Source organism: Pinus tabuliformis, chromosome 8 (assembly GCF_031772625.1).
Source record: "Pinus tabuliformis cultivar Carrire ecotype Pingquan chromosome 8, CPIR1, whole genome shotgun sequence".
Lineage (NCBI taxonomy): Eukaryota > Viridiplantae > Streptophyta > Pinopsida > Pinales > Pinaceae > Pinus > Pinus tabuliformis.
The window spans coordinates 100853289-100925377 of NC_142294.1; the positions used below are offsets into that span (position 1 = coordinate 100853289).

The 72089-nt window shown below is 37.2% G+C and overlaps 1 protein-coding gene across 1 annotated transcript; it reads right to left on the reverse strand.

The window, feature by feature from the left end:
* Positions 1–2453: 2453 nt before the first annotated feature.
* LOC149234320 (putative potassium transporter 17) lies at positions 2454–52002 on the reverse strand. Its single transcript, XM_089371799.1, has 8 exons — positions 51591–52002; positions 51140–51356; positions 5973–6209; positions 5791–5841; positions 5372–5632; positions 5238–5290; positions 3746–4115; positions 2454–3655 (listed from the first exon to the last, which is right to left on the reverse strand). The coding sequence occupies exons 1-8, from the start codon at positions 51849–51851 to the stop codon at positions 2754–2756; spliced, it is 2352 nt and encodes a 783-aa protein (XP_089227925.1). The 5' UTR covers positions 51852–52002; the 3' UTR covers positions 2454–2753.
* Between the last annotated feature and the right edge of the window lie 20087 nt (positions 52003–72089).

Here is a 72089-nt window from a genome sequence, read left to right on the forward strand (position 1 = left end):
AATCCAAAGGTCACACCACGTACTCTAAATGTATATCATTGTCAATAATAGATGTAATCTCATGCTTATCTTTCATATTTTGTTGCTTCCATATATGTGTTTGACATAACTAATACAAGTTGTCATGTGATGTGGAATTACAATTTTATTCCTAATTTAATTCAAGGACAAAATTAAATTAGGATTTTCTTGTTGCATTTTCAACATCAAAAAAAATTAAAATACCGGGGCTTCTACTTCAAATACACCGACAATTTATTGACTTTATTTTTTTTAGTCAATGACAGGCGCTGTCTCTTCTTCTTTAACATCAGTGTATGCAGAGTGACTTCTTTCCTCCAAGAATGTGGGGCTTCTATTCCAAATACATCGACAGTCGATTGGCAGCAGTTCGTGTAGCGATGCTCTTCGACCGACAACTTTGTGGGTGCTTGGGTGGCTTTTCTCTTCGACCAATAGCTCTGTGGGTGGCTAAAGTTTAAAAAACAATAACCCTCCCAACTTCGACTGTTCTCTTGGATCGACTCCTCAATTTCAGTAAGATATAATGTCCTCCACACATAGTGGCTCGATGACTCCTCTAGAAAAGCGACTCAACTTACACTTCATCGATGGTTGGCTCCACGACTCTCCATAGGGTCCTCCGCACACTATGGCTCGGTGGCTCCTCCAGACAAGCAACTGGCTCCTAATCGACGTCAGACAGCGCTGTCACCACACAATAGCTCGATGTCGGCTCTGAACTTCTGCGCAAATTTTCTCAGCGATGGAGGTCAAGAAGCTCTATCACACGCATGATGACAAATAGGGAGTCATTCAAAAAAACAATGGTTTCGTGGGCTATCAGTGTCGGCTTTGAACTTCTGCGTTAAAAAAAATGGAAACTTTGTTCACAGTTTAAATAAATAAATAAATTTGACCTCATGGGCCCCGAGCTCTTCTTTGACCTCTCCCTGGCTTGACCTTAGATTTTTTATGTGACCCCACTCAAGTTTCTTCTTGTCCTCAACTCTGATACCACTTGTAGGTATTTTGAGCCCATTTACACTTAATTGAGAAAGAAATGCATAAAGAATAGAAATTGAATCACACAACAAGAAACACAAGAAATTTATGTGGTAAACCCTTCACAGTGTGTCAAGAAAACCTCCACGGGGCAAGGGATTAGAATTTTTATTGCTCAAGGTCAAAAAATGACTCTTAGTTAAATCAAGCCTTTGGGGCAATCACCATTTTAATATGGACAATTTCATTACGTAACTTCCTATAGTTACAAAATTCACTGAACTGTAAAACTAAATTTACTCATATAGTTACATTGTTAATATTGATTGTTGTCATTCTTTAACACCCGTTCCCTCAACTCGGCATTTATATATATATCTAAACAGAAGAAGTTATTAAAATAAAAATTCAATTACTTCCTAATAAATAGAATAAGAGGGAGATGGACAATTCATTTACATATATATCTAAACATAAGAAGTTATTAAAATAAAAATTCAATTACTTCCTAATAAAAATAATAAGAGGGAGATGTACAATTCGTTTAATTCTTGTTATAAATTAATATGTGGCATTTAGAAAATTAATAATTATGAAAAAAATCAATATGGTGGTGTTTAACTATTCTATATTTTGGAGTTTTTTTAATCTAAATTTTGCAAATATTTTTGGTGAGATCGTATTGATTTATTATTTAAAATTGGTTTTTGAATCCATAAATGGATCTAGCACTCTAAAAAACTCTGGAGGCAGTAGCATTCTCCGTTTACAAATTAAAATTGTGATTCCAACAAGGACAAATTTGACTAGAAAACCTTCAAAATGTAAAATAGATACAATAAGGCTATTTCAATATAATAGATTGAGTAATATTGACATATATTTAAAAATATAAAATAATAATAATAAAACATTTTAATATGAACAATGTAGTTAATAAATAAAATATTTATATGACCTGTAGATAAAATATTTCAAATGTGAATTATGTAAATATTATATATTGTTAAAAAAGAGTGTGTCTCTCTATATAAAACATTTCAAGTAGGCTTTTATTTTACATTTTATTTGTTCATTTTTCAAGTAAGTGTGTGTTTGTTTCTTTCTCCCTATATACATTCATTTTACTCACAAATTTAATAAGCATTTAAAGAAATTAAATTTCTTAGGGTGTAAATCTTTTTCCAAAATTTACATTTCATAAAAAGTTTCCATCAAATTTGATACCTGTAAAAGCTTAGTAGTAATGCTGCTAAACAAAACAAAATAATTACTTTCTCACTTAACCTCCATCCATACAACCATACATAAGCATATGCCAACCATACATAAGCATATGCCATGAAACATAATGTTTATGAAAAATTAAGAAAAAAAAGGGCCATATCATATATATTTTGAATTCAATCTTAACCATCTCATGAATTTCTACTAATAATATAGGCAAAGAAATTCTGTATTTTCCGCATATAAAATAATCTTTGTTAAAAATAGAGTCAGAACTTATTTAAACAAGTTTTGTAGCACATTTATGCACTCTACCTTCATGTTATGTCAGTGAAGTTTGTTCAATCATACCAGTATGAAATATGACCTTCCAGAGTAGTAAACATATATCATCTTGGAGTAGATGCAAACAGCAACAGACGTACTAATGAAGTTGCATCGGAGGCACATTTTGAGATGAACAGAGAGTCCATGAAACTTGGAAAGATATCTAGTGTTTGCTCGTACACGTGTTGTCCTTGTCAAATTTCGTAAATCATACCAATCTCCAAATAACTTCTTGGTGGTACTTTCAAAACAGCCATAGAAGTTCTGCAGTTTATTTGTAAAAATTGATATATGCTTCCCAACAAAATCCTATCGAACCATCCAATGCTTCTTCCCATCTGGAACCTTGCTCTTCCGAGAACATGAACTACCCCACCTCTTTTTGCATTTGCTAGTTCACTTATATTCTGTTGAACAGATGGTAAAGATGATATGAAGTCTTCCAAAGGCAAATTTGAGAGGTTGATAGATTTATCTGTTTGCTCAACTGCACTGAACTTGATAGACATGTCCAGGCTATGAATAACTTGATCCACAAATTCATCACCCTCAATATTGAAGGAATCACTGTATCCATACCGAGCAATGCACCTGTAAACTCCTTTATATCCCAATCCTTCTACATGAAACCTTTCATGTGGTAATACAGTTTCAACAGGGACATACCTGATAGTTGTTAATATAATTACCTCATGCAAGGAACCTACATTTTTCACATAATGACCAACGATAGGAGGAACACCATGAATGATATGGGTATAGAAGAAACACAATCCTGGCACCCGTTGAATTCCATTGTCAGAGAGAAGAGTAGCCAGGCTGCCGGAGTCTATGTTGTGGGTCACTTCATACTGAATTTTCTTCTGTCTTCCATGATTCCAACTAAACATTATAACAGCAAGTACAATAGAAACTGCAAAAGGAAGCCAACCTCCATGTGGAACTTTAATGAGCACAGAAGAAACATATATGCCTTCCATGATAGAAAAGCAAGTGAAGAACAGAAGCACAGCTGGTAAAGGAGTTCGCCAAACAACGATCATAACCAGTGCCAATAAGACAGTTGTAATCAGCATCACCATAATCACCACAACCCCTGGATAAAGAAGAATTAATAATTTATTATTTTTATAACCCTTTCTACCCACTTTGAACATATAGAATAGATAAGAGAAGCGAGCAATACCGAAGGCATTCCCAATTTGATTTCCACTCCGAAAGCCAAGAATTACTGCCAAACAAAGAGACATGAGAATGTAGTTGATTTCAGGACAGTAAATTTGGCCTTCTTTATATTGTGATGTGTGAATCAGCTTGACACGGGGAAAATAATCCAGAGCCACAGATTGCTTGATCACAGAAAAGGAAGCTGATATTAATGCTTGACTTGCAACAATAGCTGCGAGCGTGGAAACGACAAACATGGGCCAGTACACAGCATTTGGTACGAATTTGTAAAATCCATCAGCATGATCATAAGGGTTTTTGATAAGATATGCTGTTTGTCCGCCATAGGTGAGAATCAGGGAAGGATATACAGCGCATAAGAAGGCTATCTGTCAAGAACATAAAAAGAAAAGGTGTGTTATACTCAGAAAATAGGATTGGGAAGAATCAATTTAAAGCTATCTATATCATAGAAGCTTAAACTCAGAAAATAAATATTGTCAAACCCTAAAAAACTGTACTGAATGAAAGCGTAGCCTATGGATAATAAAGAAATCAAAGGGTAGCGTATGGAAAATGAAGGAACTTGTACTCAAATTGTCTCATATTTCATGAACTGAGCTTGAATTTAGCTAAATATTACAGGTATAGCTTTTATAGATCCGGAGCCAAAGTCTAGAGTTAATTTTGTGATTAAAGGCTTTTTTTTTCAGATATGAATTCTGTAAAATTTTATGACATATTTTATTAGGGTTCAAATTTGTAGATGGTGAAAGATACCTAAGGGTTTTGCTTAATTCTGATTGAATCTAAATGATATAAAAAATAATCAATCAATAAAAACACCGACTTCTTGTTAATCAGCTTTAAGCAGTAGGAAGAATTTTGTTAATGATTCGATGACTCCTCAAAAACCTCAGAGCAGAGTTCACTCCTATTTTGGAAGCACTGAGATTTTTCCCTGGATTTCAATCTAAAAATTTATAAGAAATGAAGGTTGTTTGAGGTTAAACCTTGCGCACCAGAAAGATTAGCCCTAAATAAGTGTTGCCCTAAAACCTTAACATAACAAGTTTCCTCATTGAAACTTTTCAAAATATTGAAGTACTACCTACATTTAAGGCCGCCCTGTCTCGTTTTTAAGCTTTGCAAATTGCCCTGATTGAATGCTTCGCTATGGATTCTGTGGTAAGAGCCTGTGGTGTTTACAGCAACCGAATTGGCTACTGCACCAGATGCATTTCCCCCACGAGGTCAGAACAGAGCCTATGGTCAGATAGATGTTGGATTTTTACACACACCTTATTGGGAATCCATATGTGGATTAATACTCTGGGAACGATCTTGACATCACTCGAAAGGTAATGATAATGATTTGGAAATTTACTAATGCAAAAACATTTTGGTGTATCCAGAAACCTCATCATTGGGATTCCACTCAGCTTTCTGGGCTTTTAGACATCTATCTTCACTTCAGATTTGAATTCTAAAATAAAAATTAAACAGTCAACCTGAATAGAAGACTTGTTAAAATGTCCAAGATCTGCAAACATGGCTTCTGCACCTGCATGCACCATACAAGCGTCAAGATTTTTAAGCAAGCTACCGGAAACATTAAGCCTCCAACAGCTGCCAAAGTACATACCTGTTATGCACAAAACAGCCCCACCGAGCATCAACCAGCCTTGCTTCCCATTTCTTGAGAAAAAAATGAAAATGTAGTATGGAGAAAAAGCCTTGAAAATGCCTTGATAGTGAATGATGACGTTGTAAACTCCTACCAACGGAGTTGATATTACCCAGGCCAACATGATTGGAGAAAAAAGGAAGCTTACCCTTGAAGTACCAAATCTTTGTACAATAAACAACGTGATTAGAGTGACGGATGACAGGGCTACAATTGCATCTGCACAAGTTTAATCCCATAAGATAGCATTTTTCTCAGTTTCAGCACATCTTAACAATTCAGTTGGAAAGCAAACAGACATAGGAATTGAATATCCTAAGAACTCCAATGAAAAACTAACAAATACAATAAAACTGAGTTTTATATGTGTAACTTACTTTGACTGATAGAAGGACAAGCATTTCTTAGCCCCTGCACTGCTGAGAGCACTGCTTATCACAAAAAAGACATGCCACAATATAGAAACATTGAGAAAAAACTCAGAAAATTGCATAAATATTTTTATGATCTCATTTGAATAATGAGAGGATGCAGGGTCATCATATGCATCTAAACTCACCTGATATAGCAGGAGTCAGTATGCCATCTCCAATTAACATACATGTGCCCAGCATTGCAACAAAAAGTAAAACCCTTTTTGCAATTATGCTTCTTTCAAAAAACTGCACGATATTGGAATGTGGATGATTCCTTTTTCTGAAATGAGAAAATTCTGCGTCCGATTCCCAATGCCTTCCAAACTCTTGGCCAACATTGGCGTGCCGGCAAAGCAATGAATACAGAGCAAATGTTCCACCTGCTTTGCACAAACAATTGTTATAAACTAGAGACTAAAACACGCTATTTACAAATTTCATATAAATGACAGTGAGAAAAATAAAATAGGGCTGAAGCTCAAATAAGCAGAGTCAGATTAGCCCAAACTGCAGAATGAATTATAACATATAGATGTAAACGGAAACAACACTAAGTTCGCTGAACAGCCTTATCTAACAAGTTCCAAGTTTTTGACGATATTGGTGGATGATTTCTCTAGTTGTATCATTCAATGACTTGACCCTGGAAATTCTTGCTTATAATTCATAGATTTAACCACTCAAACAGGGTTTTGATGGGTTTTTCTTACTTGTCATGGATATTTAAGAGCAACAACATAAATAATACAATTTTTTTTACAATCAATTAAATATATTACCATAACAACATAAAAAATAAATTAACTTTATATTTTTATTACTGAAATAAATTTGATTCTTACAATCAATTAAATATATAATATCAATTGAGTGTATTCCAATGCCTATCTCATTGTGACATGATGCTCCATTGCTAGTCACCTTTTCACTTATTATATTGACTATGTTGACTTTTTCTGGGTTTTTTATTTTATTTTATTTTATTTTTAAAATAAAAATGAGTATGATTTGTATCAAAATCTGCCCCTGCATGGCGGGAAGTGAACAATATATTCTTCTTCGACTAATGACACTTTAAAAAAAAACTAAGAGACCAACCTTCTCCCAATAAGAACATGGAGAGAAAAGTTCCAATACTAAGTCTTTTGGTTTTTATTCCTATTGTTTCAAAAGAGGGAGAATAAATTCTAACAAATTGTTTACAGAGAAAAATGCAGAAACAATACATTTCTATAAATCATTGGAGGATGGCCCATTGCTTGGCCCGTGGAAGTTAAGACCAAAGTTTTTTTTTCTGTGAACTTTCTTACTTCTTGTCACCAGTGGGTAGGAACGCTGCTTTTTAAGCACATCTGAAATAGCTTTTTCATCATTTAGTACAAAGACCTTTTTGGAAAGATTTCCCATTGTTGTTGGAGGGGCTTGATCTGGATCTTCTTTGTCATTCAAATTAGGAGGGACCTTTGGAATAGGGTTATTTAGCTGATCCACTTGGGCCTCAAGTTTCTCACTTTCTTCTTCAGAAGCATTCAGGACTTCAAAGCTATTTTTTGGAAAGGGGTTGATGCTTAGGTTTGGCCTTACATGTATGTTGTTTTTTACTTCCATGTTTCTTATGTTTCCTTTTAATGAGAGTAAATCCTTGCATGTTTTCTCCTTGCTCTAGAGGAGGTGATGGAGTTGGGGAGCTTTGAGAAGTTGAAGCTTTTGGACAACTTTTTGCAAAGTGTCCATAATCGTAGCACAAATTACATTTGAAAAGGACCTATTCATAATCTAGATCTCAGACGAGATCACCCATCTAAATTGAGCCAAATCGCCTGAGTGAGGTGTTGAAAAAATTCAACAAGAAAATCCTAATTTAATTTTATCATTGAATTAAATTAGGAATTAAATTGTAATTCTAACTCTCATAGCAACTTGTAATAATTAATTGACTTATTTGACTTAGTTGACTCAGTTAATTCGAGTTGAGAGTCTATTAGAGTCATGTAGAGTAGTTCCTAAATTTTAGGGGCCCAGATTGAGTTCTTTTGAGTTGTAATTATCTAATTTAGTTTAACTGAGTGAAATTCAGTTAAACTAGTTCCAACTGATAAAGGAATTAGTGGGAGATCCAGTAGTGGGGTGTAACCAACACTTATCAACCAGTAAACTGAATATTCACTCATAATTGACTCATGCATGTCAAATCAGAGAAAGACCCGATTGAGATTGGAGTTCAGGGATAATCAGTTGTATAATTATCTGAATTGTACAAGTGGTGCATGCAATCAGAGGAAGGCCTATGATGGATTGCACAGTTATGGATGAGGAATCTCCCAATTAAATATAGGCTAATTCCCTAGGAAACTGCGCAAGAAAATAGGACCTTGGTAGGCAATAGATTTGGTTGAGCTGGTTTATGAAGCAGTGAGATAGATTGGGATAATGTAGAGGTTGCTCGGGCTTGAGCAAAGCATTGTAATCTTTTCATATTTTTTGATTAATGCAATCTACAGATAGCAAGGGTTTTTAGCTGTGGCTTTCCCTAGAAATTATTTTGTTATGTTTGATTGAATTCTTTCTCTTTTATGCTTCATGATTTCATCGATTGTTTATTGTTTTTGCTAATGAGTAGAGTAGATTCAAGTCAATTATTTTAGCATATTACAATCTGCAGTTTGAATCTACAAGGAATTTCTACATGGTATCAGAGTTGAAATCATTATAGAAGAGGAGAATATGAGTTTTTCTTTTGTAGGAGAAATCGAATTTGCAGTATCATACTTCAGAGCCAATAGGATGTCGTTCTACATATTGAGACTCGAATATGCCCTTGAGGGTAGTTCAAACTATATTTCTTGGAAGGATAGGATGGAGGCAGTGTTGGAAGACAACGGGCTTAAGGAATTCATAGACAAAGATATTCCTAAGCCAATTGATGCTCAGGATCTGGCAGAGTGGAGAAAGTGTGTGGAAAAGGCGAGAAGGATTATCTTAGAAGGAGTTCGAGATCATATTGTCTCAAACCTCCACGGTAAGGAAACTCCATTTGTAATGTGGAAGGCCTTGACATACCTGTTTCAAAACAACAGTGACCACATGAAGCTGGCACTGAAGGACAAGCTCAGAAAGATCAAGATGGAGAAGGGCGACACAATACCGAAGTACTTGACCAAGTTCACCCAATGTCAGGATGAGATTGGAAGTGTCGGTGTTATAGTTGTTGAAGACGATATGGTGAGCCTAGCACTTCTAGGACTTCCCAAGAGCTGACACAACTACCAGGACTCAGTTAATGGGAGGGAGAAGCTACCAGAGTGGGAGTGGTTGTGGTCCAACTTGGTGCAAGAAGAGATTCAATGGAACACCAGAGATGGGACCTCATCCAAAGAAGTGGAAGAGGACTTTTCATTAGCTAGCAAAGCAAAGAAATCCAAGGGAAAGAAGCCCCAAGGCGAGGAGGGTGGAAAGAAAAAAGACTTGTCAAACATCAAGTGTTTTTGTTGTCACAAGTTTGGGCATTATGCCATGAAATGGCCATAGAAGAAAGCAAGCAAGATAGAGCTTGTAGTAGTAGCAGTAGGTGAAGCTCTAGCTTCACAATTCAAATTTGATTTCACTCTCATTGCATGCATCGATACTGTTACTTTTCAGAGGGAGTCTAGCTCCCTTCTCAGACTCACAGATGTGATATATGTTCCAGGACTAAAGAAGAATCTTGTTTTCGTCGTGGTATTGGAAGACCATGGTTACGATGTGATTTTTAGCAAGGGAAAGGTTTTCCTTAGACACATCGCCATGGGATAGGTGAAAAAAATCAGTGTGCAAGTCAAGAACATGTACGCACTTGAGGTACAAGATGCATGTAAAGCCTTGAGGAGCAAGGAAAAGGTTAGAGACTTGGTGGTTGAGAGAGAGTATGAATTACTTCTCAACATGCAGCCTTAGAAGTAGCCTCAGAAGTAACCTTAACAAGTTGTGGCGCAACCACAATTGGAGAACCAGAGAGGAGACCGAGTGGAGACATCCACTCAAGTAGAGATGTCTAGTAGGGGGAAATTTTGAGCCAAGTGGGCATAGGGAGCACATGTAGAGAGGTGGGGCGATGTGAAGCAATAGTCCCAAGAATGCAAAAATTTTGGCAGGATCCATTGAGGTGTTTGTTTTTGTCTCTTGGATCATTACCTTGCTACGAGAGCCCACAATATTTAGTAGCAGGAGGATCAATGTCAGTCAGATACTGAGGAGTGCAAAGCAGTGTTGACAATAGAGAAGGAGGCTTAGTAGCAGAGTTAGCAACATCATAGTTTTCCTAGTAGACAGGTGCAGACACAGTTGATTCAATTTATTTTGGATGCTTTTTGGCTGCAGATGTTGAGGTAGCAAAAACAACAGTGACAAGAGTTGCATGTAAAAAATTTCACAGAGGCAGCATTGGGGTAGCAGATAATCCCTTTATTGTTGAGAGGGAGTGTTGAAAAAATGAAACAAGAAAATCCTAATTTAATTTTGTCCTTGAATTAAATTGCAATTGTATTTCTCATAGAAACTTGTATTAGTTAAATAAGTTAATTTGACTTAGTTGAATTAGTTAACACAAGTTAAATAAGTTAATTTGACTTAGTTGACTCAGTTAATTCGAGTTCAGAGTCCATCTGGAGTCATGTAGAGTGGTTCCTAAATTTTAGGGGCCCAGGTTGAGTTCCTTTGAGTTGTAATTATTTAATTCAGTTAAACTAGTTCCAACTAATGGAGGAATTAGTGGGAGATCTAGTAGTGGGGTGTAACCTACAATAGTGTGGTGTAACCAACATTGATCAACCAATAAACTGAAGATTCACTCATAATTAATTCATGCATGTCAGATCAGAGAAAGACCCAGTTGAGATTGGAGTTCAGGGACAATGTACTATCAGTTGTATAATCATCCGAATTGTACAGGTGGTGCATGCAATCAGAGGAAGGCCTATGATGGATTGCACAATTATGGATGAGGAATTTCCCAATTAAATATGGGTTAATTCCCTAGGAAACTGAGAAAGGAAATAGGAGCTTGGCAGGAAGCAAATTTGGCTAAGTATTGGTTGGAGTTGGTTTATGAAGCAGTGAGATAGATTGAGATAGTGTAGAGGTTTCTTGGGCTTGAGAAAAGCATTGTAATCTTCTCATATTTTCTTATTAATGAAATATATAGATAGCAGGGGTTTTTAGCTGTGGCTTTCCATAGAAAATTATTGTGTTATGTGTGATCGGATTCTTTCTCTTTTATGCTTCGTGATTTCATTGATTATTTATTGTTTCTGATAATGAGTAGAGTAGATTAAGGTCATTTATTTTATAATATTACAATATGCAGTTTGAATCTACAAGGAATTCTACAGGAGGCCTTTGGTGAAAGCCATTTCAACACAAGTTTGGGGGCACGAATAATAATTATAGTGTTCCATATCATAGGTAATATATTTTCCCAACTTATCTCCTATGGCCTTATAAATTCCTTCACCCTAGCAAAGAAGAGGGGAAAAAGGTAATTTGATCCCCACAAGTGCATATGGGATTTCCATCAATGGATTAAATTCAAGATACCAACTAGAGAGAAACAAACCTTTGGTGCCCATGAAATAGGGACCCGATTTGTAGATCTAGTCTCTATCTTCCTGATTTGCAAAGAGAAATCAATAATATCCATTTCCGCAATAGATAATGTTTTTGGGTTCATGATTTGCCCATTTGTCAAAAACCCAACGTTTAACAACCTCAAAACTTGGCCACAGACCAATAAACTGTCCTAGTAACCTGTTTTCCTTTAGGAACACCACATTCTCTTTCGCTGAGGAGATAAACCCCATATCCAAAGATGGATTTGATTCTGATTTATTCATGAATTTATTTAGGGTGTTCATTATACCTAGATGAAGCACACAACCAACAAAACAACCTAGAAACTCTCACGACAAGTTTTGACAAGAAAGAAAATTCTATCAGCAGAAAGATCATATTTGTGCACAATTTGCATTCAATCTACACTTCAATGTGATGGAAATAAACTCCCCTGCAATCAATACATCTAGAATTACACAAGTCACCACATAGGTTAAACATACAAGGCTTGGCTCAGCTTCCCAAAACTTCTAGTTGTGTTGAATTGTCATAAGAAGGATGACGATAACTACAACCACATGATAGTGTTGACACCATTCAATTCAGACATATTGGATCAACTACACCTGCAAGCACATGGTTTGACGATGGCTAGGGAAACCCTAGCCTCTGGGAGTCAGATGGAGAGATTCTCATATTTTCACTTGTAGAGGCCAACATGTAATAAGATACCTTTCCTTGATTCTTGTGAATAATAGGAAGTGCAATAAAATTCTAATATATATATATATATATATATATATATATATATATGAAAAATAAATTAATGTTATATTCTCATTAGTGAAGCTAGGATATAAATAATTATATAAGGAATTGGAAAGTGATTCATTTCATGGCTGTCCATATCTTAGTTTGCATATTTTTAGAAAAATGAAAAGGTAAAGAGAAAATAAAACAATCTCCTACATCACCTAGATCTAGGTGCTCCCTGGATGAACGGGCCCAATTCAATTCACCAACTCCTGGCATGACATCTATCTCCATATGGTGGCCTCACATCTTGGTTCATCTCCTCATGTGATGTCGTTGAGTCTTTATACTTTGTCCTCCTCTGTTATTTCATAGACTCTGCTGAATTCTCCTCTATTAGCCACCTTGTCTCCATTAGTGCCTCTCACCATACCTCTTTATCTTGTAATAGATTTTACCCAACTTCCATAAGAATTGTTCCCCCTACTCCCTCGACAAGCTTCTCTACCCTCCAAATAGACACCATGGTAAGAGAAAGGGGGCACACTCGCTGTGGTGACAGAGGGCGAGGGTGGCGTCATTCGTTTACAGATCCTGTGCTGGGCGAACATCTAGAACTTTACGATACAAATACCTTGGAGAACATAAAATGCCAAGTTGTATCCATGGAGGTAGCAGAATGCCAAAGGTTTGGAAATGAGTTTTGGATGGTTAGAAATCTTTTAGCCTTCTATATATGGAACCAACAAGGAAAAAGAAATAGGGTTGCAAGGAAAATTGCAGTCTAACACTCACATTAGTCATATTTGCACATTTCTTTTCCACCTTTCTTGAGATCTTGATCTAGATTTTCCTCCAGAGCCTCCTTCATACACTTCTTCCATCTTCTCATAATCAAATTCTAACCATCCACCCTCTTATTGGGTGCAACCCAACTTGGCCTAGATTTTGGCAAACACTCCACATTTTGTGGGGCAAAGTGTGCAGTGGAGTGCACAACAGAGTGCAAAGTGGACCGTGCAGCGGAGTAACGGAGTGTAAAGTGGACCACGCAGTGGAGCACTTGGAATATACCACATGGTGCAAGGGCTTTGGAGTGGGTCAAATCACCTCCTTTTTGTAAAAGCACATGATTTTTGTAAGGGGATCAATGGTTTTGGGACCATAGTTGCTTGTTTTAGGGAGTCCATGGTATTTGGACCATAGTATTTTGATGATGTAACCATTTGATATAATAGTATATATAGGGTGAAATAATAGGAAGAGAATCATTTATCTTTGGATCCAGATTAGTGTTATGGTTGTATTATTGTGATCTATACTTTGGAAGAGAAGGAAAAACTCTGTAGCTGAGTGCGCAAACAACCTGCGACTTAATGCGTAGGCCAAGAATTGTTTGTTGTTTAAATATTCATTATATTAGAAACAGTTCTCTTAGACGTAGCCCTACACTAGGGTGAACCACGATAAATTGGTGTTTCATGCGTATATTTGCTTATTAACTGTTGTAGAGTAGCAGTTATTACAGTTGCAATTTATTTCAGCACAGTGATGGTTTATGGGTTTATATGGCATGTTTAACTATTTAATCCAATGCAGCAAAGTGATTTATGAATGATAGGAATAAGAAAACATAATAATACCACATCCCCTAATCCTTCAAGATTGTAGAAACTTGGTTTTGCATCCTCCCATAGTCACTTGGGGTGAGACTGTGATCTTCTTGCAGGTCGTTGTTGAAAGGGCTAGTGATTGAGGGTTTTGTTGGGACCGAGATATGTCTGAGGGATATGTGGATGTGGCACCCTTCGAAGAAGGAAATTCAAGGTTGGAAAGAACTAAAAGAGCGAGAATTTGCGGATCAAGAAAACAGAAACCCTCGTCTGACATCCGAAGCTTGGTTACAAAAGTATATTCTTACAGATCAATAAGAGATTTTATTTTCTTCATTTCCTATCGAGCTGTACAAGTGGATATCAAGGTTGACCGAAAGGAAGAACTGTTTTAAAGGTGAAGAACCTGTGGTGTGGACTCCTGACTGATACAACGAATCAAGAGCACTGACAATAGGATTTCAAGGGCTTCCGATTTATGGATTGATAGCATCTTGGGAGGATTCATTATTGAGTTCACTGTAGACTTAACTGTGTCCTACAACGAATTAGAATGACAATTATTCAAAGGACTGCGAGGTAAGTATTTAAAATCTCTCAAACTCTAGATTAAGATGCTTCTGTGTGAAAAAGGAGTTTTACAGATGCAATCAGATTGCTAGTTTACTTATGTTTGGAAGAAGAGAGAATAAATATGAGCAAGAGATTGGAACAACATGAAGTGAAAAGATATATAAAGTAGACACCAGAAAGATATCTCATGGACAAGATCCAAAGACCTTTATAGAGATTTATTATAGTTCTCTTTTGAGTGAATATGAAAGTGAATGAGAATAAATCCACCCTGATAATCCCCAAATAGCTTCGCAGTGTTCACTCTTCCAGCTTGAGAGTTTGCAGAAACCAGAATCCAGTAATAACGAGGGTGTTTTTAGCTCTCCCCCTCCCCCTCCCTCTACCCCTCCTACCCCACATCCCCCGCCCCTTAATTATCCACCTCCCCCTTCCCCTCCCCCTCCAAGAAGAATTATGACTAATGATATTAAGCTACATGTTTTCAAAGGAAATGGATTGGAGGATCCGAAACAATTTTGGTTTTTATGCAAAGCTGTATGGACAATGGAGTAGATTAACGATGAGAATGTAAAAAGCGTAGCTCGTTACAACATTCCGAGATAGAGCATTAACATGGTTTATGAAGTATTCAAATAATTAGAACATAACATTTGCAGATATTAAAAAAACATTGATAAGAGAGTTTAAGAAATTGAAGTCTGAGTCATAGTGCATCACGAGTTGAAAGAGATCAAATAGAGAACTACTGAGTCTATTTGGGAGTTTGATCAGATATTTAAGGTGTTATTGGATCAAGTAAGCTTCAACATAGCTCTACAGCAATATCAACAATGGTTTATAGCTGCGCTACTACCACATATCAGATTTCCATTAACGCAACAAAAGATAGAAAGTTAAGTCGAAGTTCTACAGATTGCGATGAAATTGGAAGCTTCGCTTATAGGAGATACTAATGCAGGCATGAAATAGATTCAAATTCAGCGATCGAACCTAACCCTACAGATACATGACATCAAGAAAAGAAAATAAGTTAGAGAAGAAGTATGGTGTACGAAGTGCAAAACAGAGGGCCATTCTAAAAAACAGTGCCCTATCTTCAAAAATTACATGGTTAGTGGCTCACTGAATCCCTTGAATACAGGATCCAACTTGAGGTGCGAAATATGTAAGACTAGAGGCCAACATAATTCAGAAGATTGTTACTTGTTACAAAAATATGTATAGACTCCAAGAAATCTATATTGAAAATTCTGTAAATTAGTAGGACATGATGAGAATAATTGTCAGGCTTACGAACTAATGATGGAGCGCGGTGCTGACACTTATAGAATGAAAGCAGAAGAGCATGGACATGAGAATAATTAATAGTGCGGTGGTCAAGGTGGTGGAGCTGGTCGAGGACGTGGACAGATCATTTTCTATAACTGCAGCCAACCAGGTCATTTTGCGAGAGACTGTCAGAACCCCACAACGACATGTAAGTACTATAAATCCTTTGACCATGTAATTGAAGAATGTCCTATACTTATGGCGAAGATGCAAGAAAAAAGGAATCAACAATTGACATAGAATATTAAAATGATGACTGCTGAAAGGAGGACTAACGAACCTCGAATTACTATTGTCATTATAAGTGGAACTGTGACTGATAGTGATAAAGTGGATGAAAAGAAAGAATTTGAAAGTGCATGGGTCAGAAAGATTGCTGAGAAAGTTCCTATTTTTGATATTCAGAAATAAAAAGAAGTATTTATGGAAGTAAAAAGAAGTTTTATGGATGTTGGAGCTTCGACGTCTAGTGCATAGCCAAAGCCCAATCAGAAAAGTAACTACAACTTGTTATCTGCTCCAACACAGGATCGAGATCTGACACAAGATCATGATTCAAAAAATCAAGTAGGTATTTTGAAGTCTTTTATGCAGACTTGTATGAAATTGTTAAGAGATCAAAAGGTTGTAGAAGGGCTTCAGGAGTTGATAGATTCCTATGCATCCAAAGAAACATCACAACGTGAGATGTGCACAATCAATAATTTGCATCGACAGAAGAGAACCAAAAGAGAGATGAGGCTTAGTGTGCAAATAGGAGTATATGCGATGGATAAAATTCCGATGCTAATGGCTTGATGAAGAAGACATGGGAATTAATGGGTAAGCCGAAGCTAAAGTGGTCACCTATTCGGTTAAGTATGGAAAATCAACAAAATATCTCCCCCGTAGGAAGACTACCATGTGTCACAGTGGATATTAAAGGAGGTCACACTATTGCTGATTTTGAAGTAAAAGAGATCGTTGATGATAGTAACACTTATCTTGCACTATTTGGAATTCACTGGGCATTTGACAATATGGAGATAATTAATTTGAGGAAGAGATAGATAATATTTGAATGAAACAAAATGAGAGTAATTATTCCCATGGATCCATCAGAAGGAGTAAGATATACAAAACCAGTCAAAGAAGAATATTGCATAGATGACATAGACAATATCTATCAAATGACAACAGAGGAACATGATTGTGTTAACCCTACTACAGAAGGAAAGTTGAGTTGGGAGTGTGATAGTTCTTGCAAGGAGTAAGATATACAAAACCAGTCAAAGAAGAATACTACGTAGATGACATAGACAATATCTATCAAATGACAACAAAGGAACATGATTGTCTTAACCCTACTATAGAAGGCAAGTTGAGTTGGGAGTGTGATAGTTCTTGCACTTCAGACTTAGAAGAAGAGTTGAAGAAATGACATAATAGGATGCATGAAGTATCCACAAGGCACTTTGCAAGAATTACTAAATCAGTTCGATGTATGATATATGAGGTATGTAACCTGCCTTCTTATGATGGCTTAAGTGATGTAAATAATTTTCTTAATGATTATGAAGAAGAAGTTCTATAAAATCAAAGGTTACCATCCTTGGATATAGCCCTGAAAACTACCCCTGCTAGATGGTGGAATGCACACAAGAAGAAAATCAGAGGTTGGTAGGAATGTTGAAGACTGATGTGGATAAGGTTTGGACAGATAGATACAAAGAGAGAGATAAAATATGATAGTGAAACTAATACTAGGAAGAATATCTAGTTATGCACTCCAACATGGAAGGATATTCCACAACAAGAATGGGTACATGGATTCATTCATACATTAGAAACAATCCCTAAGAATTGGTACCTAGAAACAGAGCTTTGACATGGTACCGTGAACTAGGAAGACATGGTTGATGGCTTCATATTAACATTCAACTTTGAGGATGATTTTCCATACATAGATTTGGCCCTTCAGACAGTCAAGAAGAGGATATTTGAGAATGTAACCTCACTGACTTGGAAACGACTTGATTGGGATTCATAGATAGAAAATGTACTAGAGTGCTATAACCTTACTGCAAATGAAGAAGAATACCCTTGCAACATCGACATAGTAGAGTCAGAAGGATACTGCGAAGTTATTTGACCTGAGCTAGAGATACCAGACATAATGAAGCCAATGAAGACCAAGAAGGTAAATGTAGGATCAGAGAAGGAACCGAAATTTGTAACAATATGAGACTACTGGGATGAGGAGACAGTCAGTAAAGTTACAAAGTTACTTCATGAATATCAAGAACAATTTCCCACCAAGTTTTCAGAGATGAAGGGTATAATAGGAGATATAGGAGTCATGAAGATTACCCTTAAGCCTGATGTATATCCATTCAAGAAAAGACCTTACAGGTTAAACCCGAAGTATAAGGAAAAAGTGAAGGTAGAGCTTGATAAGATGATATCAACAAGAATTATTGAACCAATAGAAGAACCAGAATAGGTGAGTCATATGGTGGTGCAAGAGAAGAAGAATTAAGGAGAAATTAGGATCTGTGTTGATATGAGAAAGTTGAATGATGCATGTTTACATGATCCCATCCCTACACCTTTCACAGATGAAGTGATACACAATGTAGGAGGTTAGGAAGCTTACTCATTTACAGATGGATTCTTAGGTTATCATCAGATTAGGATTGCACCTAAAGATCAACATAAGAGCAAATTTGCTACATAATGGGGCTGATATCAATACATAGTAATGCCTTTTGGATTGAAAAATGCCCCTGCTATATTTTCTAGGGTGGTGGTCACAACTTTTAAGGAATACAATCATAAGTGTTTAGAGGTATATTTTGATGATTAGACAATATTTGGATTGTTGAGAAAACATGTTGGAAGTTTAAGAATTATGCTCGACACATGTAGACAATATCATATCTCTTTGAACCTAAAGAAGTGCATATTTTGTGTACCTTTCAGCATATTGTTTGTAAGAAAGGACTAATGGTGGACCCTACTAAGATTTCTATCATTGTGAACTTTCCTCCACCTAAGATAGTAAGAAAACTTTGCACTACGTTGGGACATGTTGGGCATTATAGGAAGTTCATCAAGGGGTATGCTTAGATCACTGCGTCTATGGAGAAGTTATTGAAAAAGGATGTAACTTTTTAGTGGAATGAAGAATGTCAGAAGAGCCTCAGCATATTGAAGGAAAAAATGGTAGCTGCACCTACACTAGTGTTCCCTGATTGGAATAAGGAATTCCATGTCCATGTGGCTACCTCTTGTATAACTTTGGGAGTGGTACTAGCACAACCTGGTGCGGGAGAGAATGATCATCCTATAGCTTTTGAAAGTAGAAAGTTGTCTAAAGTAGAAAAGAATTACACCACTATAGAAAGGGAAGGACTTGCCATGGTATACGCATTGCAGAAGTTTAGACACTATTTGTTGGGATCACTCTTTAAAATGCTTACAGATCATTCTGCATTGAAGTATTTGGTTAATAAACTTGTCCTAGGAGGAAATATTTGCATATGGTTACTGTTATTCCAGGAATATGAATTTTAGGTCATTATTAAACCAAGGAGACTGAATGCAGGACCTGACCATCTGTCAAGAATAGAAACAGGGGAAGAACCAACCAATATAGAGGATAATCTCTGTGATGCGTAGTTATTTGCAATTAGAATTGTAGATGACCATTTCACATATATCATTCAATTTTTGACCACATGAATGGCTCCTTCAGAGTATACTACACAACAAAAGAAAGAATTATTGGTTAAGGAAGTTGACTTTTCATTAATAGCAGGACACTTATATAATATGGGACCAGATGAGATACTGCATAGATATGTTCCTGAACATGAAAGACAAATGATTTTAGCACAGGCTCATGGGGGTGCAACTGGTGGACACTATGTAGGAAAAGCTACTGCACATAAGATTTTGAGAGTAGGATTGTGGTGGCCTACACTACATAAAGATGTGATGAAGAGATGAAATGCCATTGGTACCACAAGTTACATTGCAGGCCTTTGATAAGTGGGCCATTGATTTCGTTGCACCCATCAACCCACTTGGAAAAAGGACTGGTGCGAGGTACATAATTACAACTACTGATTACTTGAAAATATGGGCTGAGGCACAACCAGTAAGGGACTGCAGCACAAAGACTACTTCAAAGGTTATTTTTGAGTATATATTGTCTAGATTTGGATGCTCGAATATTTTTATGAGTGACCAAGGTTCACACTTCCAAAATAAGACTATTGAAGCATTGACTGAAGAGTTCCAAGTTTATCATCAGAAAAGTACCCCTTATCACCCTCAGGCTAATGGAATAGTAGAAGCATTTAATAAGATTTTCGAGAATGCACTTGCTAAGGTATGCAATGTGAATAAAGATGATCGGGACCTTAGAATTCCAATAGTTTTATGGGCTTATAGGACCACATGTAAAAAGTTGATAGGTCAAAGACCCTTTAGGTTATTTTATGGGAAATAAGTTGTGATGCCTATGGAGTACTTCATGCCTAGCTTGAGAATTGCAGCTTTTACAGATATGGCAGACCCTGATATAATGGAGGAAAGAATGTCGCAGTTTCTTGCTTTGGAGGAAGATATATTTATAGCAGGATTTCATCAGCAGGTATAGAAAACAAGAGAAAAGGCCTAGTATGAAAGACATATTAAGCAGAAGAAGTTCCAGGTAGGAGATCTTGTTCTTCTTTATGAAAGTAAGTTTGTAAATTTTCCAAGAAAATTCAAGATGCATTGGTTGGGCCCATACATTATCAAGCATATTACTGATGGAGGCGCAGTTCAATTAGCAAAGTTAAATGGAGAATTGATTCAAGGAAGAGTAAATGGCAGTAGATTGAAGCTGTACAGGGAAAACCCTACCCCTATAGCTTTGCTCTGAAGAAGAAAGGAGAAAATTCTTAGTGCCACCTGCAGTTGAAAATAGGGACTGGACTATAAACTACACTGTAGAGAGAGGTTCGACGTAGGAAGTTACTTCGCTACAATCTGGATTATGTTGAAGTTCATAGGAGCCTCAACATAAGAGAGGTTGCTCGCTACAATTTGGGATGTGTCAAATTTCGCCAGAAAAATATGACCGTTAAAAAGGAAAGTTGCCATTAAAATACGCAGAAAGCTGCATTTATGAGGAAATATTGACCTAATCTGGCGATAGATATGCAATGAATGAACACAATCTGAGCTAATGACAGGGTGAGAAATTTAGATTTGTTATATAAATTTGCGTCCCGCCCAAATTTGACACTTTGTTGAATTGATAATTCAAATATTTCCATTGCAAAGAAGTTGCAGAGATTGTCACATGAATATCCTGTCGACTAAAGAATTTATTCGTATATTTAACGAGAAGGGCTTAGCCAGAGTCATGGAAGCAACATCTAAAGCAGCATCATCTGATATTCCCACAACAACATCACCCGCAACAACATCATCATGCACGCAACGAAGATCCCCGCGAAAGAAAATGACCAAAGAACAGAGAACGAAGAACAAACAGGAGAAGAGACCTATTGAACAACCTGAACATGTGAGAGATAGTGAGGAAGAAGCAGAGCAAGTGGAAATGGAAACATATGGCACAAATTTTCCATCACCTCTCCCATCGTATATTCCACCGATAAAACTGAATGCAAAACTAGTAAAAGAGTTGAAGGATGTGAAGTATGGCACCTGCACAACTTTATTGTCGGAGTCAGTGTCATTTACTAGAGAAACCCTTGGGAAGATTCCACAACTAAAGTTCATGGACTATGATTTTAATGATAGGAATAAATATCCGCAGTTTGCACCAGACAAATATTTAAAACAAGTACACTACCTTGAGAGTGGTGTGGCAAGGTTAGAACCACATAATGGGTTGCTAGATTGGCGTGGTCGGGGTTGATGAACATGTTTAATGTGCCGCACTTTGGAAGAATTACAGGGAGCACAACTTGTGTAAGGCAATTGCTCGTGTTGGTGCATGATGAATGCCTATGGATGGGGAAGAGGATCCCTATCGACCTAATGCTGATATGGAGAATCACAAGATTTCCGTATCAAGGGCGGAATCCTGTAGAAGAATTTGTCAAGAAATATCAGGATAGAGCAAGAGTCTAAAACATGAAGAAAAAGTTCGGATTGACAAAAGGAAAGTGAGTTTATGATGTCAACTCGAATAGTGACTAGGAAGTTTGCTGGCTGGAAAAATCACGAGGAAGTGACGGGCTAATGAAGTCCTTGAATCGGTGGTTTCATTAGCTGCGCAGTGCACTAATGGAGTTTAGTACAACTGGGCTGCATATCTATGCGAAGAGTTTCTGGAAGATTGCTGCGAGGCTTGATACTGCATTTCATTACGCATGGTTAATTTTGATAATTTCTATGCTTGCATGGAGAGAGTCGGAAGATTCTCAGTTCCTATCGGTACCTTTAGATATTTGTGAAGTTGTGTGGTATGCCTCACTGTGGTATATGTTGGGTCCCTATAATATTAGTGATTACCCCATTACTATTGTAGTTGTATCCCTTATTAATATTGTTGTGCCCCTATTGTCCCCATATTGTTATTACTGTGCCCCATAGAATCCCTGTATTGTTATTTTTGTGGCTTTATATTATTGTTGTTAGGTCGGCTGGGTTATATTGTGACTCCTTAGACTACTATATATAGAAAGGAGGTTTTGTCATTTGAATAATCGAAGAATTGTTCATTTGTGTAATGTAAAGGAGGTTTCCCCCTCGAAGAGGCTGAATTCTAAGGCTTTTATCTCTCTTTTATATCTTTTTCTGAGCTGGTTTCATAACATTTGGTATCAGAGCTTTGGATTCTAAGGTTTCATTGCTCCAAACAGGTCATCTTGGAATTTTCGCTATAACTTTTTTTCTGCAATGTTTCAGAAGCTAACAAAAAAACCCATTTGAGAAGAAATCGTGCTGAATCTTGGGTCCAAATTTTAGAGCTTTTCACACTATATTTGTGGATATATGATCTGAGGAAGTTGGTCTTTTTGTAGACTCCTGAATTACATTCCAAACAGGTGACCTGGGGAAAATCATCATAACTTTCTCTCTGAGCATCGGATTGAAATTTCGTAAGAAGGTACAGAAATAGGATGGACTGTAGTTTCTTATATATATTTTTTAGAGCCAAAGGTCGAAATAGTAACTCGTGGCACATTGTACAAGTTCACTCTACTGAACTAGTCTATAATCAGGTCATCTTGGGAGATTGTGCATAACTCTTCCTTGGAGAATCCAATTTGGATCAGACTGGTGGCATTGGAAGGAGGACATAGAGGGCTACTACAAGTTCCAATTTTTAGAACTGGATGATCTGAAATTGCGGAGATACATCAGATTCAATATCAAGCTTCTACAAAGTGAAAAAAGGTGTGTAGTTTTTTTTAAATTTTTGCATAAGCTTGGTTTGAAAAATTAGTTTGAATTGGTAATTAATGCTCCAAGGAAAGAAAATGAAAACACCTAGTAAGAAACCTAAAAGTTCTAGCATGACTCATGAAGAAGAGGAAGAAATGCAACATGATATATCAAAATTACGAGACCAAGTGCAACGAGTGTCACTTGCACAAAAAGCAACAGAATCTAAGATGGATGGTTTAAGGAAAGATGTAGAAGCTAAGATGGATGGTTTAAAGAAAGGTGTAGAAGCTAAGATGGATTGTTTAAAGAAAGGCGTAGAAGCTAGATGGATGGCATGGAAGCTAAGATGAATGGCATGGACGCTAAAATTGATGGCATGGATGATAAGATGGAAGAATTGAAGATAAATACGAATAAGTTGCTACAAGAAATGGTCACTAATGAAAGGGTAGTAAAGGAAACTCATGATGAGAACAAAAGAAATGTTAATCATGATCCCATAGACTCTAATGTTGGATCGAAGACCCACCATATTCCAAAAATCGATATGAGGAAGTTTGATGGCAAGGATCCCGCAACATGGATATTACAGATGGAGCAATTTTTCGATCTCAATAATGTGCAAAACACACAAAAGGTACGTATTGAAACTTTATATTTGGAACCAAATCAGTTTGTATGGTATCAATGGCTTTGCTCTCGTAAACAAATTATCACTTGGGCAATTTTTCCGAAAGAATTGACAGAACATTATGAGGATACAAAAAGCAACACTTTTTTTAGCCAATTGATAAGTCTCAAACAAAAGGGTTCAATAATGGAGCACATTGAGGAGTTCCAAAAATTGAACATAAGGGTAAAAAAAATTCCAGAGGAGCATAGGATTGATGTTTTCATAGGGACTTTAAAGGATAATATCCAACATGATGTTTGCCTTTGGGAACCTGATTCATTAGAGAAGGCATTCAGATTAGCAAGAAAAATGGAAAGCAAAATTATGGCAACCAGGAAGCATACCACTCACAACTATAAAGATGGAAGTGTTTTTGCCCCTAGTCTTCCACAACCTATAAGGTTGACACCACAACAATTGGAAGAAAAAAGAGCAAAAGGGCTTTGTTACAGTTGTGATAGCAAATACACTAAAGGTCATAAGTGTGCTGAGAAGAAATTATTCTACATAGATTGTGAAGAGGAAGAAGAAAAGGAGCAAGAGAGGAAAAAAGAAGAGGGTATAGTCCAAGAACAAAGCCTAGATAAAGAAGAAATGAATCCGACCATATCTTGTAATGCATTGGCAGGAATTACCACTCCTCAAACCATCAAGATAGAAGGACAAATCAAGAAGAAAAAGGTAATAGTGTTGATTGATTCTGGAAGCACCCACAATTTTATTCATTGTAAGGTAGCAAAAGAATTGAATTGCTTCTTATATCCAGCACCAAAGTGTCAAGTGATGGTTGCAAATGGAGGAACAATAAATTGCTCTGGAAAGTGCCATAATATCAAGCTATCCATGGGAGAATATGTATTGACTAGCCCAATGCTTTCCATTCCAATGGGAGGTGCTGATGTTGTACTAGGATTCCAATGGCTACAATCCTTGGGTACAATAGCTTTTAATTTTCAAGAACTTTTCATGAAATTTTCTGTGGAAGGAAAGGAAGTTGAATTAAGGGGTATTGCAGGGAAATCGGGAAAGATAATCAGCTCTAACAGTATGACAAAGCTTCTAAAAAAGGAACAAAGAGGTGTAATTGCACAATTATGTTCGCTAGATGTTTCCACATTGGAATCATCTATTTCTCCAGATCTCCAAAAAGTCTTGGACAATCATTCCAAGGTATTTGAGACTCCCAAAGGTCTCCCATCTATTCGTGATCATGATCATGCTATTCATCTGATTCCAGGAAGTGTTCCTCCAAACATCAGGCCGTACAGATATCCCTATGCCCAAAAGAGTGAAATTGAACATATGGTTGCAGAAATTCTAGAGGCTGGTATAATTCAACCAAGTCAAAGTTCTTTCTCTGCTCCAGTATTATTGGTGCACAAGAAGGATGGATCATGGCGCATGTGTCCGGATTATAGGGAGCTCAAAAAGCTCACTATTAAAGATAAGTTTCCCATTCCTGTCATTGATGAATTGCATGGATCAATTTACTTCACCAAGTTGGATCTTCGTTCAGGATATCATCAAATCAGAATGAAGATTGAAGACATTTCAAAAACAACATTTAGAACTCATGAGGGTCATTATGAATTTTTGGTCATGCCTTTTGGCCTTACCAATGCACCTTCAACATTTCAAGGTTTGATGAATTCCATTTTCAAACCATTCCTTAGAAAATTTGTGTTAGTATTTTTTGATGATATACTAATCTACAGTAAGTCTTGGAAGGATCATGTTGAACATGTTGACAGGGTGCTACAACTATTGGAGGAGAAACAATTATATGCAAAAAGATCCAAATGTTTCTTTGGAGTACAAGAGGTGGAATATGTGGGTCATATTGTATCTCATGAAGGAGTTAAGGTAGACCCTAGCAAAATTAAAGCCATTAAGGAATGGAAAATCCCCACATCCATAAAGCATCTGCGAGGATTTCTCGGGTTGACAGGGTATTATCGCAAGTTTGTTAAGAATTATGGGAGAATAGCAACACCTCTAACAACATTATTGAAGAAAGATGCATTTTCATGGACTCCAGAAGCAACAAAGGCCTTCAAGCATCTTAAAGAGGCAATGTGCCAAGCACTGGTCTTAGCTACACCAGACTTCACAAAAACCTTTATTGTGGAATGTGATGCTTCAGGAAATGGAATTTGTGCTGTTTTAATGCAAGATGAAAGACCCATTGCTTTTGAAAGTTGTCCAATCAAGGGAAAGTTTTTACAAAAAGCTATTTATGAGAAGGAAATGTTGGCAATACTCCATGCACTTAAGAAATGGCGACCCTACCTAATGGGAAGACACTTCAAGGTAAAAACGGATCATGATAGCCTTAAATACTTTTTAGAACAAAGATTATCCTCTAAAGAGCAACAAAAGTGGGTCACAAAGATGTTGGGTTATGACTTTGAAATCATCTACAAAAAAGGGAAGCAAAATGTGGTGGCAGATGCACTCTCAAGAAAGGATGAGGATGTGGAAGCATTGTTGTGCGCCATTTCTATTATCCAACCAGATTAGATAAACGAAGCAAGGGAGGAATGGAAGAACGATGAAGAAGTGTGGGCACTTATTCGAAAGTTACAACAAGACTCTAGTACGTCTGATACATTTAGCTGGAAAAATGATTCATTATGGTACAAAGATCGCTTATACCTCTGTAAGAATTCCCAGCTAAAACAAAAGATTCTTATGGAATTGCACACTTCTCCCTTAGGAGGGCACTCAGGATCTTTAAAAACTTACCACAGGGTTAAGAAGGAATTTTTTTGGGAGGGCCTTAAATCAGATATTCAAAAGTTTGTGGCAGAATGTTTGGTTTGCCACAAAATAAAGTTGAAACAATTAAGACATCGGGTCTATTACAACCTTTATCCATTCCAAGCCAATGTTGGGAGGAGGTTTCAATGGATTTTATCATAGGTTTACCCAAGTCTGGGGGAAAGAGTGTCATCATGGTGGTAGTTGACAGACTTACCAAGTATGCACACTTTTGTGCATTATCACATCCATTTAAAGCCAGTATAGTTTCTACTGCATTTATGGAAACAATTCAAAAGCTACATGGAAACCCAAAGATTATTGTAAGTGACAGAGATCCCATTTTCATTGGAAATTTTTGGACAGAATTACTTTCTTGTCTTTGTACTCAGTTAGCTCATAGCTCATCTTATCATCCTCAATCTGATGGGCAAACTGAGATAGTAAACAAATGTTTGGAAGGATATCTTCGTTGCTTTGTATCTGATAAACAAACACAATGGGTCAAATGGTTGCCTTTGGCTGAATGGTGGTATAACACTTCCTTCCATACAACAACAAAAATGACCCCATTTATGGCACTTTATGGATATCAGCCACCATCCATCACATCATATATAAGAGAAAATTCTAAGGTTCAAGCAGTGGAACATCACATCGAACATCAACAACAAGTCCTCCAACTCTTAAAGGATAACCTCGTGTTGGCACAGAATAGAATGAAACAACAGGCAGATCAACATCGCAGTGAAAGAAGTTTTGATGTAGGTGATTGGGTATTCCTACGGCTACAACCATATAAGCAAATGTCCCTCAAGCAAGCTAAGAAGGATAATAAATTATCACCAAATTATTATGGTTCGTACAAGGTGTTGCAAAAGATTGGTACTATGGCATACAAATTGGAGCTTCCTGCAGCTTCTCGATTGCACCCAGTTTTCCATGTTTCAAGTTTAAAGAAGGTTATAGGCAACAAGCTCCCAGTTCAAACAATATTGCTAGAACTTGACGAGGAAGGAAAAATTATATTGGAACTAGAAGCAGTCACAGAAACAAGAACTCAACAGTTACGAAATCAATCAATTTCAGAGTATATTATCAAGTGGAAGAACTTATCCGCTGAAGATTCCACATGGGAGGATGAGAATTTTATACAGAAGCATCCAGAACTACTCAAGCGTTGAGGACAACACTTTTTTGAAGGAGAGGGGCATGTTGGGTCCCTATAATACTAGTGATTACCCCATTACTATTGTAGTTGTATCCCTTATTAATATTGTTGTGCCCCTATTGTCCCCATATTGTTATTATTGTGCCCCATAAAACCCCTGTATTGTTATTTTTGTGGCTTTATATTATTATTGTTAGGTCGGCTGGGTTATATTGTGACTCCTTAGACTCCTATATATAGAAAGGAGGTTTTGTCATTTAAATCATCGAGGAATTGTTCATTTGTGTAATGTAAAGGAGGTTGCCCCCTCGAAGAGGCTGAATTCTAAGGCATTTATCTCTCTTTTATATCCTTTTGTGAGCTGGTTTCATAACAATATACCACTAAACTAATGCGAGAACAGGAGAACGAAATGTTTTTTGTTTATACCATATGGACTTACACATGTTGGTGAACCAACACCCTCACCTTTCACTGACCCTATACCAAAAAGATAACAATGTAGCGAAGTTTAGGGTTGACTTCCATATAATTTACATACAGGCTCGTAGGTGCACAATGAAGAAATGGCATACCTTGCCATATTTAGTGATAGAAGATGATCTCCTAGCTCAGATACAACAGTGGCCCGTGAAATGGATGAATGTGCTAGAGACACAAGTAGAGGATAGTCCGACAGAGGAGGACACAATGCAACACAAGGAAGCTAGTGGAAAGGATAAGTATGAGCATAAGTTAGAAGAAGAGGAGCAACATGACTAGGGTCACTAGGATCCTCTTGAAGGTGATGAGAAAAACAAAGAGTCCAAAAAACGGAGATAGATCTAGCTGTCACAGAGAAGAGGAAGGCAGGAGCCGAAGCTGCCACAAGAACCAAAAAGAAACAAAAGGAAGATAAGACAAAGGACATAACACCAGTTGTCCTCACTGAGGGGGACTTGGATCAGATTGGAGATAAAATTCAGGAAGTAACAACAGAATCATGGAACAAGTTAGAGGATTGCTACATCACACTTCTAACAAGTGTCGAAGAGCGCATTACGAAATTGAATATTTTGGCATAGATGGTTAGACAACTAGTGCAGGTAGAGGAAAATATTGCAGGGGAAAGATCAATAGAGCTTACACTTGTAGCGTAGATAGAACCAATACCTGGTGGAGCCCCACAGTTTAAGTCCACCGAGGTACAACAATAGCTAAAGAGTGGAGGTATGTAAATATAAACATCGTAACAGTGCCACTTCAAAGATTACACAAGCTGCATCAAGGGATCATAGATGAACTGAAGCAGCATGGACAACTCACGTCAAAGTTAAATGTTCAGGTAGAGAGAGAGAGAGAGCTTCACTACAACAGAAGATCGACCACGTGATCCAGGAGAAGGATCAGGTGTTCAACAACAACAGAAGCTCAAGGAAGTCATCGAAGCAACATGCTAGGAGATTCTAGACATTGAGGTTCGAGAAGAGGAACCAATGGAGGACAAGGTCACAAATTTTGGTCTTGCATTGAAGATATATAAGGATAAGATCACTGAAGTACGATTTTCATATGAGATGAAGATCAGTGAGCTGTATATGAAGCTACAACCAACCACACCACAGGGAGTGCAAGAGAAGATGGAGATCGACTTGAAGGCTGCAATGGACGACATCTCCGCAACAATGGTAGATTGTGGGAAATTGTTGGATGAGAGCTTACATATTTGGACTTTTCTGTAGGAAGATCCAAATGTGCAAAAAATTCAAGAAGGCGTTCAACAGAAGTAGTGACAATTGGAAGAGATTCGAGAAACTGCGAAGACCTTACCAATCTCGCAGAAGCTCGCCAAGATCAATGAGGGAAATTCCCTCTAGAAGAAGATAGATGAGATGAGGAAGGAAGAGCAGGTTTTGACAGAGAGAAATTAGCCATGGCAGGATGAGGCTCTCCAACTGTCCGAAGCAGTGGATGAGAAGTTTCAAGAGCTTCAACACAGAGAGATAACAAATATGAAAAATGATACACAAATCGTGACAGAGGCACTGCTGGAGGAAGTGCACAACAAAGAGAAGTAGGTCACAAACATTCCGCAACAGTTCAAAAATGCCTACAACAACATTGCAGCGAATATTAGAGGCAAATCGGCTGAGTGACTCAGGACAAGTCACATGTGAGCATTGGGGGCCTATTGGGTGCAACACAACTTGGCCTAGATTTTAACAAAGACTCCACATTTTGTGGGGCAAAGCGCACAACAAAGTGCGAAGTGGAACATGCATAGGAGCATCGAAGTGCAAAGTGGATCGCGCAATGGAACACTTAGAATATACCATGCGGTGTAAGGGATATGGCCTGGGTCAAATCCCCTCCTTTTTGTCAAAGCACGTGATTTTTGTAAGGGGATCAATCGGTTTGGGACCATAGTTGCTTGTTTTAGGGAGTCTATGGTATTTGGACCATGGTATTTTAATTATGTAACCTTTCGATGTAATAATATATAAAAGGTGAAATAATAAGAAGAGAATCATCTATCTTTGGATCCAGATCAATGTTATGGTTTTATTATTGTGATTTGTACTTTGGAAGAGAAGGAAAGGCTTTGCAGCTGAGTGCGCAAAGGCTTAGTCTACAGTTGAGCGCACAGACATCCTGTAGCTTAATGCGCAGGACAAGAACTATTTGTTGTTTAAAGATTCATTATATTAGCAACAGTTCTTGTGGACGTAGCCCTACACTGGGGTGAACCATGGTAAATTGGTGTTTCATGTGTATATTTTCTTATTATCTGTTGTAGAGTAGCAGTTATTACAGTTGCAATTTATTTTAGCACAATGATGGTTTATGGGTTTATATGGCATGTTTACCTGTTTAATCTAATGTGGCGAAGTGACTTATGAATGTTAAGAATAAGAAAATATAATAATACCACATCCCCTAATCCTTCAAGGCTGGAGAACCCTAGTTCTGCATCCTCCCATAGTCACTTCGGGTGAGACTACGATATGCTTGCAGGTCGTTGCTGAAAGGACCAGTGATTAAGGGTTTTGTTGGTGTGCAATATAGATCGAACTTGGGTCAACCCAAACCAAGGCAACACCTCCTACTAGCTAGCCACTCCATCTCCCTTAATCATCCTTGCTAGAGATGGGAGTAGTTGTCCATCTCAAGGATCCTTTAGCTCTTCCAATCACAAGTTCACTTTTCAGGACAATAGCTAGTTACCAATCGAATCTTCTGTTGCTTTTATCATTGGAAAGATGGCCACTCCTTAGAACCTTAGCCCCTTTGGCTACTATATAAGGGAGGAATTTACAGACAAGGGCCCTTTTGGAACCAGGAACAATGATGAAGCGAGTCCCAACAACAAGAAGTTAGCTCCCACAAGCTCATGCAAAAAAAGCCAAGGATGGATAGGTCACCTTATTGTTTCTCTTTCTTTAGTCTTCTGCTACTTTCCCAATGGACCATGTATGGAAAACCAAAGCTGCAGTCCTCTATGTAGATGAATTTTGTATTCTATCTTTGTTTTGTTTCTCTTGGAAAATGAACTAGTTCCAAACTTTTTTAACTACCAAAGGACCATCTGGTTTCCCCTTTTTAGGGTAGATGGTCCCCTCGAAGCTCCTCCCAATATGATCTATGGGCCATGAATATGCATGCATTTTTTCCTGTAACTTATGTATAATACTTTTTTTAATATAAAGTAGTTCCTTTTTCCCACAAAAGGAAAAACACAATCCCCTACCTAACTTTCCTTTCACAACATGCATTGAGTTAGAATTAAGTTCCTAACCAAAATTTTGAATTGTGTGAGTGGATAACATTAAAATATATACATCTAGGATCTACTTTAAATGTATGTTAAGAGTCGCTATTGCAATTGGCATCATGTGATAATGATTCTATGTGAATTTGTTTTTGTTATCTTAAAGCTAAAACTATGCATCCATAACTAATTAAATAAGCAAAAATAACCTCTCATTAGCATGCCTCCTCTAGTCATGGACCTAGTCAATCTCTAAATCTTTCTAGGACAAGGCCTTTCCGCTTAAGGGTTGGAAATTTCTAACACATTTTCTCTTAGTTGAACAAACTAGCTTGAATATGATACAAGGTGAACTACTCACTAACTTGATTTTTTTTTTCTTTTCTTGTTTTAATAAAGTTTAAGATTCCTTGCTTGTTTTCCACTCCTTGCATTGTAAAGCTAAATCTACTTGTAGCTATGTGACGACTTGAAATACAATCTCTTGGAGAATTGATTTAATGGATTTTTTGTCATTATTGTCCAACAATGGTGTCTCACAAACTCTTCTTTTGATGCGTGTTCAAGGATATATGAATGCCCATAAACACTTTTATGTTGTTATCGCCCTTGGGCCCCTATATTAAGTCCCTAATAAACAATCATTATTAGTTTATTTGTTATATTAGGTGTTGACTTCCATTGTACCTTTTAATTTTATTTGTATCATCAGTTTCCTATATATACCAAGGACAATTAGTCTTAGGATCATCAAATTTCATCTTATACATTGTATTCAATGAAAAAAAGGCTTTTCCCTTGAAGTGGATTGAAACTATTGGTTTCTTATCATTTCATAACAGTTGGCAGGGTTTTTCTACTTCAAACTAGACATTGTGGCATTTTCATCATAACTTTTTTGGGGATGATTCAGACTATGAAAATTTAGGACTATTTAGGAGAGATATACCTTTATAAATATACCATGTGGAAGTTAAGGTTTGTGAATGGTCCTTAAATCACTTATAAATGAATGATCTATGCATTTTCACTATAATTTTTTATGAGACACTTGAAACTATATATTTTTCATAAATCTCGAAAGACTTATCAAGGTACCTTAAATAGAAATTTTAGAATCTGATTTGAAAAATTGGACATGTGGCACACTCTTCAAGTTCTCTCTTGAGAAGAGGTAAAAACACAAGAAGTTTTGGAAAAGCTACCATAACTTTCATTTGACACATCAAATTTTGGTCAAACTTGTGGAACTATAGAGAAGACATATCGAAGTTCTACAAGCTAAACTTTCATATTTAGGAGGGCTCAAGCCTCAAATATTTATCAAAACAAAGGTTAGATATCAAAATAGTCTCCAACTTAATGTTTTAAAGGTATGTAATTTACAGTTGACATAACTTTGGATTAGAAGATCCTTCTTTTAATGACCAAAACTTGTGATAAAGAAGAGTATAACTAATTATTTTCACATGCCTTTGATGAAAGATCCAAAAGCTACTACACCAATTAAACCTCTTAAAGGCTCATCAATGACTCGCGAAGAAAGAGAAGATGTCCAATATTGGGTAACCAAGTTGGAATGTTAGTTGTCACATATATAAGAATCAATTAAAAGGGATATTGAACAAAACATAGATGAAGATAAGGATGAAATGGATAAGAACATGAAATAGTTGGAACAAAAGATAGATGGAAATAAGGAAGATTTTATAAGACATAAATGGAAGGGTCCTTAAAGTTGATAATTCATGTGAAGGAACTCATGAAAATAAGGGTAGTAGTTAAGTTGAACAATTTGCCCATAATAAGAAATTTTCATGTGGATTCAATTCTAGTTTTGGAGCTACTCATGAATATTTTCCTAAAGGAGTGAGCCTTCCCGACATTGAATTAAATAACTTTAATGGAACAAAGGTATTTACTTGGGTGCACCAAATAAAACAATATTTTGAATTGCATAATATGATGGATGATCATCAAAGGATTCACATAGAAACTTTCAACTTTGATATTTAACCCTATCAATGGTTTTAATGGGTTGTGGAATCTCCATTATTATCATTATACTTGGGGTTTATTTACAAGAGAGTTAGAAACGCAATGTGGAAAATCTTGGGAAGAAGACTACTTTAGTCAATTGGCAAGAACCAAATAGTTTGTTGATATTGAAGATTATGATTCAAAAATCTAGGTTTGGCCACAAAGGTGGATAACATAAGTGATGAACATTTGTTGGAATATTACATGGATGGATTAAAAGAATATATTAAAGATGGGAATTTCCTAAAACATCCAAAAAATGTTACGTAAGTTATGAAAATTTCTCATCATATTCAATACAAATATAAGGCTACACATGACAAGTTTATCATGGGAGCATACACATGAAACATAGATTGTTTTGGTGTTCATAAGGAAACCCTACCTCAACCTACTTGAATATCATAGAAGGATTAAATGGAGGAAATAAGAGAAAAAGGAATATTCTTTGGTTGCAACAACAAATGGTCAAAAGGACATAAATGTCAAGAAAAAAATAATCACCGTGGAAAATAATGATGAAGAGGAAATGAAGGCATCTTCACAAAGAAGTGAGAGGAACTTGTCAACTTAAAAGAGAAGGAAATACAAACAAAAATTATGCACAACATTGATTGATACAATTGTGAGATATTTTTTCATGCAATAGGAGATTTGATAGCTCGTCAAACCTTGAAGATCATTGGTTACATTAAGAATCAAAGGGTCATAATCCTTATTGACTTAGGTAGTACCCATAAATTCATTGTTAAAAGATTGGAAAAATACCTCAATTATTTTGTATATCCAGTGAAAATTTTTCAAGTTTTAGTTGCCAATGGTGGGAGTATTTATTGTGTGTGAAAATCCATCAATATTAAGTTGGGTATGGGAGAATATAAATTGGAAATTCCAATGAATGCAATTCTAATTGGAGGTGTAGATGTTGACCTAGATATTCAATGATTGAGAAGATTTAGTATAATTTCTACAAACTATAATGGATTATTCATGAAATTTGGAATGCAATGAATTCATTATGTGTTCAAAGGTTAAAAATATATACCTTCTCAATTCATCAACTCTAATAGAATGGAAAAGCTCCAAAGAAAGGGTAGCAACGAAGTTGTTCTTAAATTGTATTCTATGGAAGTTAAGTAGGAAGATGAAAATGTTCTTGAGGAATTAAAATGCACCTTGGAAAATAACTAAAGGGTCTTCCAATAATTCCCAAAGGAATAGCCCCATCTAGAGATCATTAACGTTAAATTGAATTAATACTAGGAAGTACTCCTAAGAAAATGACCTATAGATATTGTCATAAATAAAAACATGAGATTGAGAAAATGGTATAATACATGCTAGATTTCGGTATTATTCAACATAGTAGGAATTATTTTCAACACTATTGTGATGGTGAGAAGAAAATATAATTACTGGAGGTTGTATCCTAATTATAGAGATATAAAAAAATCATTATTAAGGATAAATTCCCTATCCCCAATATCGATGAGATATTAGATGAGCTTCATGGAGTAGCTTATCTTACAAAGCTTGATCTTAAATTAGGATAACACCATATTATATTAAGGAAATAAAACATTCCCAAAACATATTTTACAACACATGAAGGGCACTATGAGTTCTTGGTCATATCCTTTGGGTTGACTAGTGTTCATTCTATTTTTCAAAGCCCTATGAACAAGATTTTTCGACCCCATCTTAGAGAATTTGTGTTGGATTTATTTGATGATATTCTTATCTATAGAAAATGATGGGAAGAGAACATTAAAAATGCAAATACAGTTATACAAATTCTTGAGAACAATCAATTATCTGTAAAAGATCCTAATGTACTTTTGGGAAACAAAAAGTATAGTATTTAGGTCATATTGTTTCAAAGAATGTATTGAGGTGGACCCACAAAAGATCCAAGCTATTACAAAATGGACTATTGTTATGAAGATCAAGAATATTATAGGATTTTTAGGACTTACACGATATTATCATAAATTTGTTCAGAATTATGTGCACATTGTAGGCCCACTCACAACTCTCTTGAGTAAAAATCATTTGTATGGATCAATGAGGTTACTTTGGAATTCTCTTTCTTAAAGGATGCAATGTCATCTACACCAATATTGGTAGTGCTTGATTTTGGAAAACATTCATAATAGAATGTGATGCATCAAGACAAGGAATTGGAGTAGTGTTAATGCAAGAGGGGATATCACTCGCCTTTTAAAGCAAACAATTCAAGGAAAATATTTGGTGAAATAAACATCTGAAAAAGAAATGGAAGTAATTCTACATGTAATAAAAAAATGGTGAAAATATATCATTGGGATACACTATAAAGTCAAGACAAACCATGATAGCATAAAGTACTTTTTGGAGCAAACATTGTCATCAGAAGAATAAGAAAAATGGGTAGCAAAAATGCAAAGGTTTGATTTTGAAATAATCTACCAGGAGGGTAAGGACGATGTAGTAATGGATGCTAATTATAGAATGGAAGAAGCCTCAAGTTTATATTCAATTACATATTCTAATTTAGTATGGTTGGAAGAAGCTTCCCACGAATGGAAAAATTATAATAGCACTAAACACAAAACTTGATGTATAAAGGAAGGAATGAACTCTGTTGTAAAGGACCTCTTACACCATGTATAATCATAATAATTATATGAGTAAATGTATGTAATAAATGGTCAAATATAAATATATGAGTGATTGGTTGGAGCATGTACAACCACTCCACCACATCTACTATGTATAAATCTGGATGAAGTTGGAATAAGAAGAAGATTGTAATTCCTTCTTGAAGCTCCTTTATTTTTTGTGTGTAATTACATTTTTTCTTGATGTTTCTATGATATGGATAGGATCAATATGTTTTTTTCATCCTTATTGATGCTTTCAAAGTGGAAGAAGTGGAGGAATCAACTCACAAGAGCATTTTTACCAAAGAGACCTAGTTTGGAAAATTGGGGTCTAAAACCTTCCTAGAGCATATTGAGGAATCAAACTACATTTTTTGGGGGTAAAAATTTGTCATTTTAGTTTTACACCTTTTTTCGGTATTTTACAGCTACATATCTTTCCAATGACGTAAGAATCATGCCAATCAGAGTCCATATGAAAAAGTTATGCCACTTAGAAGTTGACCTTCTTGTTTTCAACACCATAGTTCAAGAGGACGCCATGTCAACCTCATTATTCATGGAAAAGGTGTTATCCATGTGATTATGATGAATAAGACTCTAGAAGAGTCCATATTGTAACTCTTTTTACCAGTTGAGGTAGTCAAACCTAACCACTAGTAAGCTATCGAGTTGTGTTAGAATGATGCCACTAGGAGGAAAAGGGGTTCCATTCTTTCAAGTGCATTTGTTCCATAGATGAGAAAAAATATCTAATATGAAGAGGCAATAGAGTATACAAAGAGGATTTGTGTATCATATTATCCCATGTACCATAGACCATACTTCTTTATAGTCACAACCATTTTCCATTCAAAGGAAGAGAGCAAAGCAACCTCACCTTTCAACTAGGTTTTCTCTGTAAAGGGTTTCATATGTCATATCTTGTGTGAAATCATGGTTTGTGAGTTTTTACTTCACTGTTCTCTATTTTTTGCATAATTTTAATTTTCATCCATACTCAATTAATAATAATCTACAAATCTGAACTAGAGTAGGCACTCTGCAACCTAGGGTTTTCTGTTCGCCCTTGCAACGACGCAGTCTGAACCCTCCGTGCCTCTATTTTCCATTCGCCTTCCTCCTCGCGAAAGCAGCTTGCTGGAATAGACCACACTACAATGGCTGTCCCTCAGGGGGGGGCTTCAAAGCCTTCTCCCTCAGTCGAGAGAGATAATCAAGCGAAGAAACCGACAAAGCTTTCCAGTCCAGAACAAGTAAACACGGATATAAGGAATTCCCCAATGCAAGATACGACAAATGCTCCCACTGATCAGTCAGACAGGCGCAGTGAAGTACAAGAAGGAGAGATTGGGCAAAAGGAAATGCCCAAGGTTACATCAACAACATGCAAACCAATAGCAGCTGAACAACCCAAGATAAAACTTCCCAGCCATAGAATCAATGGTCAAATCTAGTACATGAGGGACCATGCGCCCATTAGAAAATTTATTGGATATTGGCCGACTGAAAAAGCTTTGCAAGGATGGATCTCTGCCAAATGGAAACCCAAGGGACATGTTACCCTGTAGCTAGGACCAAAAGGGTTTTTCACTGCGATTTTCATTTGCATCAAAGACCGGAATAGGGTTATGGATGAAGGTCCCTACTTCTTCAACTCCGTTGGTCTGTATTTAAGGGAATGGGTAGAGAGATTTAACCCTGACAAGGAGGATTTCAGCTGGGCACCAGTTTGGATCTGGATGTACTCGCTCCCATTGGAATACTGGGATGAAGAATCGCTGAGAGACATTGGCAAGGGGCTGGGGGAGTTTATAAAAATTGCTGAAGAAACGAAGCTGTGCAGATACACCTCCTATGCCCATATTTGTGTCTTCATGCGCCTGGACAAAGCCCTTCCAGACTTGGTAAGTCTCTTCCATGATGACTTTGAATGGATCCAACCCTTAGATTTTGAACATGTACCCTTTCACTATCATAAGTGTCATGCCCATGGGCATCTTTTTTGGGACTTCCCTCTAAATGCTAAACCCAAAACCTCTGACCCCTCAGACAAGTTGGCCATGATGGATTTACCAAGGTCACAAATTGAAAAAGATCGCATAAAAAACCTTCCTCTGGGAAAAAGCCCCTGCAGGACGTTGCCTCCATTCCCTCCACAAGCAATAGCTTTGAGGTTCTTGCTAAAACTTCAGAAGACCCACCTCAGAACATTTTGCCAATCCCACCGCTGATCATCACGACCTCTCCCCCCCCTTTGTCTGGCTCTTCTCCCACTCCCTTGCCCCTGAGTGACAACATTGGGATTCCTGAGGCAGCTCGAAAGGACCTTGATTGGAAACCTAATGGAATGGATGTTGACGATATCCCCAGCCAGACCCTGCACTTAGCAATCACCTTAGCAGAAAGCAGTTAGACACAACATATGGAAGAAGAACTAGAAAGAATTGATTTGGGAGGACTTGACATTTTTGAGCTTGAACAAGCATGTAGAAGGAAAGACTACGACAAGATTCAAGAGCATAAACTCAATACCCTGGAAGTCATCATCTCTAGGGCTTACCAACAACAACAATTGGGCATACAACTGGGCAGTCAATGGGATGGCAGCTTCTTTCCTAAAGACTCCAAAAAACGTGGAAGAAAGACAGATCTTCAAAGAACTATTAAAATAGGGAAAATTCTGGTAGACTCAGGCAAATACGCTAAGTTGACAAAGTACTACAAGCCCACCACTAATAGTGAATCATGAAACTCACTTCATGGAATCTAAGAGGGCTCAATAACCCCGGGAAACTCAGAATGATAAAAAACATGATAAAGCAGGAGTAGCCCCAGATCTTCTTTATGCAGGAAACGAAATGTAATAGTAACACACTTGGAAACATCCTCTCTAGAGCATGGCCAGGTTGTCACTCGGTTGCAGTGGATGCTTCGAGTGCCTCTGGGGGACTGGCAATTGCCTGGAACACACAAGCTATAACGCTCTCAGACTTTCATGCCTCCCATCACATTATACAGGCTACTTTTCATATAATCGGCACCAACATTCATGGCCATCTCACCAATGTCTACTTCCCACAGGAAGCAGGCAACAAAATTGCTCTTCTAGACACAATAGAAGCGCTCAACTTCAATAGACTCCATCCTCTTTGGATCATTGGAGGAGACTTCAACATGATCACCAAGCTGGAGGAAAAGCAGGGAGGCCGAGCCAAGCTGGAACAGGAAAATGGCCACTTTAAAGATTTTATCCAAAACAATATGCTAATTGATCTGCAATTCTGCAATGGAATGCACACCTGGAGCAATCGTAGGGTTGGGCGGCAACAAATTGCTTCCAAACTAGATAGATTCCTCATCTCAGATAATGCAGTGCATCTTGGAGGTGACATCTTGGCATCAATTCTTCCATTTTCAGGCTCAGATCATTGGCCTATCTCTCTCCAATGGCAAAGACTAGGCAACTCTACCAGGTGTCCTTTCCACTTCGAAGCTTTTTGGCTCACCCACCCTACCTTCAACGACCTCATCAGATCCACCTGGACCAACTTCCCTTCACCAGAGGGATCAAAAATGTATCAGTTTCAATAGAAACTCAAATTCCTGAAATCCCAAATCAAGCGCTGGAATCAAGAGACTTTTGGCAACATCTTCCAGGCACAGCAAGATCTAAACAAAGAAATGAGAGAACTCCAGCAACAGATAATCACAGAGGGCTACAAGGAAGGGACATTGGAACAGGAAAAGCACATTCACAATCAATTGGAGGAGAGAAGAAAGTAGGAAGAAATTCTCTGGAAGCAAAAATCTAGAATTAGATGGCTGAAAGAAGGAGAAAGGAACACCAAATTCTTCCACAGAACTACAATATAGAGAAGAATGCACAACACCATCTCTTTCATACAAAAGCGAGGAGGGGAAAGAGTGGAAAGCCATGCAGAGATCGAACAGGAGTTTATCAATCACTTCCAAGAGGTCCATCAAGAACCCCAAATTGATAGACGACCTGCTATAGAAAAGATCACTCAAAATGTGTCGAAAATTATCACAGAAGAACACAACCAACTTCTTCTTCGACCAGTAATGCCTCAGGAGGTGGATTTGGCTATGAACCAGCTCAAGGAGGGCAAAGCTCCTGGTCCGGATGGCTTCACTACTACCTTCTTCCACTCTTTCTGGGATCTTATCAAAGAGGAGGTGTGGCTAGTGGTGGAGGAATCACGCACTCTTCATTGGCTTCTGCCCTCTCTGAACTCAACTTTCATCGCCCTCATCCCAAAAGAAGAGAATACCAGTACTCCGTAAAAATTCCGTCCAATCGCACTATGCAATGTTGTTTACAAGGTGATATCCAAAGTCATTGCTAACAGGTTGAAGCCGCTTTTTCCCTTGCTCATATCGCCTGAACAATCTAGATACGTAGAAGGAAGACAAATATTGGATGGCATTATCATCACTCATGAAATCATACACTCCCTCAAGCACTCCAAACAGGCAAGTATAATTCTCAAGATTGACCTCTCTAAAGCTTTTGATAAGTTAAGCTGGACTTATATTCAAAAAATGCTAACAGCCTTTGGTTTTTCCCCAATGTGGGTTCGATGGATTCTGAGTTTAATTTCCACAACATTTTTATCTATCCTCATAAATGGCATACCCTCTTGACCTTTCAGCCCCTCTAGAGGTATCAGATAAGGAGATCCACTTTACCATCCCTTTTTTTTCTAATGGTGGAAGGTTTGGGTCACCATATCAAACATGCCCTCCTCTCCCAACAACTCAAAGGTCTAACCATACACAATTCTCCAGCCATCACTCATCAACAGTTCGTTGATGACAACATGTTGTTTGGGCACCCTTCTGTTCAGGAAGCCTCCTTTTTAAAATCCCTTCTGAATGATTTCTCTGATGCTTCAGGGACGAGCATAAACACGGCTAAGTCACAGATCTTATTTTTTCACACCCGCCTGTTACTCAACATGCTATTGCCCGCATTTTGGGCTTCTCCATAGCCTCCTTACCTTCCAAATTCCTTGGAGCTCCCTTAATAGACTTTTCCATCAAGCACGCCTCTTGGCATATGCTCCTTGAGAAACTTGAATCTCGTCTCACTTTATGGACTCATAGAACTCTGAACATAGCTAGCAGATTAGTGCTAATCAAAGATGTGCTACAGGCAATGCCTCTCTACCTTTTCTCAATCTTGGCAGTGCCTAAATGGGTCCTTAAAAAAATAAAAGCTCTACAGCGCAATTTTCTTTGGGGTGCAACTGGCACAAATCGCAAATGGGCTTTGGCAAAATGGACGACAGCATGCAAGCCCAAAGAAAAAGGGGGCATAGGTCTGCGAGATCCTCATCACAGCAATGTAATCATGGGTGCAAAAATATGGTGGCAATGGCTCTCTGCTCCCAATAAGCCATGGGCAGCCATCTGGACAACCAAATATGCCAATCACAAACCAACGAAGGAGCTAATTAGATTCACTCCAACTAAAAAGGGATCACTAATATGGAACGTTGCCAGACAACACTTCTTGTTGATCCGACAACACAGCTTTTTGGAAATAAGGAATGACAGCACTACTCGGTTCTGAACGGATGCCTGGCACCAACTACCAAAGATCAACGACATCTATAGACTGCCTCCTTGCCAAGAGTGGGAGGAGCAACAAAAGGAATCCGTCCAGCAACAATGGATTCCAGAGACAGAACAGGGGTACAGACAATGGAAGCAGATCGACAGGCTAATTAGGAATGCAGATAACCAGAATAAGGAGGTCATGGAGAGTGAGCTCCAGAATCGACGCATTAGATCATCCGAAGGCCAAGATATTTTATGGGGATATACCCCAAAAGGTTCCTTCACCAACAAAGAGGATTATAAAATTATATGCAATGATCCAATGCCCCTGGATCCTATCTAGGGCAGAATTTGGTCACCGAGTACTTGGCCCAAAGTCTCCCTATTCCTCTGGCTTTTTGAGCACTGGAAAATCCTCACTTAGGAAAATCTTAGGAAAAGAAACTTTCATGGGCCCTCCATATGTCCCAATTGTAATTCTCAGGAGGAAACTCTCCAACACCTCTTAGACTCTTGCACTCTTACCAACCAATTGTGGAAGAAGGCTAGCTTCCATCGTCAAAAAAGATGCAGAGTGTCCGAAGATATAATCAACTCCATTCGCCATTAGCACCAAAACCCATATAAAAGAAAACTACTCAACCAATTATGGAGAATGATTCCTGGCCTTCTCCTTTAGACAATATGGAAAGAAAGAAACAAGCGCATATTCAAAGATCAAAGCACTCCTTTAGAAATCATTTGGGGCAACTTTTGTCTCAATCTTAAAGAGACCTTGGCACTTCAAACTTGGCATTCAGAAGATTTTCCCACTCTTGCAAATGAGAAAGCCATTTGGGAAAATTGGAACATACAACTCCCACAAGGTACTCACAATCACAGACCTTCAGAAGGCAACAACATCAGAAATCACTTATGGACCCCCCCCTCCAAAGCATACTTTCAAACTCAACTTTGATGGAGCTTTAAAGGGCAATCCCGACAAAGCAGGATTTGGCGGCATATTTAGAGATCATGAGGGTTTGCCTCTCCTAATCTACTTCGGAAACATTGGCTGGGACATGAACAACTTGGCTGAACTGGAGGGTCTCTGGCAAGGATTACTCCTTTCCCAGCGTCATGGCTTCCAACCTCTGGAGATCGAAGGTGACTCCCTAATCCTCATCAACCTGGCCAATCAACTCCTCAATGGGGCACATGCGCATAAAATTTCCAACAGTTGGAGACTCGAAGCCAGATTGGATGCAATAGAACATTCGCTTCACACCAATCGTGCCATCATATTCAATCACGTTAAACGGGAAGGAAACAAGGTTGCTGATCTACTTGCCAATTTGGGGGTGGAAAGTGGGCACACTCTTCTCACTGGTGCAAAATACTGGTCCAAAGGGATGCTGCTCTCCCAGATGCGGGTGTATAGACGGGCGTTAAATATGATGGGACAGGGGTGGAGCGAGGTGGGGCGACACCTGCCTACCCAGGAAATGGCAGATAATTGGCTTCTGATTGACAGATCTCTGCATTTAAGAAGCGCAGGGTTCAATGGCATTGTATTAAGTGGTTCTGAATCTCATATCCTATCCTCCACTCTGGTTAATGACTCTGCATGCTCTAGCATGCTTTAGAATTCGGCTCTCTTCAATGCAACAGTAATGGCGGGTGCTTCTCAATGCGTGAAAGGGGAAGATAAATTGAAGCTAGGCCATGGGCTATTTGTGGAGCCGCTTCCGTCGAACCACTCACATTTCTATCTGGCCTCTGGCCTCAGTTCTGGATTCTGTCTGTATGGTGTTGGCTCCGTCATCCCTGCTGCCTCTCGTTGCTTGAATGGGGAGGCTAATTTGGAGCTTCGCTCTGGTCTTTTAGCGGAGCCACCTCCGTTGAACCTCTGGCATTTCACTCGGGCCTCTGGCCTTTGTTTTGGCTTATGTCTGAATTTCTCTGGCCCTGTCATCGCTGCTGCTCGGCCTCGCTTTGCTCTCGCTGCTGTTGTCTCCCATATGCCTCGTCTACGCCATAGAATGTGGTGCCACAAGGGCGGCACCAGGGGCCGTCCTCTGCGCGTGCCTTCTAGCCCATATTCCGATTTGCCCTCCCTCTCCAGCGATTTCTTTGCCGGCCACTACCCTCGCACCCGCAGTGGGAGAGGGTGTTTTCATGATTCCAGCCACTGTTTGGGCTCCCCTGCTCCCCGTCCTCCTGCCACCATGCCTTCTCCCATGACTGGCTCCGCGCTTTTCTCCTTCAACTGTTCTCTGAACCACCCAAGGATAACCGCTCACATTACGGTGGTCTTCCATGAGGAAGCCCAGTTGGGGGAGCCAAGCTCTCATCCGGCGGGCCTCGGCTCTGACAATGCTCAGACTTCGAACCTCCAGATGGGGATTGGCAGCGTGTCTATGCAGGCTCCGGATGCTCAAGCTCGCAGTGCTCATGATGTTGAGATGGCGCCGGTTGATCATGGTCCTTCCGAATCCGAAGTTGCTCTTGCTAGGGATCTGCTTGCAACAAGTTGGTACCGTATAGTTGAAGAGCCTCCAGATGATTAGTTTGCTCACTGTTGTCTTGTTATCTTGCCTTGCGGCCCATACAATTGGGCAAGTTTATGTTCAAACTGCTATGTTGAATTTTTGTTTATTTTTGGAACTCTGTAAACTCTGCAACATCAAGAAGATCATAATTTTCTCCCCTGCGTGGGTTTTGGTAATTTGTTCAAGACTAATTTCCCTGTCATTGGGCAATCTCCATATATGTTTATCTTGACAATTCTGCCCTTCACCAGGGCAGTGGCTTTGACTACGGTCACGATGTAATTCTACTCCCTTTGTTAATAGATTAATCTTATTTAGAAAAGAAAAAATAATCTACAAATCTAGAAATCTAATGAAAAATAACACCCTCATAGTGTAGACTTCAGATTTTTAAATATAATTTTATTAAATATATTATGATCATACTATTATGTAACATATTCTTTTATGTACATGTAATATAGACCTACAACATGCGACACTATTGCCTCCTTGACTTGGCTGGGTGACTGCAACAACAAATGAGAAAAATTGAGGGGGTGGGTTGAACTTCCAAGAAGAAATAAGTGACGAGGATTAACCTACACGAAGATAAAGAAAATGCAAAATGAAGATTGGTTCAAAAACATTTCCCAAGAAAAAGTATTGTTGTCGTAGAAATCGCTTGTGAAAGTTAAGGCTTTGGACTTTTTGAAAATTTTATCACCATTCCTATGTACCTTTATAAATGCTTTGTTTCATTTTTCATATACTTCTGAGGCCTATAAAGGGTTTTGAACATGAAATTCAAAATAAAATAAAATAAGCTTCCATACCAAGGCACGTGAAAGCCGTAAGGAGTTATTATTTCAAGTTCTTTCTCCTATATTCAAATTGGTACCAATGGCTTGTTGATTGTAGTGCTATGCTCTATTAAGTATATTCGTAAAATTCTGACTTGCAGTGGATTAATTCGATAATGGCTAGTGGGAAGAAGTATCCAATGTTTATGGAGATTCAACGGAGTAAAGATCAAAACCTTAACAAAACTTACCAATAAAATTCACCTACTTAATTATCATTAATCTTAATTATCATTACCTAATTATGATTAACTCAAAATTGAAAAATCCACCTAATTAATTATCATTTACTCTTGAATCCATTGTGGCTCATAAGGGTTCTCTTAAACCCACCACTAGTTTTCATTATTGATCTATCTTCCTTAAACTTTGAGTTAGATCCACTCCGAATCAAACTTAGTCTAGCATGGATAGGCACGTGATAGGCACGTAATTAATGTTAGATGAGATTTTGTAACTACCATATGCAAAAGGACATCAAATAAGACACATACGAAAAAATCATGATTGTTATAGTATTGTTGGTATATTCTAGTAGTTAGCTATTTTTATTTTTGAGTTCATTTCTGAGCTTTTCACATATTAATTAATTATTTGGAATATATGGTCAGGTCTCCCATGTGACAGACTCGTCAAGAATATGTAATCCTCACTAAACACCTTAATATTTCTAATTAATAGAATTTCACCATTTAAAATAAGAACAATAATAATTTTATTCTTATTTTAATTGGTGAAACTCTATTAATTAGAAATATTAAGGTGTTTAGTAAGGATTATATATTCCTGACGAGTCTCTCACATGGGAGACCTGGGCATATCCAAGCAAAGCGTCTTCTTAATGAGGACATAGAAAGTTGAGAACCCATTGTCACAAAAATATCTAACTCGAGTCTAACACATAGGCCTAAATGGCCACATACATATGACACATCATAAACAAAAACAACTAATGTAGACAAAATATCATCATGCCATAGGGTCTGAGTATGAGCTTGTCATTGGTGGGCCATCTGGAGGACACCTCACATTCAGGGGAATGCCCAAGTGGTACTCTAATCATTCCATTCTACTATCAATAGTGTGAAGGTGATTTTACAAGTGGTCTAATGATTGGATAATGTCTAACTGGGATTCATGGCGATCTAGAATCATGCTTCTGAGCAAAAACTTCATTTTCTAGTACATATCCATCGTCTACATGTACTGGTTATCTACCTCTCGTATGCCTCGTATTTGGTATCCATCTCATCCATTCCATCCGCACCTCAGGATCAAAGAGGCGGGTTTTATGGGACAATGCCTCACCTTTCGCCTTAGTGATCTTTGCTTGAATGTGGTATGGAGTGAATTCTCTATAATATGAAGTGAACCCTGCTATGCAGTGATGCAGATGAGTGTTCCCTCATTGGTATCTCTCCTAAGAATAAGTAGCCCCACGTCACACTCAATCCCTTTGACGCAACATAGTCGCCCAACCTATAAATGGTCAATCAATGAAAAATGCCTTTCTGCAAGGGAACCAATACCCAATTGCCAAACTCTCCTCTCACTGTAAGGAAATAAAACCCAACTCCTGTAGCCCCATAAGATAATGGAAAATTTTTGGTGTATGGGACAAAACCTCCATAATTCGTTCTTACTCCCCACAAACTCTGTGCATATTCCCCCTATCCTGAGTCAAAGCCAAGAAGATATCGACAACAACCCCTGGCAAATAACATAAATACTTAAACACTCCTCTTGCAGAGCCACAATCGTAATACCCTTGTAGCCTACCCATCACCACTCTCATGACAACTCATCAACCCTTGAAACAACACTCCCTTTAGAAAGCTTCTCGAGCCACACCACCAAACCACATGGAGTCAATAAACATAGAGACATTAAGATAGGTTGGGGTAGGGGTAGCTTGTCTAGATTATCATTTGAAACATCCCACCCCCAACAGTCAACACAATACCAACCTTCATATAGCCCGAGGAGAAGTAATACCAACATAAAGAAATCCCTAGGAAATAAAAAGGAAACAACTATTCAACAAACTAGTAGGAATTAGAAACAAAGGATGACACCACACCTCTTGCGCCATATAACCAAACCAAATCTAAAATAGAATCCAATGAGAGGGGTAAGAAAATACCAAATGCCAAAAGAGGTGCTGCTAGAGGCTATCCTTCCTAGTGACCACCCCCAGAACCCTAAAAGTTTCTCAATTTAGATGAGGAAAGCCAACAAACCTTCCTAGTTTCTATGTTGTTAGCAAATTCCACCACGGTGTCAAATTGACATCGGTTTTGAAAAGGAATGCAAAGTGAATTTAGTCTGTGCCTCTTTGGTCGTCACCTTCCTGTGAGGTTGGAAATTACCACTTGCTAACCACCAGACAAGCTTATAGTTGGGTTGCTTCAATTTCTGTATTAACTGGATTGCGTGCTTTGCCAACCTCTAGCAAAACTGGACTACGCACTCCATTAACCTCTAGCGACTTCACATACATGTAACCCTTCCCAATCTAACCCCCTATCAATGGAGTCTGGCCCTTGACTCCCTCAAATTCAATTGCTTTAGGTTCTCTTGAGTACAACACCATGTTTAAATTCTCATCTAGCATGCTCATCACACAATTAACCTCCTTGGCCAACCCACTCATCTCCTCCCAATAACGTTTCCCCTGTACTCTAGTTTGCATTATAAATGCTCTTTCGTGTGCCATTAAACCTCACCAAGAATGAAATACCACGTACCTAACCCATTTGCTAGATAAAACAATAGCATCCCACCTTTTTCTTCACACATATCACCTGTCTAAAATAATTAAAGTTTATTTAATTAAAAACAATAAAAAATTATTTAAAAATAATTATAACCATACTCTTCGAACAAAAAAAACTAAAAAAAAGCATTTAATAAAATATCAATACTTTTTAAATATTCTAATCAATTAGAATATATTTACTTCAAACAAATTTAACTGAAAAAATTAAAATATATTTGCTTCAAACAAATTTGGATTATGTATATCTATGTTTTCTTTTAACTAGTGAAAAAGTAAAAATAGATAACCACTTTAAAATAATAATTTTAATATTTAATTACGATAAATATAATTTTTATTTATAAGAATAATTAACTTGTAATATAATTTAAAAGTTATAATATATTAAATATTTTATATACGGAATTTCAATATTTAATAAATGAAAATTTGTTTGGACGGTCCAGATTTGATAATCATGGAATATTTTTTGTTTAAATCACAGATGAATTAAATTGAAAAATTGTGAAATGAAATTAACACGGTTCAGTTTTAAATATGAGAATAACGAATTAAATTAATTTAGTATTGCTTTTGTTATTTGTTAAAAGTTTGTTTCCACTTTTTTAAGTCTGCATTCTGTTCGAACTTCTCATTCCAAGTTGAAAGGATTCTTTCGATATAATTAGAGTGTTCTAAAAAATTCTAGCTAGGAAAATAATGAAAATTCCGATAAGATTATAATAAATGTTTACAGAATTTTTTGAAAATCTAAATTATAGTTGTTAAACATTTAAATTTTGGGTGTCCATGTGTTATTTCCACAGAAAACTGCGAAGCAAGGCAGATATAATTGCCTAACATTGCACCATGTTACTTCACACCTAAGATTCTTCTTCTTAAATTTAGCTAACAACTGTTTAAAAGTTTGATCACAAATTTTCATTATTGATCGTAGAGCCTGATCCAGGCAGAGACTCTCTCCTCTCCTCTCCTTTTCTCCCCTCCCAATATAATTAGAGTGGTCTAAAAAAATCTAGCTAGGAAAATAATGAAAATTCGGATAAGATTATAATAAATGTTTACAGAATTTTTTGAAAATCTAAATTATAGTTGTTAAACATCAAAATTTTGGGTGTCCATGTGTTATTTCCACAGAAAACTGCGAAGCAAGGCAGATATAATTGACTAACATTGCACCATGTTACTTCACACCTAAGATTCTTCTTCTTAAATTTAGCTAACAACTGTTTAAAAGTTTGATCACAAATTTTCATTATTGATCGTAGAGCCTGATCCAGACAGAGACTCTCTCCTCTCCTCTCCTTCCCTCGCCTCCCCTCCCCGACCTTTCTGGAAGAGTGTTCACGAGAGGAAGCCTACCTTGCGACAGAGTCATTAAGGGAGCGCAAGTCAGGCTGCTGTTGGGACCGTAGCTATACCACGATAGAGGTTCAGAAGAAGCCTGAGATTTCATGCATCAGATTTTCCAAAAATTGTAAAAGTTGAAACCGAAGTGGTTCCACCGTTCCTAATAACAATTTCTCCTCTCATAGTTGAGTAATTGAGTAGGGGTATCATTACATACATATAATTATTATAATAAAACAGATATAAATCTTGATGAGGCAAGATCAGACATATACAGGATTTGATGACAATAAATGAAAATATTGTTTTCAATTTTATTAAATGGCATTTGTTTTCTATCATATATATGCCTGTGTAATGTGATTAGTGAATATAAAAATCCTGTAATATTATAATGTTATTATTGTTTTTCAATCGTTCCATAAATAGCCATGCCTTCATTCACAACATAGATGGACCTGGACAAGGATTTCAGTGGTAAGCGTGGGGAGGAGTTTCAGTGCAGTCATTTTACTTTAAATTAATTTTGTTTTGAATGACTTGGATACTATTGCCTTGGCTTAACGCATTAAATAATATTGACCCAAAGAATATGGTATTACCTTTGGTCTATCAAACACCTTGTGGAAAATGTAAGAATGTTACCTGTAACATTTTAGAGGGTACTGCTTATGCAGAGAGCAAAATGGTTACACTATTAGTGATATTAAAGATGGAAAAAAGAGAATATTACATAGAAGTTAAAATCTCATTGTTAGTAGTTAGGAATTTGATTTTGGTAATGACATATGGAAAAATTATGAATTTTGATATTTTGTTTACTATTTTAAAAAATGTTAAATATATTATAAAAATTTAGAGTTTGATTTTGATCATTATATAAGAAAAAATGAATTCTAAAATTTTGTTATAAGGAGAATTTGATATAGATAAAACATTTTAAATAATTTAGTGTAATTTATATATGAAATGATATTTTTAAGGAATTTGATTATATAATTTCAATAAAGATTGTGATTTCTGTTGTTTCAAATATAATTTTCATTGTATAAATAGATTGAGCTCTCTGGAAAATCTATAGAAAGAACTTAAACTTATGTTTTTAAATATCATAGCTGAATTTTGGTTAAAATTAATTAGAAAACATGTGAAAAAGGTTGTTTCGTCTATAATTTAGATTGTGTGTAATTTAGAGATAAAAACGAAATATAATACAAGTCTGAAATTTTTTTCAATTTCCAATTTAACCATATAGAGATCACAAGAGGCTATAAATGTGTGTTTAATTCAAAGGTCATAGAAGAAATATTTGAAACTCTGAAAATTAAGGTTTAGTCATTAGCTATTAGAGTTAGGGTTTTGGTTGGATAACAATTTTAGGATTTGAATTTATCTATTAGTAAAATTCTAAGACCATCAAAAAAATATTTGAAAATTTAAAAGATTAGGATTTAGATATTAACTCTTAGAGTTGGGATTTTGATTGTATAACATTTTTAAGATTTGAATTTATCTATTAACAAAAAATTTACTTCTTTATCAATGTGATTATGCTAATTATATATATAACACTCTGTAATAATTATGGTAGTATTATTTTATTCTTTTAATATATGAAATTGAATATATATATATTTTTAATATATGAAATTGAAAATTAAAAATATGAACATAATTTTATTGTCAAACAATAATTTTTAATCAAAATTTTATTATTAAAAAAATAATTTCCTAATCAAACTTCAATGTAAAAAAGCGGCAACTTTGTGACTAGAAATGTAAAGGTTCATAACATCAAATATTTATGATAAATAAAGCAATCAGTATAAAGCAAAGATCTATATAAAGAGATAACGAATGATCACTTCAGCATTAGAGGAAACAATATGGAGTCAGTACAAAATGGAGCAAAGACAAAAATATTTGAACTCCGTACCTTCGCCACGGTCATCTGCACGGAGGGCTAAGCATACATATTTAACCACCCCAATCAGCGTAAGAGTCCAAAGCATGAGGCTGAGGATCCCCAAGTAGTCCTCCTCGTCTGGCGATTTCAAATTCATGGATGGGTACACGTACAGCGGAGACGTCGCCAAACCCCCGAACACCACTCCCAGAGTTTGATACGCCAAAACAAACTGTTTCCACTTGCTCTGAAACGAAATGAAGTCAAATCAAATGGCCCATCTCAGTATTCAAACAAATCCTCCTTGAATAATAATAAATGGAAATGGTTGGTTCATGGTTTCTATTTTATTTATTAAAATTTTATATTATTTTTTTGGAATTAGAGAATATGATTAATTTCAAAGACGGATATTAACATTATAGATCACAAAAATCTTAGATCTAACGTTTAATAATTATTAAATAATATAATACCATACCTGTTTCTCTCCATTTCCATTTCCATGAACCAAAAAAACATCATCATCATGATTATTAGATATAAACGTTTTCATATTCACACACTTTCCTTCTCCTCCTGTACCCTGGTCCTCCATAGCAGTTGAACCTCTATTTTCATTAGCCATCCCCATCTCACAGGGGAGGATTTCATTAGTCCTGTTGCTGCATAATTTTGGCGGCTCATTTCCATACGAACTTTCACCACCTTCCACATCTTTCTCCTCTAAACTCAGAGACATTGAGAGGAGGAAGCAGAAGACAAACGGTTAACTTATTAGTCTTGGCTCCCGAATTGGCAAAATGAGATGTTTGTCGACTCCGGAGGCTGGAACAACATAATTAGTACTCATAATGCATTTAATGGTATACAAATGTACTGTGCGCGGATTCTAATAAATTTCCATTAATTTAAATCAAGAAAAAGCTTCTGAATCATATTCGGATAATGGAAGAATAATCACTCAGTGAGGTTCAGTGAAACATTCATCACTCATTTGTAAATCAAGAAAAAGCTTCTGAATCATATTCGGATAATGGAAGAATAATCACTCAGTGGCGTTCAGTGAAACATTCATCACTCATTTGTCAGTGAAACTTTCATCACTGTACGGATTGATGGTGCCGTGACTTGGTTTCATGATCATGTCGAAGAGGTTCTTTAATATTTTATTGATTCTGCCTCACAGCTCACCAGCGCCTTCTGCTTAGGGGATTATGCAGAATTGGCTTTGGCATGCAATTTGAGGTTGATGCGATGCTATTTGCTAATATCACAGCGCGATACTCCCCATCATTTTCTCTGTTGTGGATACTATTCCGATCTGATCCTTTTCCTTTGTTTATTTATGTCGGTTGAACTTTGTGATTTAATGAGATGTCATAGTTTCCACGGTGGAAAAGTAAAGTGCAAAAAATAATCTGGTTGTAATCCCCAATAAGTTATATATCCAAATTCCCCTTGCTTACAAGTTGGAGTAAAAATAAAGAAAAGAAAAGAAATGACTTAGGATTTGGTTGGATTTGGTAAAGATTATGTGTTTATAATTAGGTTTAGGAGAGCTTTTTTCCTTTGTGCAGTTAATGCCTTAGCTTAGGAGTGATCCACTATTGAGAGTATGGAGGTAGTGTGGTTTATGACTAGGTAGAGCTTCAAAGTTCTGTAATTAATTGGTGTTATTTCAAAGATTTTTTTTCCCAAAGGATGTGAATAATGAATGAATGTTGCATATATTTTGATGTGTTCTTATTATGCTTGTTTGTTGTGAATAATTTTTCACAAGGCTAGATTGTTACTTATTATTTTTGTTTAATTATTGGACCCATTCATGTATTTACATATTTCCATTTAAATGTGCGGGACATGCTTGCAAGTAAAACTGATCTAAGCATATTAATATCCCATAGTAAGGTGAATTTAATGAGATAATGATGGAGATATTATTTCCAGTGAATGTGGTTGAGGGGTCTCCAAAAGGGGTTGGAATTGAGAGGAATTTTTAATAAAATCGATGTAGAATTCTACAAATATATTTTCCCTTTTTCTGAAATAAAGGGATCCAAAGGATTTTTGTAAAGGAGGTGTTAGCCTCCTGCGGCAGTAGGTATTCATCTTTTATGATCAACATTTTTACATGCCAAATATGTCATACTTTGCATGCTGCAATGTTCCATATTTGTTACAGATGCCAAAGAAGTGTCCATGAGAGTGTGCTAGTCTAAATGCCACTGCTATATTCCAAATTTTGATGAGTTAATCCATTTTTGATGAGTTTTCAGTTAAGGAAGGGCCAAACAGCTTAATCTTGGTCTCCCTAGGTTTCAATTTCCTGTTGTAGAATATAGAGAATCATTATCTATCCAAACAGCTTAATCTTGGCAGATTTATAGATAGGTAGAGAAACAAGGGTGCTCAACAGCTTAATCTGAGCCCCGGATGCAATAAGGGTAGATATAGATAGGAGGACAGCAAGAAGAAAAGAATGAAAAGCTGGGTATGCTAGTTCAAGTGCACCCAAACCATAAGAAGAGAAAATGCTAGGCAAGTAGGTCGGGTAAGTAGTTTTGTGGTTGCAGAATCATGGCTTGTGATCCATTTCATATTTTCAAGTGTCATATCCATTCATATCACAAGTTTGAGGCAGTTTTCCATTTGAAGGACTTCAAGCGAGGCATGTCTAACTTCCCCTTCTTCTTATTCCCCAAATCACTCACTAACCTCCCCTAAAGAGATCAAGATCTGCTTTATATCTCTTAGTCTCATCATTTTCATATCATTTGCCTTGGTGAACATCTGCTTTACTCAAGGAATGTTCATGCTCTCTTCACAACTCTTATTTCTCCTTGATAGCCTAAGATTTACATACTTAGCGCTTTTTCTTATCATCATCTTGTTAAATACTAACTTTACTATGTAACTCCCTATCTATCTCCCCTCCCCCTACTAAAACTATGTTAATAACTCCCCTATATACTTATCCCCTCCCCCTGGTTGAAAAATAACCACAAGTACATTTGGGAATTGCTAAGTTTACTTGAAACTTAGCAAGAGGCCTCATTTCCCCTCTCAAAACCATCTTCCAATGCTTTGGACCCCTTCCAAAGCATAAAACCCCTTTATTATTTCATAAAACCCTCCTTTTTATGCTTCGGACCCCTTCTGATGCATTATTAACCTTCCTCCGATTTCATTGAACCTTTTTTAAGGCATGAAAACCCTTCAGATGCCTTAAAAAACCCCTTTTATACATATATCTCTGCATTCCTCTTATAAACCCACTTTATCATTTAACTTAAGTTTTTATAAAACTTCAGTTATAACGCTAAATCCCGCATTTTTTGATATATCGCATTTCGCTGTCGGCAATCGCATTCATACAAAGGTCGCCACCCCTGTCCCCGCCGATAGCAAAACAACGATTTGATCGCAGCCATCCATTCATGCACACCAGATCTACGGCTCACATTATGTCGGCAATCGCCCCATATATGGCTTCGACCAGCGGAGCCGAAATAATATAAAGCGCGACGCATATAGATTTCGGGTCCGTAAAGGCCCCTTGTATAGCGAAAAGGGAAGGCTCCGATATGCCGGAGCCGAAAGGTAATAAAAAGCAGTGTTAAAGGATTTCGGGTCCGCGGACCCGTTTCAGTTATAAAACCGCCGATATGGGTTCCGCCGATGGGCCGGACCCGATTTCGAATAAAGATGGCCTTAATACATTTTCGGGTCCGTGGTATATCGCTCGTCAGGGGTTTATATGTTGGGACCGCTGATCCGTCAAACTGCCGAGTTAGCGCCAGCCATTGGATCAGCCCACGCCGGATCCAACGGCTACGATTTAATCATATGAATAGTGTCGCTCCCGCCCTGGATTTTTGCGATCTTTACGTGTAAATGGGTTTTGGGCTGTGTAAAGGGAAAAGGGCCATTTTCTTCGCTGTTTTCACAGCTGCGCCTGCGCGCGCCCATTCAAAGTGAATTCATGCATTTCAAGCCATTTTTGATCGCTCCAAAGCCCAGTATGGCTCCAGGAAGCCAGCACGGCCTAGCACAGTTATCAACAAGCCTTCCTCTGCCATTCTCTGAAGGATTTCTTCATGGGTGATTGATATTTGATCAGCCATGCGCCGATAGCATTCCAAAGGCCACGGAAGACATCAGCAGCAGTTACTTTTGCCTTGAAAGGACAGAAAGGGGCGATTTGACAGTTTCAAGTATCTCAGGGAAGAGAAAGTGGCCCGATTCAGCAGTAAAGAGTATCAGTGAAGCGGCAAAGTGTATCAGTCAAAAATATCAGCAAAAATCATAAAGCCCGAAGCAGGAGAACATTAAAGAGCCCCCCAGCAAAGTCAATAAAGCAGCTCTGAGCCATAAAGGCTCACCAACTCACAGTTTTGGCCACTTAAGGTAGCAGAACCACTTGCAGGCGCAGATGAATGAATCTAAAGCCCAGTTATTATCAGAACAATGTATCAAGCCACATTTAGGGTAGCGCTTCAGTATTCAAGGCGCAGTTATGGCAAATTGCCAGCACATCACAACAAAGGACCCATATTTATTCATTATTATGGCTGTTGCCTCCAGCGCAGCTGTTAGATAGATATTCTTACATTCATTTCAATAAATGTTAGGTCAGATCATTCATTTCTTCAGATATGTCTCAGATCTGCTTTTGTACATATTTTTAGATATTTTCTCTATTTATACCACCCTCTGTAAATGTAGAAAGGGTTGGTTGGTTGTATTTCTCATTCCAGACTCGCGCTGTATATGTTGAGAGCTTCTGTAATCAAAGATTGCTGGAATATTTGCATCTGAATTGGTTGGTTGTGCTTTCAATGGCTGAAGAGCTTGATATGGGATTATCGTGCTTGCTCATGGTCCAATAAGTCTTTCCTCCCTTTGTTTATCAGTTTATATGTATCTGTATCATCTATATATCATAATCTAAGTTGTAGGAAGAAGGAATAGTTCAGAACTAGTTTTCATGCCCTCTGTCCTCAATTCTTGTAACTTTTCTATGTTTTCCTCCGAATTAGTGATGAATATGTATGCTTAATTGATCATGTTTAAGCTATTTCCTTCATTATATGAATGATGTTTAGGAATCCTTTATTGCTCCTACATAGTCTTCATCCACTTTCCCTCTTTGGCTAGATGAGAGATCCTTAACTGCCTCTCATCCCCTGACCTCCATTTCATCCTTGTTCCAGCAATTAATCATTGTGCCATGTGTAGCTATCCTGCTCCATATTCCCCTCTTCTGCCAAGGAAAACACATCCATCAAGTTCACATTCATAGACTCCATGCCCAATGGTTTGAACTTCTTACACTTTGCATGCCAACTCTGTTTGAATAGATCAACCATCCCACCAAACTTAAATCAAACTCGTGCATCATATCTAGCCTAAAATCATCCCTTAAACAAAGTTAAATCCTAAAGAGAGAGCCCTCTCTGACTGCTGGTAGGCTAGGACCTGCAGTCCAAAGATTGGTTTGTGGTTACCTCGACCGTATTCCCTTAGGAGTCAAAGGGAACAACCTGAGTGTTAACAGGAGGCTTGGAATGGCTAGGGTAGATATCTTAGCTAGATTTCATCATGAAGTCTTAGGTTGGTCCATGATTAAGGTTTAGTGAGCACCTTAGCATATGAAATTTTCTATGTGAGTTAGAGTATGAATAGAGCTAATAACTAAATCACAATTGGACCCATAAGGCTCTCCAAGAAGCAAGCTAGAGAATTGTCCTCCCTATTTGTAGTAATATGAGGAATTTAAATCTGGAAGTTGTTACACTATTCATGGGGAAAGGAAAATTATTTAGTTAAGCCAATTTGTATAATTGATCTTCAAGATTCCTTGAGAAGTCATTAAAATAATTCTCTAGTTATAGGTAGCATGCTTGCAATGCACAAATGAGGATGTCTCCACTCTTAGTGGTTTACCAGATAAATTTTATCTCATTGACCATGTCCAATTTCTTGAAAATGGTCGACCAAATTTATAAAGAGTAAGATTCTCCCTAGGAAAATTCATGTATTGAAGATAAAAAATTCATGGTTGGTGGTCTCATCCGCAACCCCTAGTTACAAGGGCCAACAAGGATTATGAACAAGAGCTTAGGCAAAGAGGGGCTTAAGTGTGGAGGAATTAACTAAGTTGGAAGAAGGGTGTATTATAATGCATGATGGATTGCTTCATGACTAACAAAATCAACACTTGATGGAATTGAATTCATTAGTTGATGGTTTGTCAACCAATCAAATCAAGTCATGACAGTGACGTGTTGTGTATTTTGGTAGGCAATGGTCAGTTGATAGAAATGTTTGTTGATGGAAAAGTAGTGTTCATTAGTTGATAGTCTATCATCTAGATCAAACTAAGTTAGTAAGAGGATCTATTATAGATCTCGTTGGCCCACTTCCTAGTTAATAGAACCATTAAATAACAAGAATGTAAGGTTTGTTAATTGATAATTGTCAACGAGACCAAATCCACGTGAAACATAGGTTGTGTTATGTTGTGCATCCTAGTGGCTTTTAGCATGATTAGAAGAAAAAAAATTGAGAAGTACAACTTTTCATCAAAGGGACTTAGTAAATGTCTTCCTATATTTGGATACCCTTTTAGCCCAACCTTTGGTCATATGGGTCAATGAGGTCAAGACCATGAGCTTAGTTAGAGGGGTGCTTGGGAGGCAAAGATTTAGCTGGATTTAGATTTTAACCATTCAATGCCACTGCTCACACTACTAGATAAATCCCAAATTCCGATCAAGTGTTGGATTCTAATGATTTCTCCTTCTCTATAATTTTTTTTTCCATCGATTGAAAGACATAGATCCAGAGGTTGGAAATCCATAAATCTAGAATTACTACAAAATATCATTTTCTGGAAAAACATAGATTTGGATGCCAGAAAAGTATACATTGTGACTCATGACATGGTTGGTCATGTGTCATGATGATCTGACATGCTAACATGGATAGATTATGTAGCACAATGGCATGACATGCTGGCATGGCTAAGCTGTCAAAGGAAATATGGTGTGGTAGTATAGTTAAGTGTGATGTGTAATCCAAAGCATCTAGAAAGTTGACCTGTTGAGCTTAGCAAAAATCGAAAATACAGAAATTCCATCAATGATCATTATTGGAAAAAAATGGATGTTGACAAAAATCAGATTAGGCTCATTAAATTTCAGGTTGTTGGGTACCATAAACTTTCCCACTTCTAGACATATTTTGTATCATGGGAAATTCAAAATTTTTTAGTTTCCATCTCCATAGGCATTTCATGTTTTCAAACAAAACCCATACATAGAATCAAAACTTTTATGAAATCACCTTCTATGAAAAATACATAGATTTGGATGTGGCATGACATTTGATGTGTTCATTATGCTAAGGTGGCATGCCATGATGTTGACATGTGGGTGGGTTCATACCACATGTTGGCCACATGCCTAATGATGTCTCATAGTATGGTGTGACACATGGTGGGAATACCACATGCTAGTTGTACACATGTTTAATGAAAAAAATTGGTAAATATTTTGAGGTCCATGGCTGCCAATGTTCCCCAACCCTAGAATGATGTGAAAATTATATCAATTGAAAGGTATCAATCAATAGAAGGTGATGGAAAATTTAGAAAAAATGGTTCAAGATTGGAAAGAGAAAAAGTTTGATACCCCACCTCCATAAATTCACCTTGAGGGTTGGGTATGTTATAGAGTGGTATCATAGCCTAGGTTGCAAAACTAGGTCAAAGTAGGCTAAAGGAGGAGGATTACTTATAACCCTAAATTCTAATGAAAATAATAAGTGTCTTTGATGGATAAAATAAATACATGGGTGCAAATGTGTGTGTTTGTGTGTGCATAATTCTATATAATGAAATTTTGACTACTATCTAATAGATATTATCTATACTGAATGCATTGCATTAGGTAGGATGATTAAAGGACCTAGATTCTATAGAACACTAGTACAAATAGATTGAAGACATCAAGAGAATAAACAAGGAGAATTATAGAGATGGAAGATGCTTAATATTGCTACAACCTTGAGGAGGGAGAAATATAGGGGATGAGCCTTGGTAATACTAAAATAAATTCCCCTGATAATAGGTGATTGGTGCCTAATTTGGAATCTTTCGAACGCTCATCAAATATCTTTTTGCACATCGTTTTCCCATTTTCATGTCATCCCAACAACATTTTTTCCCATATAAATGCATTTTGGTCAAGGTACAACTATTCTCTTAATATGCCTTTTTAATTCTTATTCTTATGTGTTTAAGGAGATACTTACCTTTCTAAGCTAATCAGTGATATTTAAGAGGCATAACTACATAACTACATTCAGATAGGAGTAGGACAAAAGCACTGCAACTCACCATGGATAACTACTACAACTCGTTGTTATTAGGTGCTATAACTCCTAGTTTCCAAGTGATGCAACTCATAGTTGTTAAGTGCTATAACTCCCTATTGCTAGGTGTTGCAACTCCCTATTGTTAGTTGTAGTGGCACACCATTCCAACACAATGTTGTGACTTATCATTAAAAAGTAGTGTTGTAATTTTAATTGCTATGAATTTGAGCCATTGACACTTGTGCTCCAACTCCAAGGTGTTGACTCTAGTGCTGCAACTCTTCAAGGTGTTAACACTCATGCTATGGATCCTTATTGCTATAATTCACAACTCACTATAGAAGATGTTGCTGCATCTCTCATTCATTTGGCCATTTGGGAAAGTTATTACATCCATGGATAAATGGTACAACACATCATATTATCGACACAATTGTCACCAATATATTTCCCAGATCAATCAACCAGCAAATCTCCCAACATAGGAAAGTGACAAGGAAAATTGGTCACTTCACAAGGAAAGGGTGACCTCGCTACCACTTGTCACATAGCCAATCAAGTCAGTGTTTTGCTCAATTTTCTATCTCCTAAAGAATTCATTGTAACTATATGGAATCATTAGATTCTCATGAATATCCATTAACTGTTAACATAGTTTAAACATTTGTATAAGTAGAACAACAAGAGATGATCATGATAATGAATCAAAATCTAAAATCTAGAATTTGGAGAGACTTTGCTAGTCTGTAACTGTAATATATTTTTTGCAATATAAGTTCATGCTCCTTTCTAATTCAAATTGATGGTGTGTTTATTGGCTAACACGTTGTTGAACCTTTAACCAGTGCCTCATCTAAGGAGGTAGGCCCCCTTCCTTATCCAGGTATTGTCTATAACATCATAGTGTAGTTTTAATTTTATTGGCATCCTTTTATTTCCAATAATTCCTTTGTTTATCATATTCCACAACTAGGATATCTAATTGTGTTATTTACAGAGTGCTACAGCTCTAACATTTCATTTGGTTAATTACATAGTTTTGTAATTCTTGATTGTATAAAAAATTGCAAATTTTATAGTTCTAATGCATGATTCGATTATCAATGCAATTATATATTTGTAGCCCATAGTGTAGCCTAATGCTACAACTCACATTGCTATCGAATCTGTAAATTAATATTAAAATGCGCTATTTTTCAAATTTAACTAATTACTCTATTTTTATATTTACCTTTCACTTTACCTTATTTCCTAGAAATTGCATTTATTTTTGTGGTGTGATTATTTATAGCATAATGTGAATTTGTTAGCTATTGAATTTCATGTGCATCCCTATTATAGAATTTAATATCATCTAAAAGATTTGAATGAATCACCTTCTACTGTCAGTGTGTTTACTTATCTGGATGTTTGCTTTCTTTCCTGCAAGCATGTTTAATTTCTTGCAAAGTGTGTTGTTTATTTTCTTGCAAGAGTAGTTTTGATTGCGAGTGTGATACAGATTTCTTTTGGTGACTTGTGAAAGCATCTTAATATCTTTCCATATGAAATTAATTTAGAATACTACAACTATAGATGTACTAGCATATGTGGTGCATGACAAATCACAAGTTCCATACAAACCTCGGTTGACAATTGAATGCACATATTTTTGGTTGTCTTTCTAAGAAACTAAAAAGATAATTAAAAGGACCATCAATAGGCAAGAAAAAAATAAAACCAAGGATTGTATAAGACTATGCAAAAATTACAGATGGATGTACACAATTATAATATTGAAAATGAAAGGTCGAGAAAAGGCTTAATAAGAGAAACAACTCCTTAATGCACAAATATTGCAAAGCCTCAACCTACTCCACAAACATATGGATAAAAGAGTTGGATCAAAGTAAGTTATAGAGCATGGAATATTGGAAAAACGAAAAATTTTCAACTATTCAAGGCCGTCAAAGATTGTTATTGGATATTAAAGGGAATCTAAGATTGTTGTTGGCTACCAAATTCATTTTCCACAATAGGGTATGACAAAAGTAAACATGCCTTATGACATAGCTAGTAGTTAGAAAATGCCACTAGTTGAACCCTAGACAAGGAAGTTAGGGATTAGTTACCTAAAGGGAGAGATAAAAAAAATTAAGCCCCTTACATTCAATGTAAATCATAAGAAAGTTGAAGAGGTAGAAGTTGGATATTTGGAATGAAAATTTTCAAATTATAGCATTACTTGTATAACCTATAAGCTAAGATAACCATCTACCATTTGGAAGACAAAGCATCCATGTCATGGGGGAATCTCAAGTAGGTAAAGAACTTGGATAATAACAACTAACCTAAGAAAATTTTGAGAAGCGTTTTTAGTAAAAGTGTCTATCCAAGTTCTATTATGACTTGAAAATGCAAGAGTTCTTTGAACTCAAGCTAGGAAATTTGATAGTGGAAGAGTATGAAATGAAGTTGCTAGAGCTATTAAAATATGTTGGCTTTGTCAACGATGAGAGATTTAATTTCCATACTATTATGAGCAAGCTACCTTCGTACTATAATAATAAGATCAATTTTTCTAACCTAATGCCCTAGAAGAGGCAATAAGGAAGGCCAAATACCTCTATGAGCAAGACAAAAATAGGTTAGGAATCCAAAAGTCTTGAAAAGGAAAAGGAAGGCTAAAATATAATAGAGGGAAAAAGGTTACAAACCCTAATTTTGTAGGAATATCCCTCAAACAAATCAATAGAAACAACCCACACCCAATGTAACCAAGAAATCAGACTTGCTAGGGAAAAGACCAAGATATCCACCTATTTAGTTTTGGGGACGTTAGGAAAATGTATGTTCCAAGACTACCCTCATCAGGATACTAAAGTGGGGCTGGTGCATTAGACACAAGAAGCAGGTACAATGGAAGACATGCAAAACTATGCCCAAAATATATGCAAATTTGGAAAATCGATAATATAATCATCAAGCACACATGATTGGAGTCAAAGGTAAGATTAATATTCAATCCATTGCAATTTTGGTTGATTCTGGAGCTAACCATAGTTACATTGATCCAAAACTCATTAAAATATTTGTATTGAAAAATACTAAACATGTTAGGACTTGGTTGGTACAGTTAGCTATAAGAGAAAAATGAGAACTAATGAGTTAGTAAATGAATGCTTGATAGTTAAGATGAATAATGTAGACATTAGAGCATATTTAAATATTATTATATTATGACCATATGTATTTCTTATAAGCATGGTTTGGTTGGATAAACACCGTGCAGTTTTGGACAGTTACAACAAATCTTTTCTTTGTTTCAATGAACAAGGGAAGTAGAGGAAGATACAAGGGATCTCAAGTCCCATCTCAATAAGGGAAGTATCAACAATGCACATGAATGAAATAGGATAAGATGCATAATATTGAAGAGTATTTGGTATTCAAGTATTATGAAGAACAATTGATTTAATGCCCAAATTTTCCCTAATCTCCAAGACATCTTATAAAATTAACATGCTTGAAGTTAAAGTGTTGTTTATGAGACTCAAATAATTGCTAAAGAAGGGGTAAATATTCCCAAGTGTGTTTCCTTGGGGTTCCACGGTTATTTTTGTTAAGGAGAAGGATGGGACATTGAGGTTATGTATCAACTTTAGGCAGCTAAAAAAAATTATGGTAAAAAACAAATTCCCTTTACTTAGGATGGATGTTTTATTTGACTAGTTGAGAGAGTAAAAAGTATTCTCCAAGATCAAATTGAGGTATGGATACCATCAAGTAATGATTAAATAAGAAGATATCAAGAAAAAAACCTTCAAAACTAGGTATGGCCTAAGCTTTTGACAATGCCTTTTGGCTTATCTAATGCACCAATTGTATTCATGTATTTGATGGATAAGATTTTCATGGAATTTTTGGACATTTTTTTTAAAGTGTTCTTAGATGACATCCTTATATACTCAAGAAAAAAAGAAGAACATGAACACCATTTGATAATGATATTACAAGTATTGAGAGAACATCAAATTTATGAGAAACTAAGTTGATTCTCTTTTTATTAGGAGTATATTGATTATCTAGGGCATATCATATCATATAAAATAATAGCTATGGATCTAGCAAAATATAAAATTATCTGTGAGTGGATAGTACCCAAAAATGTGACAAAAATTAGTTATTTTGTGGGGCTACCAAGCTATTACGAAAGAGTTATTGAGGGATTTTCATGGATAGTGCATCCAATCACATCTCTATAGAAAAAGGGAGTTAAATTTGAAAGGAATTATGAATGTGAAATCAATTTCCAACAATTGAAATTGCTTTTGGCTAGTGCATGAATTCGATAAATAGATAACCCCCATGAGAAATTCATAATATTCACAGATGTATGTAAGGAGGGGTTAGGGGGAATCCTCGTGCAAAAAAAACATGTAATATGTTTCAAATCCATAAAGGTGAACTACAATGAGAGAAATTATGCAACATATGATTTGGAACTAGTAGTAATAATTCACACTCTTAATATGCAGAGACATTCCCTTATGGGTAATAAATTTGAACACATAACTAAACACATTGGTCTCTGAATCTTGTATGAATAACCCACTTTAAATTCAACACAAATAAAGTGGTTGGAATTTCTAGTTGAGTTTGATTTTGAAATAAAATACATTAATGATGAGGACAATAAAGTTGTAGATGCACTTAGCAGAAGAATTCACAAAGTGCATGTAGCAACCATTAGTGTGTGTGCGTCTGGTTTAAGAATTAGGATTCTAGAAGTTGGGTATAGAGATCAACAATACAATCAAAGAGATCCTACAAAAAATCCATTTACAACCTAAATACAAGGAGCGTGAGTTAAGTAAAATTGTATTTATCATGTATAGAATTCAAACTTATATACCTAATTCACAAGATCAAAAAATAATGATCGTGCATGAGATGCATAATGTATCACACATTGGAATCCTAGATATCATAAGAATGTAATATATTTTAAAATGAAATACTATGGCTAGGAATGGAAAGAGAAATAATCGAATACATAGCCAAGTGTTTGGAGTGCCAAAAGGTTAAGGCTGAGCATAAACATCTAGTAGGGTTACTATAACCTATACTCATTCCTATATGTAAGTAGAAGGTCATTTTAATATATTTTATTACTAAAATACTTAGGATTATAAGATATCATGACTCCATTGTAGATTTTATTGTAGATTCAAACTGCAGATTGTGATATGCTAAAAAAATTGACTTGAATACACTCTACTCATCAACAGAAACAAAAATTGATCGATGAAATCACGAAGTAGAAAAAGGAAGAATTTCAATCACACATAACACAATAATTTTCTGGGGAAAGGCACAACTAAAAGCCCCTGCTATCTGTATATTACGTTAACCAGAAGACCTGAGAAGAAAATACAATGCTTGTTCAACCCGAACAATCTCTACCCAAGTAAAATCTATCTCACTGCTTCACAATCTAGCTCAAGCCAATACTTAGCCAAATATGCTGCCTGTCAAGCTCCTTCTTCCTTGTGCTATTCCCTTGGGAATTAACCCATAATAAATTAGGAAAATTCCTCACTAATAGCTGTGCAACCCATTCATAGGCCTTCCTCTGAACTGACATGCATGAGTAATTTTTGAGTGAATTATCAGTTATCTGATTGATCACTACGTGTGAATTAAATACAATTTAATTCACTTGACCACTCACTAGTTCCTCCAACAATTAGAATTAGTTTAACTGAATTTAACTCAGTTAAACTGAATTAATAATTACAACTCAATAATAACTCGAGTGTTGAAATGTGGCAACAAGAATATTCCAATTTTAATTTGTCCTTGAATTAAAATTGAGAATTAAAATTCGAATATAGTCTCACCTGTTGCTTGAAAAATAATTAATTAATTAATCTTGGATTAATTAGTTGGAGAAATTCAAGCTAGAAGTCTTTGTGAAGTCATGCAACAGTTATCCCTTAAATTAGGGAGATTATCCCTTAATTAAGGAGATAAGGATGAGTTGTAATTAGTTAGCTCAGTTAACTGAGTTAAGTCGAGTTAAATTAGTTCCAAATAGTTTGAGGAACTAATTGTGAGTTCAGTCAATTAATGCATGCATGCATGAAACTAGTGTACTCCTAATAACTGAATATTCTCTCATAAATAACTCATGCATGTCAGTTCAGAAAAAGACCCAGTTGAGATTAAAGGCAGGGACAATGTACTATCAGTTGCAAGAATTTTCCTATAAGAAAATCTCTTGCATGCAGAAGGAATTCATTCCTTGAGATTTGCGTAGTTTTACAGTGTGTTGGAGTAGTGTGTGAGATCAGTGTCACACAAGGTTACAGCTAGAACACCTAGGCAAAACAGCGCAAGGAAATAGGAGGCTTGGAGGGCAGAGGAGAAGGCATATGAGTTGTCTATTCTGTCTATGAGCAGTGATGGATTGTACTGAGAGCTGGATAGTTGTGAGAGCTAAAGCTATGTGTAATCCAAAGATATTTCCACTTGTATGATAATACAAATAGCGAGGTTTTTAGCTGAGGCTTTCCCCAGATTATTCTTATGTGTTTCATGTGTATTGATTCTTCTTCTCTATTATATGTGTTCTTCTTGATCTTGCTCAAATTGATTCAGCTTCCGCAGGTTTGATTGTAGAAGTAGATTAAGTATTTTGCTTTAGTTATATTGCATAATCAGGTTAATCTACAGTGAGAATTTCTACATGGTATCAGAGAAAAGGTGATTAGAGTTGTGAACAATATACTGAGAAGGGAAATTCGAAGTTTGAAGTTCTTGGTTGTAGGTGCAAAATCGAATTCTTATCACACCTCAAAGTTCACCAATGGCATTCAATGGCTTGAGACTCGAGTATGCTCTGGATGGTAGCTTGAATTACATAGCATGGAAGGATCACATGGAAGCAGTATTAGAAGACAATGGTTTGAAGGATTTCATTGATCAAGAAATCCCCAAGCCAGCTACAACTAATGCACAAGAATTGGCTGAATGGAAGAAGTGTGTGGCGAAGGCGAGAAGGATTCTTCTGGAGGGAGTTCGAGACCATATTGTCTCGAGTCTCCATGGGAAGGAGACTTCATTTTCAATGTGGAAGACATTGAAGGACCTATATCAGAATAGTAGCGACTAGAGGAAACTGGTGCTCAAGGATAAGCTTCGAAAAATCAAGATGGAGAAGGGTGATTCTATTTCTACATATTTGAACAAGCTCACCACCTACAGAGATGAGCTTGGTAGTGTGGGAATAACGATAGCCGATGATGATATGGTGAGCCTTGCTCTCCTCGGTCTTCCAAAGAGTTGGAATAGCTACCAGGACTCTGTGAATGGAAGAGAGAAACTGCCAGATTGGGAATGACTATGGTCAGATTTGATGCAGGAGGAGATCAGGAGGAGCACAAGAGATGGTTCTTCATCTAAGCATGATGATGAAGAAAATCTGGCCTTAGTAAGTAAGGCAAGGAAAGGGAAAGGGAAGGCTTCCCATTCCAAATCGAGTTCTTCTCATGGAGGGAAGAAGATTGACAAATCTAAAGTGAGATGCTTTAATTATCATGATATGGACCATTACGCAACTAATTGTCCATTGAAGAAATCCAAGAAGGGATCCTCAAAAGGATCAGAAGGTGAGGCATTGGCCTCTCAGTTTGAATTGGATTTTACACTCATCGTATGCATGGTTTCATCGATGGTGGGTTGTGTTTGGTATATTGACAGTGGAGCCTCATTCCACATGACCGGTGATAAAAGTTTATTCAGTACCTTGGAGGAGAAAGACCTCAAGATGTGCATAGAGATGGGTGAAGACGAGAAGTACTGTGTTTCAGGAGAAGGTACAGTTGCTTTTCAGAGGGAGCATGGAGCTCCTCTCACCTTGACTGATGTAAAGTATGTGTCTGGACTGAAGAAGAACTTGGTATCAGTCACAATGTTGGAAGACAAAGGCTACGATGTTGTCTTTAGTAAAGGAAAGGCATTCTTGAGACACATAGCCACGGGTCAGACCAAGAGGATTGGGATTCGAGTGAAGAATCTCTATAAACTAGAGGTAGATGACTGTGCTGCATTGAGTTCAAAAGAAGAATTGGTGCAAAGCCAAGACATTAGCGAGTTATGGCATAGGCGGTTGGGCCACTTGCATCATGGGGCCTTGAAGATAATGCAGCAGATCTCTACTGAACTTCCCAAAGGTAAACTTGAGCAAGTGGACACATGCAAAGGTTGTACCTTGGGAAAGTATGCCAAGTCTTCCTTTCATGATCGAGATAGTCGAGCTAAAGCAATCTTAGAGTGAGTTCATATTGATGTGTGTGGACCATTCTCGACAGCATCCACCACGAAGCAAAGGTATTATGTAATTTTCATTGATGATTTTTCTCGTAAATGCTGGATTTATTTCATGCAGAAGAAGGATCAAACCTTCTCAAAGTTTTGTGAGTTCAAAGCTTTTATTGAGAAAGAGTCAGGGAAGAAGATCAAGGCCTTGAGAAGTGAAAATGGTGGAGAGTATGTCTCTCAAGAGTTTAAGGACTTCTGTGCAGCGGAAGGAATTAAACGGGAGTTGACGGCACCTCATAACCCACAACAGAATGGGGTGGCTGAGAGGAAGAACATAATGATTGTGGGGGCAGCTCAGGCAATGCTGCATGACCAAGGCCTACCACTTCATTTGTGGGTTGAGGCATGCAACACAACAGTCTATTTGCATAATAGAAGCCCGCATCGCATACTTGGGATGAAAACACCAGAGGAAGCTTTCTCTGAGAAGAGACCAGATGTGGGTCACTTCAGGATCTTTGGCTCATCAGTATATTGCCATGTAACCAAGGATGCCCAGAAGAATCTTGAGTTGACAACTGAGTTGGGGATACTTGTGGGGTACATTGATACAAACCACAACTATCGGGTGTACTTGCCTACCAGTCGGAGGAAAATGCTTCGTAGAGATCTCAAGTTTGATGAGTAGAAGGCCATGCGAGTTTCTCTTGAGAGGGAGCTCCAACTATAGGTTGTGGAGGAACTATTGGTTCCTAAGGAGGAGGAGCCTCAGACTGATGCGGGGCAGCCGCATGTAGAGGTTCTAGGAGTGGAGACATCCACTCAAGCAGAGTCTTCGAGAGAGGGATGGATGCGCATAAGAGAATCTGACAAATTGTTGTCAGATGTGAGAGAGAATGTGGGAGAACCATCTTCTCAGCGCAAATAGAGGAGGTCACCTGAGAGGTACACTGGTCACATGGCCCTTGTTCGGGAATGTGTTGAGATTGAGCCATCTTCCTTTGAGGAAGTAGTACAACAATCGATTTGGGTTGATGCTATGGTGGAGGAGTATGACTCCATAGTTCGGAATAGTGTTTGGGATGTGGTTCCAAGACCGGAGAACAAGTCAGTTGTGAGTTCCCATTGGCTTTACAAGGTAAAGCAAGCTATTGATGGTAGTGTGGAGAAACATAAGGCAAGATTTGTTGCTCGTGGTTTCTCACAGGTCAAGGGGATCGACTATGATGAGACTTTTTCTCTTGTACCAAGGTACTCATCTATTAGATCGATGTTGGCACTATCAGCACAGATGGGTTGGAAGATCCATCAGATGGATGTGAAGACTACATTCCTCAATGGCAAGATTGAGGAAGAGGTGTACATAGAGCAACCAGAAGGTTTTGAGACCTTCAATCGTGAGTCACATGTGTGCCGACTCAAGAGAGATTTGTACGGGCTGAAGCAAGCACCTCGTGCTTGGTACACTAGGATCGACAACTACTTCACCGAGTTGGGCTTTACAAAGAGTGAAGTGGATGCAAACCTGTACCACATCATGGTAAAAGGTAAGCAGTTGATCATTATTGTTCTTTATGTTGATGATCTCATATTGACAAGTGATGATCAGTTGATCATGTCTTGCAAGGAGGACCTTGCAAGAGAATTCGAGATGAAAGACATGGGTCTCATGCACTACTTACTTGGCATGGAAGTGTGGCAGAAGGATGGGGAGTTGTTTGTGTCTCAGGGAAAGTATGCCAATGAGATACTCAAGATATTCCACATGGAGAAGTGAAAGCCCATGTAGACTCCTCTAGCAGGTAACTGGAGGAAGGAGGATGCTACTTCAGGAGAAGTAATAGAGGCTACTGTGTATCAGCAGCTTGTGGGTTCATTGATGTATTTAGTGAACACACGACCAGATTTGTGCTATGCGGTGAACCAACTGAGTCAAGCTATGGTTTAGCCTACCAAGATGTTTTGGAAGGAATCTAAGCATGTTTTGAGATACCTCAGAGGCACATCTCAGTATGGATTATGGTACAAATGGACAGAGGGAGTGAAGCTACAGAGCTTCACAGATGCAGATTGGGTAGGGATTCCATCAAATTGGAAGAGCACATCAGGAGGAATTTTCAACCTTGGGTCAGCTACAGTTTCTTGGTACAACAGGAAACAGAGGTCGGTTGCACTCAGCTCAATAGAGGCTGAATACATGGCTGCAAGTCAGGCAGCATGTGAGGCCATTTGGATGCAGAAAATTCTAGTTGGTTTGTTTGATCAGAGGATGGATCCAACTGTGATCTATTGTGATAATCAGAGTTGTATCAAACTCTTTGAGAATCCAGTATTTCATGACAGGTCCAAGCACATCGACATTCGGTATCATCATCTCAGAGACTATGTGGCGAGGAGGATCATGTTGTTGTAGTATATTTCGACCAAGGAGCAAGATGCTGACGTTTTGACTAAGGCATTATCAAAGTGTAAATTCGAGTTCCATAGAGACAGGATCGAGGTGGTAGATAATCCCTTTCTTGTTGAGAGGGAGTGTTGAAATGTGGCAAAAAGAATATTCCAATTTTAATTTGTCCTTGAATTAAAATTGAGAATTAAAATTCAAATTTAGTCTCACCAGCTGCTTGAAAAATAAATAAATAATTAATTCATCTTAGATTAATTAGTTGGAGAAATTCAATCTAGAAGTCTTTGTGAAGTCATGCAATAGTTATCCCTTAAATTAAGGAGATTATCCCTTAATTAACGAGATAAGGATGAGTTGTATTTGAGTTGTAATTAGTTAGCTCAGTTAACTGAGTTAAGTCGAGTTAAATTAGTTCCAAACAGTTTGAGGAACTAATTGTGAGTTCAGTCAGTTAATGCATGCATGCATGAAACTAGTGTACTCCAGATAACTGAATATTCTCTCATAAATAACTCATGCATGTCAGTTCAGACAAAAATCCAGTTGAGATTAAAGGTAGGGACAGTGTACTATCAGTTGCAAGAATTTTCCTATAAGAAAATCTCTTGCATGCAGAAGGAATTCATTCCTTGAGATTTGCATAGTTTTACAGTGTGTTGGAGTAGTGTGTGAGATCAGTGTCACACAAGGTTACAGCTGGAACACCCAGGGAAAACAACACAAGGAAATAGGAGGCTTGGAGGGCAGAGGAGAAGGCATATGGGTTGTCTATTCTGTTTATGAGCAGTGATGGATTGTACTGGGAGCTGGATAACTGTGAGAGCTAAAGCTGTGTGTAATCCTAAGATATTTCCACTTGTATGATAATACAGATAGCAGGGTTTTTAGCTAAGGCTTTCCCCAGAGTATTCTTCTGTGTTTTGTGTGTATTGATTCTTCTTCTCTATTATATGTGTTCTGCTTGATCTTTCTCAAATTGATTCAGCTTCCGCAAGTTTGATTGTAGAACTAGATTAAGTATTTTGCTTTAGTTATATTGCATAATCAGGTTAATCTACAGTGAGAATTTCTACACTGAGCCCCTAAAATTTAGGTATCACTCTACATGACTCTAGATAGACTCCCAAATCAAAATTACTAAGCCAATTATGTCAAATTAACTTAGTTAATTGTTACAAGTTTCTATGAGAATATAATTACAATTTAATTCCTAATTTAATTCAAGGACAAATTAAATTAGGATTTTCTTGATGTTATTTTTAACATTTCTTGTTGCTATTTTCAACACTCCCTCTCAAAAAGAAAGGAATTCAACTCTATCCCAATCCAGTACTTTTGGAATGTTCTTCATGCAACTCTTGACACTTTTTTTGATGCTACTACAACATCTGCAGCCAAAAAAATCATCCAAAAAAATAAACTGAATCAACTGTGTCTACAATTGTCTACTGGGAAAAATGTGTTGTTGTTGACTCTGCTCTTAAGCCTCCTTCTCTGCTATCAACATTGCTCTGCACTCCTCAGTATCTAACTTACATTGATCCTCATGCTACTGAATAATGTGGGCCCTCGTAGCAAGGTAATGATCCATGAGACAAAAAACACCTCAATGGACCTTGCCCAAATTTCTGCAACTCTTGGGACTATTGCTTCACATCACCCCACCTCTCACCTAGAGGTATGGTTGCATGTGCTCCCTCTGCCCACTTGGCTCGAAATTTTTCCCTACTGGAGGTCTCTATTTTAGTGGATCTCTCCACTCGGTCTCCTCTCTGCTTCTCCAATTGTGGCTTCTCCACAACTTGCTGAGGCTACTTCTGAGGCTGCATCTAAGGCTGCATGTTGAGAGGTAATTTATGCTCCCTCTGAACCACTAATTTTATAACC

What these genes read in the sequence shown, in the direction of transcription:
- LOC149234320 (XM_089371799.1), bottom strand. Translation starts at nt 51,851, where the DNA reads ATGTCTCTGAGTTTAGAGGAGAAAGATGTGGAAGGTGGTGAAAGTTCG. An exon ending in GGCTGTTTTGTGCATAACAG is followed by an intron (nt 5,291 to 5,371) that starts GTATGTACTTTG and finishes TGGTGCATGCAG; the next exon opens with GTGCAGAAGCCATGTTTGCA. An exon ending in TTAACAAGTCTTCTATTCAG is followed by an intron (nt 4,116 to 5,237) that starts GTTGACTGTTTA and finishes TGTTCTTGACAG; the next exon opens with ATAGCCTTCTTATGCGCTGT.